At 39.2% G+C, this 72,089-nt stretch overlaps 1 protein-coding gene across 1 annotated transcript; it reads left to right on the plus strand.

Moving 5' to 3' along the window:
* The first annotated feature begins 27,410 nt into the window (after positions 1-27,410).
* Positions 27,411-29,205, plus strand: LOC133825061 (zinc finger BED domain-containing protein RICESLEEPER 2-like). The gene is made up of 3 exons (XM_062258057.1): positions 27,411-28,043; positions 28,169-28,735; positions 28,843-29,205. Exons 1-3 carry the CDS (start codon positions 27,411-27,413, stop codon positions 29,203-29,205), a joined length of 1,563 nt encoding a protein of 520 aa, XP_062114041.1.
* The last annotated feature ends 42,884 nt before the right edge of the window (positions 29,206-72,089 follow it).

The raw sequence follows: 72,089 nt of genomic DNA on the forward strand, positions 1-72,089 counted from the left end.
GTCACAACCAAGATAAAGGATACCATCAACAATCTTAAATGAGCTTCTAGACAAAGTTCTAGTCTCCGGAACATTGAACTTCACCAAACATGGTAAAAGATTCAATCCCAAGCACCCTAGGTTAAATTCCCAAGCCTAGAATCTCAAAATCCCAAAATTCCTTAAGGGCCGCGGCAATAGCCACCCATGCCACGGCATGGCCCCAACTAAAGGCCTCCCAATGCCCAAAAATAGGTAAGGACCGCGGCCCTACTCAGACCATGCCGCGGCCCGCCCTTCTTCCTCAGCACCCATCAGCTTCGAAGGGCCGCGACTCACCAAGAACTATGCCGCGACCCGACCCCTTCGAACCCAGAAAAACCTCCATTTTTTACTCTCAAACCTCATGCAAACTCACTCAAAACTACCCCAATTCCACAACTCAATTATCCAAAAACTTCCCACAAGATTCTAGCAACATAACCCAGCTGAAATCTATACTAGAAACCCATCAAAAACCTATTTCAATCACTGGAACTTTCTAACTCAAGAACACAAAACCCAGTCATGGAAACACCATAACTCAGCCATTAAACCTTAAATTCGAGTTTACCTCAACTGCAGAATCAATCCTCCAAGAGCTTTCTGGGCTAACTTCCAAGGTTCTAGCCTCAATTTAATCTTCAAATCCAAACACAAAAACCACTTAGAACACACTCAAAATCACAGAATTTTCAACAACAAAAAGTGGGAATCAGTCCTTACCTTAGTCCTGGTTGAATTCCTTTGCTAAAATTGAGCTAATCCCTCAAGACCCAAGCCTAAATCACAGAGCTTTCAGCTGAGTTCCTTTAGATTCCAAGAGTTTCCTTTGAGAGAGAAAGGGAGAAAGAAGAAAGAGTTGGTTTATTATGTTCTACTATTTTCTACAGCTCCTTAAGTCTATCCTTAGGCAACTAAGCTAATCCCAAAGGTCGGGGTACCGGAAACGTCCCCGAGGGAAAAATAGTAAAAATCCCCAATATTCTCACCTAGACTTCCTAACCTCAAATATATCTCCAATTATTTAATTTCATAACCCGGTAATCTAAATAACCACCCGATACCTGAAATACCCCTTGACTTATCCAAAGTCAAACATTAGGCCCCGTTGTGACTTTCCCGCTATCTAGCTCCCTAGGATCGCCTCAAGTCGCCCGCTGCAGATTTACCCACATAATAATGTGGTTCTCACAAATATAGCATTTAACCACATTTATATTCATATAATCATACAAGCATGCTTATCATGTAATCATGCATTAAATCAATAAATTCACACATAAACCAATTATGCCCTCCCGGCACACTAATCAAGGCCCTTATGCCATATTAGTGATTTTGGGACGTTACACTAGGCTTCCCACCCCATACTATCTCTAAAGATCTCTATCCTATCAAGCTGAATACATCAACTATCCAGCTGAAGACAGGACCCTTCTCTGCCCTCTCCGCCTCTTCCGCACGAAATGTTTCTCCAACATCAACATGGTGTTGATTATGGATAACATCGAGTTCATGATAATAAAAGATATTCCTATTTTTCCTATGCAACGATCACCAAATCCTTCAAAAAGGATTGTTGATGGTGGTTTGAGCAAAGGAAACAATGCTAATACTAATAAACACGCTTGAGGAGAAGCTGCTTTAAGCTTCTTCTTTGAAGAGCAAATGAGGAAGAAATAAAAAAAAAAAAAAGAAGTCCACTAGCAAGGCACCAAATGCTGCAATGCATCTTGGAGCAAGGCCTGATTTTAAGTACACAAGAAGGGGAGTGTTTCCAATTGCAAGGAGATTGGGTATTAGAACAAGATTTCCCAACACTCAAGGCATATGGAACCCAAGATAACAAAATTTTTCTTGGATGCATGAGATTTTAGAGGATGATACTTTGATTTTTGATCGCTGAATCAAAATCTACTAAACATGCATGTATTTTTTTACACCTTTTTAGCATTAGGAAAGCCATGAAGGATAAAAAGACAAAGCTTGGAATCCATAAGGGTTGTTCGTATTTCTTTAAATGAATGTGAATTGTTGGGTGCATGTATGAAAAATGGGCTATAACTATTGCAACTAAGTGAACCCTATGTTCTAAATAATGAGTTGTTTAAGATAGCTAAATCTAGGACCGTTAAACAACAAAAGGTCAATAACGTTAGAAATGACGTACCTTTGGCATCTTCACTTTGGTCATATTTACTATGAAAGGATTCAAAGACTAACAAAGGTTGGGCTTTTGAGGGAACTCACCTAGGCTGACCTACCTGTTTGTGAATCTAGTCTTGAGGGTAGAATGACAAAGCCTCCATTCTCTGTGATAGGAGAAAGGACCAAATAACCACTAGGGCTAGTGTGTTCAAATGTCTGGGGATAAATGAATGTTCAAGTGAGGGGTGGTTATGAGTATTTCATCCCCTTCATCGACGATTTCTCTAGAGACTCATGTAAGTACATAAAGCATAGGAATTCTGAGAATTTGTTAAGAAGTTCAAAGAATTCATCACTATGGATTTAAAATCAAATTAGGTAAAAACATTAAAGATCTTGCGATCTGATAGGGGTGGAGGATATTTGGATAATCAGAACCAAGGTCATTTAATTGAACTTGGAGAATTTTCTAAAGCAACAACCCCAAGGACTCCGCAATAGAACGAGATTGCTGAGCGGCTTGAATCGAGCATTTTTGAAAATATGTGTTCTATGATAAGCTATTCAACTCTATCGACTTCTTACCCAGATATTTTCTAGAGACATACTACCTAGACCGCATGTGAGATTTTTGAAATGTTGTGCCGTCTCAAAGTTGTCTCCAAGACACCACTAGAATTATGGAATTTGGGGGTGTCATTCTTATGTCTTGAGGAAAAAGGGTAGGAAAGCTAGAACAACGAACTAAGGCTTTCTTGTTTGTTCACTATTCTAAATTTACTCAAGGTGGTCTATTTTATAGTCTAGTAGACAAGAAAGTGTTTGTCTCTCCAAATGCTACTTTTCTTGATAACGACTACATAATGAATTTCAAGTCTCATAGAAATATAGTATTAGATGGAAAAACGATAAACTATTATTCCATCCTCACCAATGCAAGTCGATGAAAACAAGGTAGATTTAGAAACCACTAATCCAAGTCAGAAAGTTACGGTGCATCGTCATAGTGGGAGGGTTTCTCAGAACACAATACCTATGATATGGATATGATAGGATACATTGGCTATGATAGGATTCAAAGCCATATTAGAAAGTGTGGGAAATTCTCAACACATGAGATAGATATAGAGAGAAGAAGAGAAAATAACAAAGAGGCTTAGAAAATGACTTGTGTTTAGAGAGAATCTAAAACTATCAGAAAACCAATGATTAAACTTATCTGTCGTCTCAGAAATCTAAACTTGTGACTTCTCTCTAAGCACTCCTTTTATAGACTCAATTAGGCCATTTAACTTAATTAAAAAATCAATAAAATAATAGCCATTTTAAAGCCCTAGGTCGAAATTATCATGGGCTTTAGGCCCGTGAAATTTCCCATTTGATTATAAGCCCATTGGACTTAAAATCAAGGCCTGTATTATTTTCTATTGATTTAATTAATTAACTAATTATTTAAATCCTTTATCAAATTAATTATTTATAATGTGAAGCTTAATTTAAACTTATTTATTAATTTAGATACCAATTTATCTTAATTAATAAATCTGCCATAATTTCTCTTTTCTTCTCAAAATTACACAACTTTGTGAAACTATCCAAAATTGATCTGGTCAACTTTGATAATTATAATTGATAATTAAATCAATTAATTGAGACTATCTAGATGATTTTATCCAAGGTACAATGGGGACCATGGGCCTGTGAAATCAAGTTCTAATAAGTTATCATAAATCTAACAAATAAATTTACTAACTTATTAATTCCTCGTGACTCCACTATAGACTCGGAATTGCACTCTTGAAGTCATAGAACACTCTATAAAAAAATATAGATACGCTATTAATTATCCATTGTTACAACCATAATTGCCAATCAATCCTCTATAGATGTTCTACAATGAGATAGGACTAAAATACCATTTTACCCCTCATTGTATTTTATCCTTAAAACACTTAGTTCCTTGTAAATGATATTTCAGTAAACTAATTTAATTACTTAAATGAGATCTCTATCATTTAACACCTTGAACCAAACTAAAAGGAAACCATCATTTCACTTCTTCATCAGAAGCTATAGATGTTCATATCTATGATTAACACTCCTACTCAATTATACTACCGAGTTCCCAAGATGTAAGTATGGGCTAGTCCGTAGGGTAAGCTGGTAACGAACAAGTCAAAGAACTCAAATAATACAATCAGTTAGAATACTAACCACTCAGAATTGAGATTGAATTGACCTATGGTCAACTATATGATATGACTAGAATAGATAATAACGGTATGTTTACTTATCTTATCAACTGTCAATATCGTTCCTGTCCGATGTAACAAATACATCCGATCTTATCTACTTTGCTAATGTTCTAGAAAGAACATAACACTGTAATGTGTAAGTAGATCATATCGTAGATTGGCAAGTTAGTGTAAATCCTGTGCACTGACTAATCTTAGGACTAACTTATTTTGATCATATAATCATATTTATATTCTACTATGCTTACGTCACTATAAATAAGATTAGCTATATGCTTGGGATTTAATAGAAGTTGATATTAAACAAATAATCATGAAAATAAAACATGTGAGCAAAGTGATTGACCAAGTCAAAAAATGATTTCTATTCTTTTATTTATAATAAAATGAGATTACAAAAACTTTGGGTTTTAATTAGGGCATAAAACCCCAACAGGTCCCACCGATCTCTGTCCCATAGGAATAATCGTCCCCATGTGAGTACTTCTGTCAGAACAACAACCACGAGCGTTGTGGTTTCTGAATGGAATCCTAGAAACAACCCGCCTGCTAATAATCGTAGGGATGAACAAGCGGCTCACACATCTAGAAATCAACCTAGCCAGACAAGGTGAGCAGGGACTGGATCAAGAAGGGCGGATGTCCCTGGAAATATACCAGAACCTACGTCCGGGAGAAGATACTTACTTCCTACGATCTCACGGGAATAACCAAGCCCCATCACCTCAACTGCGAGCGGTAAGCTTCACGAATGGTAGCTATTGGATGGAGAGGCATCGTGGGGGCAGAACCAGGAATGTACACAACACACACTCCTAGAGACATGAGAGAGAACTGAGAAATCAATTGAGCTCGACCCAAAACTTGCGTTCCAATCCTCAGTCTGACCTACGTGACCATCTTAAAATGCAGCGGAACAATGTCTCCTTCCTTTAAATTCTCTATCATTTTTTCCTTTCTTAATGCTAGGAATTGTTAAGAATCTGAATCGCTTAGATTGTGTCAAATTCTTCCAAGACTCTCTCCAAATCAAGTCTAACAAGAAGTGGGCAAGTTCTCAACTCATGAGATAGAATTTGAGAGAGAGGAAAAAGAGAATGAGTGGCCAAATTGATTAGAGTGTCTAGGTTTTCACTTACCAAAATATGAGTCAACTGACTTGTGAAAACCCTAGACATCATATTCCTTATATAGGCAATTTAATGAGCTTTATTTAAATTTAAAATAATAAACAAAAAATTCAAAGCCTTGGGCTCCAATAAATGGACTTGGTCCCAATCTCTTTGTTTTGAACTTAAATCCCAATTGGGCCTAAATTCAAAGCCTTTTTATTTATTTATTTATATATCTTTGAATTAAATAAATAAATAAATAATTATATACTTATTCAAATTAACAAATTATAATTTGAAACTTGATTTAAAATTATTTATTTATATTGACACCAAGTTATCAATATTAATAAATTTTCCCAAAGATTCTCTTTTATTCCCAAATTCTTATTACATGTAAATATCACTAAATTGACCTAGTCAATTTGATATTTCTAATTGATAATTAAATTACTTGTTTGAGACTATTAAACATGATTTGATAAGAGACGACATGGAGACAATGGATCCATGAATACAAGCTTCAATAAATTTCCGTGAGATTATTTATTAAATAAATTATCTCATAATTTATTAATTCTTCATGACTCCACTATAGATTTGGAATTGAACTCTTAAATTCATAGATTGTATTTTCCAAAACCATAAGTATGATATCTATTTTTATTACCATTATAATCAATCAATCAATTATCGATGACTTACTAACGAGATTGGTGCAAATTACCATTTTACCCTTCATTAGTATTTTATCCTTAACTCCCACTAAGTTCCTTATAAATGTTATTTTCGTGAGCTTAATCACCTAAATGAGATCTCAATCATTTAACCTTTTCAACAAAGCAATTAAGGAAATCATCTTTTCACTTCCTATACAAAAGTTATAGATTTCATATCTATGAATAATACTCTCACTCAATTACACTACTAAATCTCCCAGAAGTAAATATGGGCTAGACCATAGGGTAAGCTAGTAACGAACAAGTCAAAAGATTTAAATAATATAATTAGCACATTATTATAACTCAAAATTAAGATCGACTTGACCTATGGTCAACATTGTGACATTGATTAGATTCAATAACAACAATACTTATTTATCTATCAACAATAAATATCAGTCTTAGTTTGATGTAACCAAATATATTCGATATTATCTACATGGTCAATGCCTTGGACATGACATCACACCTTGAATGTGTAAGTAGATTATATCGTAGATTACCTAATCAGTGAAAATCCAATACACTGATCTAATGTTAGGACTCATTCTTTGAACTTATAATTACAACTATAATACACTATGATCCAACCACTTTAATTGTAACTATCCATATGTTCGAGATTTTATGAATGTTTGTATTAATTTAATAGCCATGTAATCAAACAGGCGAACAATGAGATTGAATAAACAAAATAATTTCTACTTTTTATTAATAATAAAAATGTGTTACATGAGAAATATGGTTTTATTAAGGGCATTAAACCCAACAAACTACAAGTTGTCCTTTTAAAACAAATGTGACATGTTTCTCAAACCCATTCCCTCTACATGACCACGAAAATGCTCTCTCTCAAAGTCTTGGTAAAAGAATCCGCCAGATTATCTTTTGACGCTATATTCATTACCTTGAAGTCACCCCTGGCCACATATTCCCCAATGAAGTGTTATTTCCTCTCTACATGCATTGCTCTTTTATGACTTCGAGGTTCTTTTGAACTCGCTATAGCCCAATTATTGTCACAATACATTATGTGTGGTTTACCCATTCTTGGAATAACACCAAGATATGTGTAGAACTTCTTCAGCCAAACTATCTCCTTAGCCGCCTCAGACACAATTATGTACTCAGCCTCCATGGTGGAATTTGAAACGGGAGACTGCTTATCGCTTCTCCAAATCACAACTCCACCCCCAATAGTAAACACCATTCCAGAAGTAAACTTCCAGTCATTGACATCCGTCTGAAAATCAGAATTAGTGTAGCCTATTAGGTCCAGTGAACCACCCAAATAGACTAGCATATAATCATTTGTCCTTCGTAGATACTTCAGTATGTGCTTGACCGCTAACAAATGTTCTCTCCCAGGATTTGACTGGAACCTGCTTACAATTCCCACTGCATGGTAGATGTTTGATCTAATGCATAACATAGCATACACAATACTTCCAACTGCTTATGCATAGGGATTCTATTTAATCTCTTCTTCCTCTTCAGGAGTCTGTGAAGACTACTTCTTAGAAAGATGAATTCCATGTCGGCATGGAAACAGTCCCTTCTTCGAGTTCATCATAGATAACGTTCAAGTACCTATTTTATGTATGCAGCTTGAGATATTGACAACATCTTGTTCTTCCTGTCCCAAATGATCCAGATACCGAGAACGTAACTAGCTTCACCCAAATCTTTCATCTAAAATTTGGTCCCGAGCAAGTTCTTTATGTTTGATAATTTCTTGACATTGTTGCCAACGAGCAAGATATCATCTACATAAAACACCAATAACACTATCACATCATTTTCCCATAGTTGGTTAACACACGGTTCATCGACGTTCTGCTCAAAACCATAGGTCTTAATTATTTCATTAAACCTTAAGTTTCAGGAGCGCGAAACTTGTCTAAGTCCATAAATGGACCTATTGAGCTTGTAGACTTTGTTTTCCTATCCAACTACTACAAATCCTTATGGTTGATCCATATAAATGGTCTCATCAAGAAAGCCATTGAGAAATGTTATCTTGACGTCCATTTGCCAAATCTTATAATCAAGAGTTGCGGCTATGGATAAGAATAAGCGAATGGATTTCAACATGGCCACTTGAGAGAAAGTTTCCTCAAAGTAAACTCCCTCTCTTTGGGTACAACCCTTTGCCACGAGTCGAGCCTTATATGTCTCGACCTTTCCATCAGCTCCTCTCTTCTTCTTGTAGATCCACTTACATCAAATGGGACTAAAGTCCATCGGTGCTTCTACAAGATCCCAGACGAAGTTGGAGTACATGGACTCCATTTCCTTGTTCATGGATTCGAGCCACGAATCCTTTTTAGAACTAACCATTGCTGGTTTAAAGGACAATGGATCATCCTCATGCATGTCGTTTACTACCATATTGGTTTTACCATCCACCCCATAGCGTTTTGGGTTTCGAGAAACCCTTCCACTACGATCAGGCACAGTAATTGTTTGACTTGGACCATCTGTTTATTCTTCTTCCATGTTCTCATCTACTTGCATCGGTATGGGTTGAACATTTCCTCCTGATTGCATCAGTGGATCCAGCCAAGACTGAGGTTGTGAAAGATTGGCCTCAACCTAAGAACACAATTGAGGTTAGAAGTTTCTTGGGATTGGTGGGATAATAGAGAAGATTTTTTGAAGGATTTTCTACGATTGCAACACCCTGGACAAATCTGACACACAAGAAACAAAAGTTTGTTTCAACTGAATAATGCGAAGAAAGTTTTCATTGCTTGAAAAACAGATTGGTATCCGGTCCAATTTTATGTGTGTCAACAAAAGAAGGATTGTAGCGACCTGAATTTACTGAATTTACTGTTAAGGCTAACTGCCTAGACTACAGTGTCTAGAGGGCATAATTGGATATACATATTGAATTAATTGATTAAATGTGTGACTATGTAGCATGCATGATTTATATGAGAACATGAATATATTTATATGCATGTTTATAAGTATTAAATATGCATGTGGGCCCGTGCTTGTTTATAAGGGCATACTTGTAATTTTGGCACGTTGAGGGCATAAATGCGATTATATGTGTTAAATGATTAAGACCATATTATTATGTGGATATATTTGCAATATTCATCTCGAGGCGATCCTAGTGAGCGGGTTAGCAGAATACTCACAACGGGGTCCAATATCAGGCTCTGGGTGAGCCTAGGGGTATTTTGGGGACTTAGTGCATACTTAGGATTTGTTAGTTAATCTGCAAGCATTTGGTGATTAATTGAGCATGTCCGAATTAATTTGAAATTTATAGGACTATTGGAGGATTAGTGGGAAATGGGACACAAAGACTGTTTTGCCCTTAAGGGGCTTTCATGGGAGATTGTAAGGCAGGGGTGTGGTGGTCATTTGGCTAGAAGATAGACTTAATACCTTAGATGCTTTAAGAAATCAGAACACTCAGTCCTCCCTTCTCTCCCAACCCACCCTCTCTTTTTCTCTCTCAATTTGGTGGAAGTTTTTTGGAAGCTAAGGGGAATTGGTGGCTGAAGGCTTGGGGAATTGAAGACTTGATGCCTAGAAGTTGTTTAGCTGCAGCTAGGGGGAGTAATTCACAACTAAGGTGGGTTTTAATTGTTGTTTCAATGGTGCTCTATTTTGGTTTTGTGGTTGTTCTTAGCTTAAAGGTTTAAGATTATGAATTTGAGTTTGGATGGAAGTTTGAGTGTGTTGAGCTGGGGTTTTATTGCTGCTATCATATTGATGTTATTTTGTGGATTGAGTTATAGTTCTAGAATATATTTGGGAAGTTTTGATGGATTTTTGGCTGAGGAAAAGCAGGGAAATCCTGGGTTCGTAGGGTCAAGTCGCGACCCAGGTGAACACAGGTCAGGTAGGGGCTTCTATTTTGGAGGCGCACCGTGACTCTCTAAGGCAAGTCTCGGCCCACATTATTCTTCTGTTCAGGGGGCTCTATGATCTGGGAGGTGCGCCGTGGCCCTTAGGGGCAAGTCATGGCCCGCCTGGTCATTTTTAGGCCACTTCAATTTTTAATGACGGGAACTTTGACCTTAGCACTCAGGATGAATTCTACTACCCGATTTAGTAGAATTTGAGGTCTTAGAGACTCGTATATTATCCCAAAGCTTGTAATTGGTTAAGGATTTTAATGATTATCCATTATCGCATTGTGACTAGATTATACCACAATGGCTCAGCATTAGGGATCGTGCTTGGGACTATCATATGCTAGCTTCTTGGGAATTGAGGTAAGAAAAACCGTACCCGAGTTGTGAATGGGGCTTAAACCCCTTATATGAATATATAATGAATATGAACATATCTGTAGATGAGAATGTAATGCCCCAACTCCAGGGACCGCTACAGTGCACATTGCAAACAGTGCTAAACTTGCTAATCGAGTCGTTTGGCCATAAACGTGTAACTAAGTGTGATTAGCGGTTTAGGGATTAAAATTTTTGATTAAGATGTAACGTTTCACTAGAACGTTTAATATATACATTGGGATCCCAAAAATATAATTTCAGAGTCTATTACAAGAAAGTGTTTACAACAGGCCGTTCTAAGCGGAAAAATAGGGTTTAACCCTAGTTCCTCTTTCAAACCTCACCCAAGTATTGGTCGAGCAGCTGCATATGTACACGTCATCACCTAAGCTCTCCAACTCAAGGATGGTCCAACTTCCTTTTTCCTTTACCTGCACCACAAAGTACCCGTGAGCCGAAGCCCAGCAAGAAAACTCATATGCTCATAAATAGTCATATCATGACATCAAATCATATCTGGCATGCCTAGCAATCATAGCTCTATTCATCATGCAAATGAATTCCAACAAATGCTGGGAAATCCTGGCCTTCTAATTGGAGGACTATCAAGTCAATCCTAATCAAATGAGTGTCGCAACACTTGAGGTTCCGATAAACCATGCTGAGTGACCGACAAGCGAGTCACTAATTCAAATGGAAGGGTGGATGTTGGGTAAGCCTCTAGCCTTCAATAGGTTCTGGTAAACCATACTGAGTGACTGACAAGCAAGTCACTAATTCAAATGGAATGGTGGCTATTGGGCAAGCCTCTAGCCTTCAAGCGCTTATAATGTTCATCGACCTTGGGGTCGGTCCAGCATTAATGCTCTTTGAGTCATTCAATGCAGAAAGTCGATTAGATCTAATCTCTGTTGGCTTGCGTGATACACGCTAAGGCCGTTCTAACTAATGAGTCAGTGCAACGTGACTAGTGCTCAGTACCACTGCCGAACCTGACTAATGAGCCACAGCTTCACAGTTGATACTAGCACCTTTGCCAAATCTGACTAATTAGTCAGTACCATGCACAAGTAAGCAATGCTATCAATGTGTATCATATGCCAATTATCCAAGAATAAGGCATTCAGCATGCTTACTAAACAGTTTCTAGCATAATTATGATCATGCACAAACACAGAGACTCAAGCTCTGACCAATCTCATATTCATCGTTCATGGCATGCCCTAATCACATGTTTCTCGTGCATCACATGCATCACACTTAATCATCCAGCATGCCTCAATAATAACCATATGCAAATGGGCAAAATTTCCAAGCATACATTACGCTATCAATATTCACATTCAACATCCAACATGCATCAATCATAGCCATGCATGTCACATATGGGGTGCAGTTTTCTTACCTCAGATTCGAGCTAGAATAAATAAAGGAACGACCCTTGAGAACGATCAACTTTTAGTCCTTTAGCGGTTACCTGGTCATAACCAATTATGGGATTCCATCAATAAAATAAATAAAAAAAGGTTCCAAAACCAAAACCTAGCCTCCGAGACATCAAACACTACTCAACCGGGTAGTAGGTTCGACCCCGAGGCCTAAGGCTTGAATCCCCAAGCTGAAACACATTTCTGGCCAAAAAGCCACTAAGGGCCGCGACCCTCCCTAGCTGCGCCGTGGCGCGCCCCTCAAACAGAGGCGACCTTCCCTGTCAAGCACCATGGGCCGCGACGCACCATTGCCATGCCGCGGCTCATTATGCAAATCAGCCAAAAACCCAACACTCACCAGCTCGACTTCCCCTGCGTTTTCCCTTGAAACCAGCCCTTCAAACCAATCCAAAACAGCAACCTAACACCCAATTCAACCACTAAACATCATCAACAACTCACCCACATCAAAACACAAGTTAAACATCAACTAAACTTCCATTAATTCCAACTAACCACCAAGAAATCACAAGCTGAAACTTAAAAGAAAACAGAGCATACCATGAAACTAATGGCTGGAACTTACCTCAAACTTGATTTTGAATCCCCTTTAATGGCTGAATCAAGTTCCTAAGCTCCCACCTTTTATCTCCTAGCTTAACTCCTCAATTTGGGCTCTCAAAATTCAAAGAAAAGTGAAGGGAAGAACATGTACGGGAGAGAAGAAGAAGATGAGGATGAGACTCTGTTTTGGTTCTGTTTTTCTACAGCCTTAAAGTCCATATAAATCCAATCCAATGACCTAAATACCCCTAGGTCACTTAAGGTTCCTAAGGCCACCCCAAGGGCAAAATTGTCCTTTCCAACCTATACTGTTAATTATAATTAACGCTCTCCAATTCCTACTAATCTCAAAATTATCAAACACCAATAAATCACATCCTGTTACCCTTTAATTCCCAGAAACGTTCTAATCACCAAATTACCCCGAGACTCACTCCGATCCCCGAACTTAATCCCGTTATGACTAGACTGAAAACTTGCATTCCCATGATCGTCTCATGCCGAATGGCTCGAACCAATCCACATATAATGTGGTAAAATTTATAATTCACCCATATGCATGAAATACACAATCACGCTCCCAACGACCAAATTACCAAAATGCCCTTGCAATTACAATATGAGCCCATATGCATGCATTCACCATCATATAATAATATAATTCGGATATACATGCATATAATCATTAAATACCATAATAAATAAATTATGGCCCTCCCAGCCTCCTAATCAAGGTCCTAAACCTTATTAGGAAATTTGGGGCATTACAGAGAATATCTAGATGGGCATGCTTGTATACGCTGCCATTGATTACTTGCAATGCATTTTGCATTTCTCATTATATATGTTTGTAGGCCGGCCTAAGGGTGTCGGGGGCCGATAGCAAGCATTTAGAATGCAGCCTGGCCTAAGGGTGCTGGGGTTGGCTAAGAGACCAGGGGACTCAGCCTAAGAGTGTCAGGCCTGGATGTTATGCCATAACTGAAGTGTGGTTCACACTTAATCATTTTTATTGATTGATGAGTTTGGTTTACATATTTGACTGAGTTGAATATTACTGTTGGTTGGTTATTTATATTCCATTGTTAATTGAATCTGATGATTTATGGTTGCTGCTTTTATATTGTTGTTTAGTGTGCATGCTGGTTTATGTTTTCTTGCTGAGCCTTGGCTCACGAGTGCTACGTGGTGCATGTAAAGGAAAGGGATAGCGGGACCAGCCATGAGTTGGAGAGCTTCAAGGGCGGTGTGTACATATGCAACTTGCTCTATCGCCACAGTCGGGATAACTTGAAAGGAACTAGGGTTAAACCCTGTTTTGCCGCTTAGGACGACTAAGTTGTATTCTATTTGTCTTTTACATGTTTGTAACTTGATTTTGGGATCCTGTGTGTAAACTTAATATCTTAAAAAAAATAACCATTTCGTTGACCGAATCATTTAATACTCGACCTTGACTTAGTCTTTAGTTACACATTTAAGTTCAAATGACTTGCTTAGCAAGTTAAGCACCATTTTAAACACACAGTGTAACGGTCTTGGTTATCCAGGGCATTACAAGGACAATATGTGGTATACTGTCACGTCTCTAAGAATGGATTGGGATGTGTATTAATGTAGGAAGATAAAGTGGTGGCCTACGCCTCGAGAAAACTGAAGAAGTATGAGCAAAGGTACCTCACTCATGACTTGAAGTTGGCGGTCGTAGTTTTTTCTCTTAAGACATCGAGGCACCATCTTTATAGAGAGAAGTGCAAAACTTACACAGACCACAAGAGTTTATATATTCACTTAGAAGGAGTTGAACATGAGGCAACGAAGGTGTTTGAAGCTGGTGAAAGACTATAATTGCGAGATATTATACCACCTATGAAAGAAAATTCTTGGGTCCAGAAGTAGTTAGGAAGCTAGTTAGGCCGTGGAGAAGATTAGAAAAAGGATGTTGATTGTCAAATGTAGAAAAAAAGTTATGTAGACCCAAAGCGACGGGATATTGAGTTCGTAGTAGGCGACCATGTGTTTCTAAGAGTGTTGCCCATGAAGGGAATTATGCATTTTGGGAAAAAGGGTAAGCTAAGCCTGAGATTCATAGTTCCATTTGAGATTTTAGACAGAGTTGGGTCGATGACCTATCGTTTAGCTTTACCACCAGCCCTATCATAGACGCATAACGTCTTTCACATTTCCATGCAGCAGAAATACGTGTCAGATCCATCCCATGTGTTGAGATACGAGTTTCTAGAGTTGAGACAAAACCTGAGCAATGATGAGCAGCCAGTGCAAATTTTTGAAAAGGGAACCAAGGAACTAAGATTCAAATAGATTGCATTAGTCAAGATTCTGTGGAAAAATTGTTCGGCAAGGGAAGCAACCTTGGAGTTGGTGGAAGACATGAGAAAGAAATACCCTGAGCTGTTTGGTGAGTCAAATTTCGAGGAAGAAATTCCTTTTACAGAGGGTATATTGTAAAATCCGATCACACATTCTAATAATTATTTTATTTGTTTATTTAATTTTTTTCATTATTTTATTTGAATTACTTATTTATCATTTAATTGTGATTCTAATTTTATTTATTTTATTTTTACCAATATCAATTAATGATTGCTAGTTGCCTTTTATGTGTTTTGTGTGTGCTTGGTGTGTCTTGGGCGTGTGAGAGGAGAATAGGAGGTGAGTGTGAACAATTTTGGTAACAATGATTGGCAAGGAAATAATCAAGGGTGACATTTATGGTGGCAATGTGATTGTGATTTCCCTTGCTAATTTCAAAATTTTGGGAACTAATTGGAGCATATTTTATTCACTTTAATTGCTTAATGCCATGAAGATGATGAGCTGATTTTTGGGAACTTATTAGAGGCAATTTCAAAATAAAAGTAAATAGAAAATCAAGTCTGATTATTATGGATACTAGGGTAACATTGATATCATTGATTTGATATAGGTTTTGATGGTCATTAAGTGTGATTGGATGATTAGGCCATTAAGGGACATACAATGCATGACACTAGGACTAGGTTCAAGATTTAGGGGTAAGACTTTGACAAGGATCATGGTATTGATTGAGGATCATAGAAATTAATGGGAATCAATCACTATTAAGGGGATAGGTGCTACATGCCTATATAAAGATGTGGTTGCCTCTCATTTTTCTTCACACACCAAAAGGAGAAGAAAGCTAGAGAGTGGCGTGAAGCAAAGAGAAAGGGAAAGCAAGAGGTGGCGTGAGAAATAGAAAAGGAAGGCAAGAATGAGGCTCGGGATTTTGGGAGAAAGAATAGAGAAGTAATCAAGGTTTGGTAAGCTTTTGTGATTAGTCTGTTCATGAGTTATTCTTATTTATTTTATGGTTACCTAAGATATATTATTTTCATGGTTTAGTGGTGTTCAATTAGTACTACAAGAGGGGGTGCTTGAGGGTTCGACTACTGTCAGTCCTAGAGGTATCAATTGTTTGCTTTGAGGATATTATATGCTAGGGTTCTTATTTTTATGACTTTGGTGGAATAGTATTTTGGGATTTATTATTTTGTATGGCCCATGCAAACACATGTGGGACTTAGATATTTGGTGGTTATGTTTTATGGTTATTATTTTAAGCAAAGATTATTATGGTGATAGGCTTGTGACTTGAGGCGGTGCTGTTATACTTCTAAAATACTCTCTCTCTCTCTCCAGGTAAGGAAGTAGACATTTTTGTGCAATATGATATGTTATGATTTGGCATGTGGTATGCTAAGTTTCAGTTCTTGGAAAGATGAAATGTTTGGCATCAATTGACGTAGTATGACCGAGGTGGTCTCTGAGGACCTCAAGTCCTTCCTCCTAGTCATCTTCTCCATTTACATGTATTTACGCGCATAAGTATTTATATGTTTATGTGGTTCTGAGTTGAATTCTATGATCAGCTATCTTGTTGGTTCACTTTCCTTACTGGGTTGTTAGCTCACCCCTTATATTTTCCCTCTGTAGGTAATAAGTGAAAGCATGTTATGGGATGTATGGCGAGTTGAGATCTTTTCTAAAGGGACGTATGTACTCTGTGAGGGGCCTTATGGAAGAAATCAATCAAGAACATCATAGGATCTATTTTATTATTATTAGTCATTAGTTTATTAAGGAGCAAACTCTTAATGCATGAAATTATGTTTAATTTTATTTTAAAAGCAGCATATGTTATTGCATATTTTAAATAAATTTTAAGAATGAATGTTCCATTTTCAGTTTAAAGTTATGTTTTGTTTCAAAATACCTATTATAATGAGAGAGGTCAAGTTAGGGCGTTACAAAAACAAAAGGGAAGAACTCAAGAACACTACATTGCCTCTTATGGTCGAACCTTGGTGTTCCTTAATCTCCTCTTGGTTTCCAAACTCTACACACACGAACATAATCTCTAAGAAAACTCTCCACCTAAAATCATCAAGAGAAGAGATCCAAGCTTACCTTTGTTAATTGTTCTAGCCTTGGTCAAAACTACAAACTTCAATCCCATGTTTTGGTCTTCAAATTTCTACAACATCAAAGATAATTCTAAGTGGTCATATATAATCATAATTATTTGAGAAAATCCAAAGAAAAGTCACCCTTGATGTTCACTAGCCTTCTCTAAGCACTATAAAGAACAATGTTCTCTTTCCTTTCTTCCTTCTCTCTTCTTTCTCTCTTTTTCTCTCTTATTTTTGAAATTGGCTGTGAAAATAAAGTGGTAATCACCCACTTCACTCCCTCGTATCTCAGCCACCACTTCATTCAAACCTTTTCATTTCCCTCCAATTTCTTTATTAGCCAAAATATACATAATTATGGTACAAGTTATGTGCTTAGTTCCCACTCAAACCACTTAGTCACCACATAATTACCAATCAAGATCTTAGATCTAAAATAACTTCCATAACTACCCATTATCTTCAATAATGTGTCGTTAAGCCCATTAAAATAATTAAACTTAAAACTATTGTCTAAAGTCCAAAATATTTACATTATATTCAGCTACACTATATACTATAATCAAAGGTTATTTTATATGATTAAAGTGTATCGTCAGCACATAAAAATCATAGTCCAAAGTATTTATATGATTAATGTGTATCTCCAACACATAAAATCATAGTCCAAAGTCCTCAAAATATTCCATGATATCCCAATAACCTCCTTAAATTATTCAAGGGATCTAGTAATTAGATATAACACAAAACTACTTTATAAAAATAATCTTTACAACTTATATTTATTTTTATATGAAAGTCCTCAAAGGCTCAATCTAAGTGATCCATTCATCATCTTTATAATTAATATAATATCCTATTTATTATTTTAATTATCAAATATTACTTCACAACATAATTCATTAATTAAATAAAATAAAATAAATCCAACAGATATTACAATTCTACCCACCTCAAAGAATTGTATTTTTTTATGTGATGTTTTATATTATGCAGTTTAAAGAAATGGTTAATCTTAAGAGTGTCACCCATAATCCTGAAACAAATATTACTAGTCTGGTTTGTAGTAAAGATCCATCAAAATAAGTTGGAGGAAAAGAGTTCGGATCCTTTTTTTTTTCAAGTTCCAATCAAGACTAATGAGCAATTCATTAGATCATATAGACATTTTAAGACAATTGGTGAAGTTGTTGGAGGGCCTATTACATGGTTGATGACATTAAAGATAAGTTAAATACAATTTTAAAAGAATTATCTTGCATTAAATATCATTATATATGTGTACAATAATTATATGTTCGTTATTATTATTATTAGGTTAAATACCATTTTGGCACTCGTGTTGTTCAAAATGTATCGATTAGACCCTCTATTTTGTTAAATAACAATTCAAATAATTTTTTTTGCAAAAAGGAACAAAATAATACCTAGAGCCCAATTTTGGTCAAATATTTTTTAAATATGACCAAAATACCCCTACATTTTATTAATTAATAAAATGATTAAATAATTAAACAAATATATTAAATAAAGGCAATATACCATTTTGGCCTTTGTGTTTTGCCTAAATACTCGATTGGCTCCTATTTTTGTTAAATGACAAAATACACCCTTTGTTTTGCACAATGGAACAATATGATACCCTAAGCCTGATTTTAGTCAATCATTTTTTAAATAAGACTAAAATGCCCTCATTTTTTTTTTATTTTCTGCTTTTTTTAATTCCTTTAATGAATTTTCTTTTTTTCTAATATATAAAAACAATTTATAAAATAAACATAAAACAAACTTAACTTTAAACCATAAAATTACAGCATTTATCAAAATGAAACTTAAATAAAAATAAAATTTTCATTTACAAACCCTAAATCTTTTTTCAAAAAAAAAGAATTCATAAATCTAACTAAAACCATTGAGCCTCTTGTTCTTTGTTTTAGATCCAACTTAGCCTTCACCTCATTTTTCTTCCTTGTAGGAGGTTGGGTCCGTGCAATAGGTGGAGGCCTGGGCCGATGCATATGGAACCATGTTCGAAGGTAGAGCTATATTGCGAGAATTGTTTTGGCGACAGGGCCGGTTGACGAAACCATGTGCGAAGGTAGAGCTCTGTTACAGGGTTGGGTTTGGCGACAGGGTGATCGAGCTTCAGATCTAAGTGACGGGGCTAGGCCACAGACGGAGTCGACGAGCAGGCAAAGGTGACAGAGTGATGGGATTCGAATCTAAGTCGTGGGGTTGGGTGACAAACGGAGGCAATGAGCAGCTTTGGGTGTCACGGGCAGAGGCAACTGGTGGTGTGAGGTCTCAGATCCGACAACCACATGTATAAGGACACTGGTGTTGGGGTCGGATCTAGGTTGGACAGAGCATGGTTAGGTGGCAACTGGTATTAGGGCAGGACTAGGTTGTGTGATTGTTAGAACTGGGTTTGTGGGTTTTGTTCAAAGATGATTTTCTTGTGTAATCTGTTTGTGTGGGATATGATTATTATTGTTCATATTTTTACTGGATTTTTGTTTATATTTTTATTGGGTATTGTTCATACTTTTACAAGATTTGTGTTCCTCATATGTGTATGATATTGGCTATGGAAGAAATGAAATGGATTGATTTTGTTATGGATTTTTATTGGTATTCTCCGATTGCTTGAAGAAGACGAAAGGACGAGAAGACAGTGGGATAGATTTTTTACCTTTTACTTTTTACATTTCAATTATAATTTATATTTCCTTTTTATTTAATATCTTTTATAAATTGTTGTTATATATATATTAGAAAAAAGAAAATTCATTAAAGGAATTAAAAAATAGAAAATAAAAAATTGAGGGCATTTTAGTCATATTGAAAAATTGTTTGACCAAAATCAGGCTCAGGGTATCATATTGTTCCATTTTTCAAAACAGAGGGTTTGTTTTGTCATTTAACAAAACATAGGGGCCAATCGAGTATTCGAGCAAAACACATGGGACAAAATGGTATTTTCCCTTAAATAAAAAAACTTATAAATTGATTTCAAAATAAAAAATATTTAAAATAGAATTAAGATATAAAATAGAATAAAAAATAAATCTAAATCTAAATCTTTCTAAAATAAAAAATCAAACCTAAAAACTGATAATATTCTCAAAGTAAATGGATCGTCCTTATTCAGGATTGTTACATTGTGTATTTTAAATTGTGTAAGACTTGCTAATCAAGTCATTTGTTTATAAACATGTAACTAAGGTTAATGTCAATTGTTAGGGTTAAAAACTTTGGTAAAAAAAACTATTGACTTTTATTTAAAAAGTTTATACATACTTGGGATCCCAAAATATTAGAACCAAACTTTTAAAAAGGTGTATATACATCAAAATTACAACCGGCCAACCTAAGTAGAAAAATCAGGGCTACAACCCTAGTTCCTCTGAGATATCCTCGGTCATGGTGGACGAGTAGCCGCATATTTACACACCGCCACCAAAGCTCTCCAACTCATGGTTGGTCAATCCTTCCTTTTCCCTTACCTGCACCACAAAGCACCCGTGAGCCAAGGGTCAGCAAGAAAACTTAAACATGTGCATAAACAAAAATTACAGATTCCCAGATACTTATCTAGCTTGTCCAGCAGTAATAACCTACTCCTACAATCATTCAATTACAAATAAATGGTCATTGGACCAATTTGGGGCCTCTGCCCTGAACAGTTGACCATAGAGTCAACCTCGGGGCCCTATGCCCAAGCTATGTGACCATAGAGCCACTTGGGGTCCTCGCCTTCAGCTCTGAGTAACTAGCCATAGAGCTAGCCAAACACCTCTGGTTTTGACATGACCATAGGGTCAGCCAATGTAATAGTATGTTCCTGATTTAGGCCTAAACCTTTCGACTAGTGCGCAATGCGCTATTGCCGTCCTTGACTAATAAGTCAAGCCCTGAACCAGGTATTCAAATATCAATACAGAAGCAGATATGGATAGGCATACCCAAATAAGATATACACGCATACATGTTAATCACATAACATCATCAGGTAACTGTAATCATAGTAATAATCATGCTTATTAAACGGGACCACACCCTAGGCACGCAAACCATGCGAACAGTCATGCAACACTTAAGCAAGTATGAATATTCAAGTAATTTTAACCAATAATTAAAATGATAAGTTAAAAATAAATGATCTTAGGGGCCTAAGCCCTAATCATATTTATTATTAACAGTTGGGCCAAGCCCTGATCACATACAACACGTATTGGGTGCAGTTTCCATACCTCAGGTCCGAGTATAGCGTAAAATGAGAATGACTCTCGAGCACGATCCCAGTTATGAGCCCCCCGCGATAACCTAGTCACAAACTTAATATAGGATTCCATCAATAACGAGCAAATAAAGGCTTTCAGACTAAGTCCTAGCCTCCGAGACCTCAAACTCTACTAAATTGGGTAGTAGATTCGATCCTGAGCCCTAAGGAAAAGATTCCTGTCACTAAAAACTCACCATAGACAAAACAACCCAAGCGGGCCGCGACCTGCCCTTGAGGGTGGCAGCGCACCCCTCAGGTCAGAAGCCCTCCTCCCCTTGTAATGGACACAGTCCGTGACCTACCCCTTAAGGGTCGCAGCGCGCCTCCTAGGGTCTTGGGTTCGGTTGGGTCGCGACCCCTCAAGAACAAGGCCACGACTTGGCCATGCGAACCAAGATTTCCACCATTTTTTCATCAGCCAAATCCAACCAAAACTATCCCAATTTCACCCTAAAACAATAATTCAATTCATATAACAGTTTTAATATCCTCTAAGCAACAAAACCCAACTAGAACCTAGATGCAAAACTCATCAAAACTCCCAATTCGACTCTTGAGCTTTAAGGCTCAAGAACTCCTCAAGAATAGCCAAACTAAATAGAAAAGTCAGTGGAAATCAAGGTCCAAAGCTTACCTCAACTGTGATTAAAGTCTCCCTAGCTGTAGTTAATCCAATCCCAAGCTTAAGCCTTCAATCTCTCAAGCTTTAACCAACAATTTCCCCTTAATTCTCAAAGAATTCCCCTTAAAAGAGTTGAGAGAAAAATCAGAGAGAGGGAGAGAGAAAGAGAGAGTTAGTTTGAGTGTTTTGTTTCCTTGGGGCTTAAACGACTTAAGCTAATTCCGAGGTTCAGGGTACAAAAAATGTCCCCGAGGGAAAAATGGTCAAAATCCCCAGTATTCCCTCCTAAACTCACTAACTCCAAATATATCCTCAATTATTCAATCCCATTACTTGATAACACAATTTAATGCTAAATTCCTAAAATACCCTTTGAGTTGCCCCGAATCGAGTATTGGGTCCCATTGTGACTTTCTCGCTAACTTGTTCCCTAGGATCGTCTCGTGTCAAGTAACCCAAATAAACCCACATAATAATGTGGTCTCTCACATATTACATATATGCGCACATATAAAATTATGCCCATAACGAGCCAAATTACGAAAGTTTCCCTCTAATAAGAAACGGGCCCACATGCATATTTAATACTCCTAATCATACATAACTAGTAATATTATCATACAACTCACATAAACACAATCAAATAAACATATAATTCCATACATTGCCATCCTGGCCCCCCTAATCAAGGCCGTAAGCTTTATTAGGTAATTTTGGGACGTTACAACTATCTCCTCATTACAGAAATTTCGTCCTCAAAATTTTACCTGAGCAACTCGGGATAATGAGTCTGCATATCTGCCTCCAGCTCCCAGGTTGCTTCCTCGACTTGTTGTTCCTGCATAATAACTTAACCAAAGGTATAGTCTTTTTCCTCATGACTTTGTCCTTCCTGTCTAAAATATGAACCGGTTGCTCCTCATAGGACACGTTTGCCACTAGTTCCAGTTCCTCATAACTCAATAAATGAGTTCCATATGACACATACTTCCTCAGCATGGAAATAGGGAATACATTATGCACACTAGACAATGCAGGGGGTAAGGCCAACCTATAGACCACTTGACTAATCCTCTCTAGGATCTCAAATGGTCCCACAAACCTAGGGCTCAGCTTGCCCTACTTCCCGAACCTCTTCACCCTTTTCAGAGGTGAAACCCTAAGGAAGACATAGTCTCCTACCTGGAACTCCACGTTCCTCCAGCTTGGGTCTAAATAAATCTTCTGTCTACTCTGAGAGGTGAGCTCTAATCTTCTTAATAGCCTCAGTGGTCCTCTGAACTACTTCAGGACCTAAATATTTCCTTTCACCCATCTCATCCCAGTGAATGAGTGATCTGCACTTCCTACCATTCAACATCTCATAAGGTGTCACTCCAATGGTAGACTGGTAGCTGTTGTTATAGGAAAATTATATTAGAGGCAAATATTTACGCCAAGACCCTTCAATGTCCAACACACATGCTCTCAGCCTGTCCTCCAATATCTGGATAGTCCTCTCAAACTGACCATCGGTCTGAGGATGATAAGTTGTACTGAACTTCAGCTGTGTACCCATCGTTCTCTGTAAACTTCCCCAAAAATTGGAAGTAAAGATAGGGTCCCTATCATACATGATAAACCTCGGGGTCCCATGAAGGAAAACTATCTCTCTCATAATGGTCAACCGTGTAATTCGTCCTCATTGGTAGAAAATGAGATGATTTTGTATATCGATCCAAGATGACCCAAATAGAATCATGTTGGCCCACCATCCTGAGCAACCCTACCATGAAATCATCGTGATGTCCTCCCACTTCCACTCTGGGATATCCAGAGGCTATAACAGCCTTGCTGGCCTCTGATGCTCAGCCTTGACCCGCTGACAGGTCAGGCACTTTGCCACATAATCAATCACATCCCTCTTCATCCCAGTCCACCAATATAAAACTTTCAGATCCTGGTACATCTTCGTGGTGCCTGGATGTAGAGAACAAGGGGTAGTATGAGATTCATCTAGAATCTTTCGTCTGATCCTGGTGTCAATCAAAACGCGATCCGATCCTTGTATCTCAACAAGCCCATGCTTGATACCGTATAGTCCTTAGCTACTCCAGCTAGGACGTTCCCTCTAATATGTCCAAACTGTGGATCATCTAACTGTTTCTCCTTAATCCTCTCCAAAAGAGTAGACCGTAGGGTGATGTTGGCTAGCTGGCCCACCACTAACTCAATTCTTGCTCTAGCCTTATCATCAGCCAATTCCCGTGATATCTGCCTGGCACTATATAACTATCCCGGAACCTTCTGACATAAGGCATCTGCTACCACATTGGTCTTCCCAGGGTGATAGAGGCCCTATCAGATTATCTTATGCTTCCTAAACGGGACCACGCCCTAGCCACACAAACCATGCGAACAGTCATGCAACCCTTAAGCAAGTAAGAATATTCAAGTACATTTAACAAATAAGTGAAACGATAACTTAAACATAAATGTTCTCAGGGGCCCAAGCCCTAATCATATTCGTTATTAATAGTCGGGCCAAGCCTTGATCACATATAACACGTATTGGGTGCAGTTTTCTTACCTCAAGTTCGAGTATAGCATAAAAAAAGAACGACCCGGTTCTGAGCCCCTAGCAATAACCTAGTCACAACCATAATATATGATTCCATCAATAACGAGCAAATAAAGGCTTTTGTACTAAGTCCTAGTCTCCAGGACCTCAAACTCTACTAACTTGGGTAGTAGATTCGATCCCGAGCCCTAAAGAAAAGATTGCCGTCACTAAAAGCTCACCATGGAAAAACAACCTAGGCGGGCCGCGACCTTCCCTTGAGGGTCGTGGTACGCCCCTTAAGTCAGAAGCCCCCCTCTCTTGGTAATGGACACGGGCCGCGACTTGCCCCTTGAGGGTCACGGCGTGCCTCCCAAACAGAAGCCTCCCAGGGCCCTGGGTTCGGTTTGGTCGCGGCCCCTCAAGAACAGAGCCGCGGCTTGGCCCTGCGAACCTAGATTTCCTCCATTTTTCATCAGCCAAATCTAACCAAAACTATCCCAATTTTACCCTAAAATAATAATTCAATCCATATAATAGTTTTAATATCATCGCAGCAACTGAACCCAACTAGAACCTAGATGCAAGACTAATCAAAACTCCCAATTAAACTCTTGAGCTTTAAGGCTCAAGAACACCTCAAGAACGGCCAAACTAAATAGAAAAATCAATGGAAATCAAGGTCCAAAGCTTACCTCAATTGTGATTAAAGTCTCCCTAGTTGAAGCTAATCCAATCCCAAGCTTAAGCCTTCAATCTCTCAAGCTTTAGCCAACTATTTCCCTTAATTCTCAATGAATTCCTCTTAAAAGAGTTGAGAGAAAAATCAGAGAGATGGAGAGAGAAAGAGAGAGTCGGTTTGAGTTTGTGAAGTGTTTGAGTGTTTTGTTTCCTTGGGGCTTAAACGACTTAAGTTAATCCCGAGGCTCGGGGTACCAAAAACATCCTCGAGGGCAAAATGGTCAAAATCCCTAGTATTCCCTCCTAAACTCACTAACTCCAAATATATCCTCAATTATTCAATCTCATTACCCGATAACCCGATTTAATGTTAAATACCTAAAATACCCCTTGACTCGCCCCGAGTCAGGTTGGGTCCCGTTGTGACTTTCCTAGGGGTGAACATTTCACCTGCCAAACCCGAAAACCCGCAAAACCTGCCCGACCCGAACCCCGAGAACTCGAATTTTTGGAAAACCCATTCATTTCGAGGTTAATCCGACCCGAACCCAAAGTATGTCGGGTCTAGTTCGGGTTCAAAATGAAGTAATTTCGGGTTCAAGTGTAACCTGACCTTGACCGAAATTTAAAAAAAAGAATTAAAAAGAAATATGATAACCTTAAAAAAATTTCTTTTTCTCTTTCACCCTCACTCACACATGGCTAGGCTCACTCAGCAGAGCCACCCAGCTCCCTCACTCACACCAGCTCGCCTCCCTCACTCACACCAACTCCAGTCCCCTTTCTTCTCTCTAACGCACGGTCAAGAGAGGAAAGACCCACCCAACCGCATAGGGAGCACGCTAGCCACCAACAGGGACCTCCTCCCTTCACCACCACCACCAGCCAGCCTCGTCTCCTCCCTTCGCCGCCACAGTGCCACCAACGCGATCGATTATTTCTGCTTTGGGTTCCAACCTCAGAAATACTCTCTTACGCATTTTCAATATTTTTTTTATTTTGGTGTTGCTGTGGGAGAATTTGATGTTATTTTGGTGGACTAAAAATGGCTGCTCTTTGCTGTAGTTGCATGTTTAATTTTAAACAATTATCTGTTCCCCGTTTTTGGCTCAACCCTTTGTTTAAAATTATACATACCACTTGAGGTTGAATCTGAGTTTTGCTTGAATTGGACAAGTTTTTGGTAGTGTTGAAGCATAATAGTTGTGAAAATGATGGAAGATTAAAAAAAAGGAGATAGGAATATTTGAGTCAAAGTTTCGAGTCCAGCTTTGATTAGTTTAAGCTAATGAAACATATCTCCTCAAGTTCAAGAGTGCTGGGACGTTTGCGTTTTGAAAATATTCATAGACCATATCAATTTAATTTGTGAAGTGCTAAATGTATTGCAAAATACCTCATTACCTTCGGCTATTTTTGTTTTGAGAACATCCCCAAAATATATAGTGTTAATTGATTGCATTTTTGGGTTTTTATTTTTTATTTTTTTTTCTGTGATATTGCTGAATTATAGATTTTTTGTTGAATTTTTGAATGGGTTGCATTGCTCTTTGCGATTTTTCGGTCTAATATATGTTTATATTGCTGAATATGTTTGGTCTAATATATATTGCTGAATATGTTTATGTTTATGTCTAATATATGTTTATCTTTATGTATATGATTATTGATCTTATATTATAAAATTGACAATAGTAATATGAAACTTTGGCTAACGAATAAATCTATTTTTGGTTTTTGATCATCAATACTTGAAAATCCTTGTTGGTGGAATGTGCTTTTACCAATTAGACAATATAAATTATGGTACAATTTTATAACTAAAGTACACTAACATTTATAAGAGACTAAAAAAAACAAGGGCATTCAAAGTACACTAAAATTCATAAAAGACTAAAATTGAACAAGAGACTAGCTAAATCCCTCAAACAACACTAATGTAAGAGAAAAATAGCATCAATTTATACTAGAGTTATCAATTCAACAAGGGCATTCAATGTACACTAAAATTTAAAACATTATCATAACCAAAAAAAACAAAGGCAGTCAAATTCACAAACCAATTATGAATTATGGAGCATCACTCTAAGGCTTAAACCGGTTGTTGCTGAGACTCCAAGGGAATTCCAAGCTCTTGGGGTGATTGAGCTTCTTTATCCAATTTATTCCATAATGTTTTTAAACCTAATTTACACAATTTATCCAAGGGAATAAATAACTAATGATACAATTTGTTCATGCATGCCTTTACTTAGTGGATTATATAGGATTGTGTGCTGCGCTGTTGATTAGTTTTTTTTTTAAATATGTTGTATTAGGTAATGGATATTGATGAGGTAGATGAAACTCTTCCTCCGATAGATGATCAAGATCAACCACCTCTCACTCAGACTGAAAACCCTACTCCTCCTACTGAAAAGGATAGAAAAACTAGGGCTAGAAATAGGGTTAGACCTACCATCATTAATGCTAGTAGTACTGGGAAAACAAAGGGAAAAGGGTCATCTATTTGGGATCATTTTACTAAGGAAGATCCTCCTCCACCCTTGATAGATCCTAACGAAGAGTCTCCTCCCCCCAAGTGTATATGTAATTATTGTGGGTCTCACTTCTTGTGTGACACTAGAAAACATGGGACTAGTCATTTGTGGAACCATTTTAAGAAAGTATACGAGCTAAGTCCATTTAAGATTGATGAGGAGAAACAAAAGACTTTAAGCTTTCAGCATGTAAAGGGAGGGAAAGAGGGGGAAACAAGCTTAGTAGCGGTAGCTTATAACAAAGAAGCTTGTAGGGTATCCCTCACCCAATATATTGTGTTGGATGAGTTTCCATTTAGACATGTCGAGGGTGAAGGGTTCAAAAGATTTGTCAAAACACTCCAACCTAGGTTTGAGATCCCTTCTCGAATGACTGTTTCTAGAGATGTATTGAAGTTATATAAGGAGGAGAAGGTGACATTGAAAATATCTTAACCCATGAGAGGATATCGATTACTACCAATACTTGGACTTCCATTCAAAATTTGAATTACATGGTCATCACTACTCATTGGATTGATAATTCTTGAGAGTATCAGAAAATAATTATCAATTTTTGTCAAGTGGTAGATCATAAAGGGGAAACCATTGGCCATGAGATCGAGTTATGTCTTTTAGATTGGGGCATCTCTAAGTTGTTTACCATTACGGTAGACAATGCTTCTTCTAATGATGTTGCCATTAGATACTTGAGGAAACAATTCAAGGAGAAAGAGAAGTGCCTAATTTTTTATGGAAAGTTTTTATATATGAGGTCTTGCGCTCATATAGTGAACTTAATGGTCACTGAAGGGTTGAAGGAAAAACATGGGTCAATTGCTGCAATTAGAAATGTTGTGAGGTTCGTTAGGTCTTCTCCTGCTAGGCTAAATTTTTTTAAGGAGCGTGTCATGCAGGAAAGGATTGAATGTAAATGGCTTCTGTGTTTAGATGTCCCAACAAGGTGGAACTCCACATATCTAACGCTCATTTGTGCAATAAAATTTCGGAAGGCATTTGACAGGATGCAAATAGATGCTAATTATATGAAATATTTTGATGAGGTTGACAAAGATGGAAAACCAAAGGAGGGGCCCCCCACTGTTGATGATTGGGATATTGCTTTAGTGTTTTTGACATTTTTGGAGTCTTTTACGAAATAACATTAAAGTTTAGTGGGTCTACTTATGTTACTGCTAATAAGTACTTCATTGAGATCTGCAATATGCAACAGGAGCTGTATGACTTAGCAGTTGACGATGATGAGCATGAGTTATTGAGGACAATGGCAATGAACATGAAACTAAAGTATGACAAGTATTGGGGAAAGCTTGATAATTGCAATGAGGCACTTCTAATTGCCTTTGTCCTTGACCCAAGATACAAGCTTGACTATCTCAGTCATTGCTTTAGTGCTACTTATGATGTGATGACGTGCAAAGAGATGGTGAAAAGGGTAGAGAAGACAATACAGGCAATGTTTGATCAATATAATAAGACAACATCAAGTCTTCATCCATCGGCATCTATGACTCACCAACAGTCAACCTCTATTGTTAGTGCTTCATCCACATTCGTCATGCTTGTTAGTGGTTGACCTAGTACCAACAAGAAGTCACAAAATTTGCATGATGAGTTTGTGGCACGGAGATTGAAGAAGGATGATGGAATGACAAAAAATGAGGTCGATAAATATTTGGAAGAGGAGCCTGAGCGACCAAGTGAGAATTTTAATGTTTTGGGATGGTGGGCTAGTAGTGGATGCAAGTACAAGATCTTATCACTCATGGCTCGTGATGTGTTAGCTATACCGGTTACCACCGTTGCTTCTGAGGCGGCATTTTCTATAGGAGGTCGAATTTTAGATCCTTTCAGAAGCTCACTAAGCCCAAGGATGGTCGAAGCATTAATTTGTCTCAATAACTGATGGAGCAGATCACATCAACCCATCATTGTTTGAGACTATATGGGTGAAGAAGAAGTGCTTCAAACATTAGAGTATCTTGAGTCAAGTAGTTTATTACATTTTATTTGGATTTTCATGGTCTAACTTGCAACTAATAACTTATAAATATTTACTTAAGTGTGTGAATGTTTTATAATCTAATATTTATCCTTTATATTAATAATATTTGTAGAGATGATCAATGATCCTACAAGTGCTTCTAGGCCAGCTTCATCCTCTGTCAATTTTCAGTCTTCAGCCTTATCTGCACAACAATCTAAGAATTGAAAGAATTTCTTGTAAGAATTTATTCGTGCATGCCTTTACTTAGTATGCTGTTATTTATTATCCTTGATTTCTTTTCTGTAATAATTTATTTTTATTTGAATTTTAAAAGGAATGAAGGAAAGGAAGCAAGGAAAGGGCATGGACTTTCTTTGTATTTTGAATTTTCATGGACTTTCTTTGTATTTTGAATTTTCATGGACTTTATGTTTGTTTATGGTTGTAGACATATGGGCTTTATTATGGTTTTGTAGTTAACTAGTTATGTACTTTAGTTTATTATGGACTTTATCTTTGTTTATGGTTGTATTTTGGGACTTTGACATTTTTTATGTTGGTAATTTGTAATTCAGACTTTGTTTGTATTTTAAGTGTTTTTGGACTTTTGATTGACATTATATTTTTTCAAAATTTTTAACACCGACCCAATTTGTAAAAAAAAAATTCAATTAAATATCAATTTGTAAAAGCAAACTATACAAATTAAAAAGGTGTAAAAATATGGTATTTTTGAAAAAAAAAATAGTATTTTTACAAAATTGGGCTTTTCGGCTTAAAACCCAGCAGTCCCAGCTCAACCCGAACCCAACCCGAAAAAACTCGAAACCCGAAAAAACTCAAAAAATCCGGATCGGTTTCGGTACCATTTTTCTCCACCCGAAACCCGCAAAACCCGAACCCGATGAACCCGATACCCAAAACTCTGACCCGTGTGCACCCCTAGACTTTCCCGCTAACTTGCTTCCTAAGATCGTCTCATGCCGAGTAACCCAAATAAACCCACATAATATTGAGGTTTGTCACATATATGCTCACATATACAATTATGCCCATAATGAGCCAAATTACGAAAGTTGCCCTTCTAATAAGAAACGATCCCACATGCATATTTAATACTCCTAAACATGCATGACTAGTAATATTATCATACAACTCACATAATCACAATCAAATAAACATATAATTTCATATATTGCCATCCTGACCCCCTAATCAAGGCCCTAAGCCTTATTAGGTCATTTTGAGACGTTACAGTAAAAACCTAAAAGTTAATCAATTTTAAAACCCTAAACTTTTCACCCTCTGCTTCTTCTTCATGACTCCTCGATGTTTCTTTTTTTTAGGTACCTGGACCAGTTTGGTTACAGAGAAACGATGGAAGAGATCTGAACTCGCAAAAAAATGTGAAGTCAAGAAGGTGGGACTAAGCCGAGGTTTGAGGAACAACGAGGAGGTTCTTGGGTTCTTCTAGCCGCGATGACACCAGATCTACACTAGGCGACGAGATTCTTCCAAGCTTGATGGCACTTGATTGTAGGACTGACGAATAAGCATATCTACACCAAATCATCGAACTTGTAAACAACAAGACCTACCAAACTCATGCTGGAGCCCTAGAACGCCTCAAAGTTGTACACAGTGAAGATTAAGACAACGATGGTTTTGATATATGTCGATAATTGCAAGAGAGAACCCTGTATCTTATAATATCTATTTGTGCATTTGGTGTTCTTTTATTGGAAATGTGTTGTTCTTATATGCACTTGGTGTTCTATGTTTAAGGAAGAAGAAGATGAAAAAAATTGAACTGTGATTTTGATTATGAAATTTTGGTTTAAAATTTTATGACGAATTTTAAATTTGAAATGTCATGATGAAATTTTTTATGTTAAATTTAGATTTTTACTAGTTTAATTTTTGAGAGTTTGAGTTTGAATAAGAGAAAGAACAAAGAAAAAAGGAAGAAAAAAGTTTTATTTTAATTGTTTTATTTGAGATTTTAGTTTAATTAATTTAGTTTAGGTTGTGGATTAAAGTTTTAATTTTTTATATTAAAAATTAATTAATATAATTTAAAATTCAATACTTAATAAAACCTCAGGGCATTTTAGTCATATTCGAAAGAAGTTTGACCAAAACCAGAGCTTAGGGTATTATTTTTTTATATTTTGTAAAACATAGGGTCTGAATTATTATTCAACAAAAGAGAGGGTCTGATCAGTAACTTTTGCAAAACACAAGTGCCAAATTATTATTATTAGTACTTTTGCTAAAAATTATGCAGATTTCACGGCATTTAGACACATAATTTCATGACTTAATTATATGACATTATTCTTTAAAAAAAAATAGACTCCTGTAAATATTTCCTTATTGTTATCATTTTTGTAAAAAGAAAATCCTATGTTTATACAATTTTATATTATTGAAACATTTATATATCAAACTTATTTTTATTATTGTAATATCTTTATGAGTAATAAATTAAATTTGCATTTAATATTTGAAATTAATTATATATTTAATATATAAAAAACTGAATAACATGCGTAATATTCTTTAAATAAGACAATTTATATATTATCAAATATATTTTTTAGTGGAATATTTTTTAAAAATGTCCCTATAAAAAAATTTCTCGCATTCTCATGACAGGTCACATAAAGTGGCCCCGACCCCAAGGTCACTATTTTTTAAAGACACGTGACCCAACTACCTTGCTTGTAATTTTGTATGTATCTTTTTTGGGCCAAGCCCAATAGCTCTGCCCCATAACCCAATTATAGCCCTACTCTTAACTATAAATAAGAATATGAGGGATCCGGAAAAGGGGTATTTTGGACGGTAAGAGAGGAAAAGGCACCCCTTAGTGCCAAGGGCTCTCCACATTCAAGAGAACAAGTGTGTAACCAAAAAATGTAATCCATGTCTTGCAATATCAATGATAGTGACTAAGTGGATGTAGGTCATCTTTTTTGGGTCGAACCACTATAAAATCATATCTCTATTTATCATTTCATGGCATTAGATATATCTCATATACTTGATTTAGCTCTTACAAATCTTTTCTTAATTATTCTTTAGGTGTTTGGCGAGTTGATGAAAAAAGAGTCAACAACACTAAACTTAAAATCTTAATTTAATTCCTAACTTATATCATTAACCAAAGTAATCAAGATCTAATTAAACAAAAATAATAACTTGAACCAAATAATTGAAACAAAAAATGTTCAAACTTCATAACCCAGATTCAAAACCTAGAAATTCATTAAAACATGCTATTGAGTTCTTCCTTCAAACCTAGATTCAACATCAATTGAAAAATCTTTGTCAAGAATACCATATCTGAAGTTTAAACTTAGAAGACTTACAAAATATTTAAAAAAAAAAAAAACATGTACTCGTCTAATCTGAGATCTCTCACCCACCCATAGCACCTATTCTTCATTGTTAGCCCACTGTCGCACCCATAATGTGTTGGAAATTTATGGCTTTACACTTTCTAAATCAACAATAAATAATAAGAATAAATTTAATAATACAAATCCTAGAGACTAATCAAGAATCATATACATAGTCTGAAGGCAAATCTTGAAAATTCAAATATTAAAGAAAATCTAGAAAATGATATAAAATGGATAGTGAAATTACACCTCCTAGATAAATAGAATTCTCACATGAAATGTTATAGAACTATCAATGTTTGAACACAATATATAATGAGAAACCCTAAAATGAAATCAAAATAGTCTGTCTTAGATAGTTATAGTTTAGACAAATACAACCTTTGGTATTGAACAATTTAATCTTCAAACTTGGGGAATATCTAAAGTCTTATACATGATGAGTATTACTATCAAAAATCTATATGTCAAGTCTTTCCATTGTTGCATGAAGTTTCACCAAGATAGATTGAGATTTGGGATTGAAAAACCCTTTGAAACTCACCAAGCTAAGAAATTCTTGATGTGTTTCTTGGAGAAAACTTATGATGTTAGAGAGCTAGAGAGAGAAAGAGAGAGAGAGAGAGAGAGTTGTAAATTGTGATCAATATTTCGCAACTATAATAACCCTTATTAATAGTAAAGGCACCATCATTAAGTCTAACCAATAGGATTAAAATTTTTTGAACACATCATTTTGGAGCATCTTTGCTACCTTTAAAAATGCTTGTTGCACACAACTGAGCTTCATTAATGTCCCTAGGCTTAACCCTCACTTGGTAGCAACCAACACTAACCATCATTTGATGGAACTCACGATTATGTTAGTGTTGAATCTATTCACTTATCAATGACTTGTTCTTACCCATTAAACTCTTGCCCTTGATGTTCAAAATTTTGGAGTTGGGATGCCATCATTAGTGAATCTCTTATTAAAGGAGTTTCAGTCTCATCCATTTTGAAGTGGAGCTAACTAACCTCTTTACAAGAGCTTTTGTAAATGGATCTGTCAAGTTCTCACATGTATTAACATATGAGATCTATATGATTCCATCTTGAAACTATTGTCTCACATACTCATCTCTTAGACTTATATGTCTAGACTTCCAATTATATATGCCATTGTAGGCTCTAGCTAATGCAGCTTGACTATCACAATGCATCAAGATCATTGATACCTCATCCGCAAAAATTGAGATATCCCTAAGCCACTCAGCCTCTTTGTCGGTTGTTGCTAAAGCTATAAATTTGGCTTCCGTGGTTGAGGTTGAAATATATGTTTGTTTCTTCGAACCTCAAGAAACTGCTCCTCCTCTGAGCATAAACACCCAACTAGTTATGGAGAGATTATCTCCTACACTTGATATCCATCGTGCATCGAAATATCCCTCAAGTATCTTAAGAACCTTTGAATATTGGAGGTTCCTTCTTGGTCCCCTCAAGGTGTTGGGAATATATGGCTTTACTCTTTGCAAATCAACAATGAATTATGATAATAATGCAATATTCCAAATCATAGATGTTGATCAAGATTAAAATTCAAAGTATAAGGCAATTCTTGATAATAGAGACATGTCATGATATGAATGTTAATCTTGAGTATAATGAACTAAATGATTAAAATGATGATAAGATGAACATAGATACATTTAATCATCAATACTAACAATGAATAACATAATAGAATTACAAAATACAAGATTAGGGTTAGAGAGATACAACCTTTGTATTGAGCAACTTGAATCTTCAGCTTGGGGAACTAATAAGGCTTATACACAATATGAATATTGTTGTCCAAAATCTCTATTCCAAGCCTTCCCAATTACTTGAAGCTTCAACTAAGTAGAATGATATTTGAGATTGAACAAGCCTTGAAACTCATGCAAGTCAAGCAAGCTTGATGAGTTTCTTGGAGAAAACTTTGGTCTTAGAGAGCTAGAGAGAGAATGAGTTTTAGAGAGAGAGTTGGAAAGTGTGATCAAGACTTTTCAACTCTAATAACCCATAAATATAGTGTAGGCATCATCATTAGTATAACAAATAGGATTAGAGCATTTAAAATACATCATTTGGAGCATTTTACGTAAACTGTACGACCCTAAAAGACCGCCTAGGCGATGCATCGCCTGCTAAGTCTTTTGAAGTCCTTCGCATTTAAGCGATGCTATGCCACTTAGGGGGTGACGTATCGCCACCCTCTTTGACTTTGGATGACTCCAATGGTTCTAAAATTGCTCCAAATGCTACCAAACGTTTTGGTAATGTTTGGATACCTCATTGTATCACTTTAGACCCATAAAGTCACTTTTAGATGTCTTCTACACAATCTCATGTTTTCACTTCTCTTTAAGTGTTTTGCACCTCAGCGTGTAAACAACTTAACCATTATATTTAACCAATCTCAACAATCCCCTACTTGGTTAAATATAACCCTTTCTTCTTAGGTTAACAATTTTGGTGAATAAAATAAAGTATCTTTCGATTTGAACTTTATCTTAGTGAAAGTATTACAAAGCCTTATCAAAGTCATTGGTGTCTAAAAGATTGAACCAAGTACTCCTTAATGATAAAATCGGTAACACCACACACACCTCCACTTGACCATTCATTTTCCCACTTTTCTCACTTAGCACTCATACGACCATGCGCTCATCCATTTTATGAACTTTCAGGGGAGAAACTCCAACTCCCATGAGAGGCAGCACCACCTTTAAGTTCACATAGGTGAAGTTATTACAACATCTTTGCTACCTTTAGAGATTCTTGTTGCACATAACTGAACTTCATTAAAAGCCTTAGGCTTAACCCTCACTCGATAGCAACCAACACTAACCATCCTTGGATGGAACTCATGATTTTGTTAGTGTTGAAACAATTCACCCAATAAATTGTTCTTAACCATTGATCTCTTGCCCTTGATGTTCACAAGTTTGGAGTTAGGTTACCATCATTGGTGAATATATTATTCTAGGAGTTTTAGTCCCATCCCTTTTGAAGTAGAACTTACTAACCTCTTTACAAGAGGTTTTGTAAATGGATCTGCTAAGTTCCCATTTGTCTCAACATATGAGATCGATATGATTCCTCCACGAATCAATTGTCTCACATACTCATGTCTTAGACATATATGTCTAGACTTTCCATTATATATGCCATTATAAGATCTAGCCAATGTTGCTTGGCCATCACATAGTATTGAGATCATCGATACTTCATCCGTGGAAATTTGGATCTCCAACATGAGATCCCTAAGCCACTCAGCCTCTTTGCTGGTTGCCACTAGAGCTATAAATTTGGCCTCCATTGTTGAGTGTGAAATACATGTTTGTTTCTTAGAACCCCAAGAAACTGCTCCTCCTAAGATCATAAACACCCAACCACTTGTGGAGAGATTATCGCCTACACTTGATATCCAACTCGCATTGGAATATCCTTCAAGTATCTTTTGAAACTTTGAATATTGGAGGCCTAGCTGCTTGGTCCTTTTAAGGTACCATAGAGCTCTCTCAATCTCTTTCCAATGTTCCACACTCGGATTGCTAGTAAACCTACATAGTTTACTAATCTCATATGCAATATCCGCCCTCGTATAATGAGCAGCGTACATTACACTCCCTAATGCACTTGCATACTCGAGTTGAGCCACTGCTCTACCATTATTCTTTTCAAACTTTGTGCTTGAATCAAATGGTGTATTTGCCTCTTTGATTTTGAGATGACTAAACTTGTCAAGAACTTTCTTAACATAGTGTTCTCGACTTAAGGCATAACCCCCACTATTTCTTCTCCCTTTTATACCCAAGATGATATCAACCTCTCCAAGGTCTTTCATCTTGAAAGTGGAAGATAGAAACCTCTTTGTTTCCATTATGCCTTTCATATCATTACTCAAAATCAACATATCATCAACATATAGACAAACCAAGATGACATAGTCATCACAAGTCTTAGAGTATAAGAACTTGTTCGCATTATTGTGTCTAAACCCATCCGAAATTATGACTTTATCAAATTTCTCATGCCATTTTTTCGGTGCTTGCCTTAAATCGTATAATTATTTAACAAGCCTACATACTTTATGTTCATTTCTCTTCAAACAAAACCCTCCGGTTGTTCCATATAAATCTCCTCATCAAGATCTCCATTTAGGAATGTCGTTTTGACATCCATTTGATGAACATAAAGGTTATATATTTATGATAATGAAAATAGTATTATTCTAGTGGTTTTCCTAGTAACCAGTGCATACGTGTCAAAATAATCAACTCCTTCCTTTTTTTAAACCCTTTGCCTACTAGTCTTGCCTTGAAGGTTTGTATTGTGCTATCGGTGTGATATTTTCTTTGAAATACCCACTTGCACCCAATTGTTTTTTAATCTTGTGGATGGTCTACCAATTCCCATGTGTGGTTTGAAATAATTGAAACTATCTCAACATTTATTGTGTCCTTCCGAAAAACATAGTCTCACGAAGACATTGCTTCTTGGTAGGTTTTGGGATCATCCTCAACTTGAAGAATCATAGGAAATTTCCTTGTGACTTCTTCAAGTCTACCATAGAAAATCTCTACTTGAGAACATTTCTCAATTGATCCCAACTCTTTAAGCCTTTGGCTTCTCCGAAGCAATATAGGTCGCTCATCAACCTTTGGATCTTTCTCTTTAAGGGATTGTCCAACACCTGTGGGTTCTTGAGAGTTGCTATCACAATATAAAATATTCTCAAAGAACTCCACTTTACTTGATTCAATTATCACATTAGACACCAAGTATAATAGCCAATAGGCCTTGCTATTTGAATCATAGCCCACAAATGCATAATTTACGACCCTTGGACCCAAGTTGGTCAATTTAGGCTCCATACTCTTGCAATAAGCAAGGCACCCCCACACTTTAAGAGAGCCTAGGTTAGGCTTCTTTCCTCTCCATAACTCTTATGGAGACACATTGCTCTTTTTCATAGGAATTTGATTCAATATATGACACGTAGCAAGCAATGCTTCGCCCCACAAATTATAACACAATTTAGCATGTAAAGGCATAGAGTAAATCATCTCAAGATAAGTCCTATTCTTTCTTTCAGCTATTCCATTTTGTTGTAGAGTGTATGGTGCAGTGCATTCATGTATAATGCCATGTTGTTAACAAAACACATTGAAATCATTTGACAAGTATTCACCACCTCTATCACTTCTAAGAGTCTTTATTTTCCTTTCCAATTGATTTTCTACTTCAGCTTTACAGATTTTAAATGCATTAAATGCCTCATCCTTACTCTTAAGTAAATACACATAAGTATTGTTAGAACAATCATCTATAAAAGTCATGAAGTATCTATTCCCTCATGTAGTCAACATGCCATTCAATTCACAGAAATCACTATGTATTAAATCTAGCAAGTTTGAGCATCTATCAACACTTGGAAAATGTTTCTTTACCATTTTAGATTTAACACATAATTAACATTTATCATGCTCGTTCACATTACAATTAATTAATCCACATTTAAAAACTCTTTTAATTGTGCTATAATCTATATGAGCAAGTCTATTATACCATGAAGTAATAGAATTAGAATTAATCGCATTGCAAGATTTAGATGCCATATCATTATTGTCACTATCAAGTGCAGAAAGTTTGATCATTTCATCACATATATAAACCTTTCCTAAAAAAGTGCCCAATTTAGTCAAAGTGAGTTTATCGAATTCAAACTTCATTTTGATGCCAAATTTACTCAATAGACTTCCACTCATAATGTTTCTAGTCATATCAGAAACATAGAAAACATTAATTAGGGTTACTTTCTTCGCATTAGTGAATAGCACATCAATGCAGCCCCTTCCAAGTACCTTGGATCTCTTTTCATTTCCCATTTGGACTTCAAGTCCTACCTTTGCACTTTCAAAGGTTTTGAAAAGAGTTATATCACATGTTGCATGAATGGTGGCACAAGTATCATACCACCATTGTTGTACATTTGCTTGGGTTGCATTAACTTCACTCAAGGTTGCAATGATCTCAAAATCAATTGCATTGCCATGTTCACATTCTCTTAAGGTTGCATTAGTTCAATCACTATGTGCACGAACCATGTCAATTCTCTTTAGGGTTATCATACATTCCTCATCGAATGCATTGAATTCAATTAAGGTCACAAAGATCTCATCATCAATTATATTGACCTCAATCTCATTATGGTTAATTTTACAATTTCCATATCTCACATGATGATCAACAACTTCACAAACAAAACAAGTACAAAAATAACCCTTGAATTTTTTATTAACATTCACCATTGTACTCTTAATATAAACAATAATCTCAAACTCACAAAAATATTGCAGCAAACACATTTCATTCAAATTCTTGAAATTTACACATTTAGAAATAAGGAACATGATAATACTAATCTCTTTAAGCATGTAATCCCATTGAGTTGTCTCATCCTTTGTTGACGAAGACTTTGAATCCATATCCACATTCATGTAGAGCATTTCCAAATAGAACTTCTTTGATCTTTCATGGTTATGTGTCCAACACAAAATGAAAGTAATTGGAATAGATATTTTGATTGTTGGGAATATATAGCTTTACTCTTTGCAAATCAACAATGAATTATAATAATAATGCAATATTCCAAACCCTAGATGTTGATCAATATTTAAATTCAAAGCATGAAGGAAATTCTTGATAATCAAAGAAACATGTTCATGATATGAATGTTAATCTTTAATATAATGAAATAACTGATTATAATGAATATAAGATGAACTTAGATACATTTAATCATCAATACTAACAATGAATAACATAATAGAATCACAAAATACAAGATTAGGGTTAGAGAGATACAACCTTTATATTGATCAACTTGAATCTTCAGCTTGGGAAACTTCTAAGGCTTATACACAATATGAATATTTTTGTCAAAAATATCTATTCCAAGCCTTCCCAATTTCTTGAAGCTTAAACTAAGTAGAATGATATTTGGGATTGAACAAGCCTAGAAACTCATGCAAGTCAATCAAGCTTGATGAGTTTCTTGAAGAAAACTTTGTTCTTAGAGAGCTAGAGAGAGAATGAGTTTTAGAAAGAGAGTTGGAAAGTGTGATCAAGACATTTCAACTCTAATGACCCATTAATATAGTGTAGGCATCATCATCAGTCTAACCAATCGGATTAGAGCATTTAAAACACATCATTTGGTGCATCTAACGTAAACTGTACGACCCTAAAAGACAGCCCAGGTGATTCATCGACTGCATGTAGGCGATATGTCACCTATTAGCAGGCGATGCATCGCCTACTAGGGCTTTTGAAGCCCTTCGCATTTATGCGATGCTACGCCACCCTTTCTGACTTTAGACCACTCTAGTGGTCCTAAAATTGCACCAAATACTGCCAAAATTTTTGGGAATGTTTGGATACCTCATTATATCACTTTAGACCCATAAAAATCACTTTTAGATACCTTTTACATAATCTCATGTTTTCACTTCTCTTTAAGTGAAAAATTGTTAAGTGTTTTGCACCTCAACGTGGAAACAACTTAACAATTATATTTAACAAACCTCAACACAAGGTACCATAGAACTCTCTGAATTTACTTCCAATGCTCGATAATTGAATTGCTAGTAAACCTACTTAGTTTACTGACTGTATATGCAATATCTGCTCTTGTACAATGAGCAACGTACATTAGTCTCCATAATGCACTTGCATACTCAAGTTGAGTCACCGCTCTACCTTTGTTTTTTTTTTCAAGTTTTATGCTTGAATCAAATGGTGTATTTGCTCGTTGTATTTGTAGATGGCTAAACTTTTCAAGAACTTTCTCAACATAGTGATCTTCACTTAAGGCATAACCTCAACTATTTCTTCTCACTTTTACACCTAAAATGGTATTGACCTCTCCAAAGTCCTTCATCTTGAAAGTGGAAGATAGAAACCTCTTAGTTTTTATTTTCTCTCTCATCTCATTACTCAAAATTAACATATCATCAACATATAGATTCATCAAGATGACATAATTGTAGCATCAAAAACTTCTAATGAGGTTTAGTACCTTAAATAGCGTGCTTGGAGGGCATGATTTGATTTATTGTGAATTATATTGTAATATAATTGAATGTGCTGATTATGTGCATTAAATGTGTTTAAAAGACCTACTTTTAATAAAAAAAGAGGGCATTTTCGTAATTTTAACCCGTTGAGGGTATATTTGTAAATTTTATGTGTTATGTACATTGTGACCACATTATTATGTGGATATTTATTATTTTCGGCCAGAGTGGATCATTTCAAACGGTAATAGTGGAAATGTCAAATCGGGGGAAAATACCCAGCTCGGGTCGAGCCTAGTGGTATTATGGGAATTTTTACACTCTATTGATATTAGTGAAATAAAATTTGGCTGATAGAATATTTATGTTTTATGGGCAGTAGTGAATTATTGGAGATTAGTAGTATAATTAGAATTTTAAGCAAGATGACCATTTTTCCCTTGGGGTTAATTAAGAAGGGAATTTATAGGGAGGGGCATTTTGGTCTTTCGGTGATGGGATTAGTAAGAGATGGCTGAATTCTGATTTCTTTCTCATTTTCATGTTACTTGTTCTCTCTCTTCTACTATCTTCATGAAACACTCCCTCACAGAAGAACTCTCAAGCTAGGATCAAGGCTTCTTCAAATTTTTTAGTCTATTTAAGAATTTCAAGCCTTGAAGTGGAATTGGCAGTTGTTACAATTCATTACCCCTGTAGGAAATCTAAAAGCTTGAAGAAAGAGAAGAGTTCTCTACTTGTTCTTCATTTGTGTTCTTGGTAGAATTAGAGGCAATTTTGGTTAATTTTCAAAATTTGGTGATTTTAGGTTGTTTAGGTGGGTAAATGGATGATAGAAATATGTTTGCAAATTTTTTTGGAGCTTGAACTTGAATATAAGAGCATGAATTTTGTTAAACTCAGATTAGGGGGAAAATGGGGAAATTTTGACCTAAATCTTTAAATATGGATTTAGAACCTGAAATTGAACATTTGATTGTTGTTGTCTGATGTATTATTGTGTATGTATCTGTTTTAGTGCTGGGGTTGAGCAATTTGGATCAAATTTTTTGGTCATTTGTCGAGTTTGGGGTGTTGAGAAAAATTTGGTGGAGTTCTGAATTATGGGTTCACTATTGACGCAGTTTTTCGCCAACAGTGTATTAAGAAATTAAACAGGTAGATTAGTGCTAAATTATAAACCCTAATTAAATAACTAATACTCTCTTGAACATGGACAACTTTTACGTGGTTTAGTGGTTAAAATCCACCTAGTCCATGAGTCAATATTATTACTTTTCTCTCTCAATTTTTTGCAGAGTTTTGGTAATACAAAAAATGGCTGTCCCCTTCCCTATCCATTATTCCTAGTATTTATAGGGGAATTTCATGGACAAGTTTGGGTAAACGCGTAAATAAACCGCGTAAATAAATAAGGTATCTATTTAATACCAATTATTCTCATTTACATTGGGATATGATTTGATAACAGAATAGAATATACATTTATTATCTCGGATAATAAATGATAGATATGTTATACAACATAGGCATTAATGAGCGTATAAGGAGTCTCCGAATCTCTTGGGATCCTTCAGTATGCATTCTGTCCAAGTTTCCACGAGCTGAGTATCTCACCCGAGCTCGTGTTCAATGAATATTTGAACCCTAGCTCGTAATAAGCTCAGAGCGCACAAAGTTGGATCTGGTTATTGTAAGTCTCGAACTCAATTTTTATCCTGAGAGGCGGTCTGATAATAACCTATGTATCGTGTTGTCCAGCCCCCAAACTCGAGCTGTTCACACCACTGTTAGCCAGATATTTTACTTGGCTATTTTTCCACATATTCATCTGCCAGCTATACTCGTGCTAATTTCAGGATACAACATTTGACCCCCAAGCTCCTGCTCGTGCTGTTACTTTTTGACATGCACAATAGAGGCTTTTTAGGCTTCTGGCATGTAAAATCATCCACTACTCAAGCACCAGACACACGGCTTCTTGCAATTGGCATCCGTTCGGGTTTCAAGGACTGTGACAACTGTCCTGTCAACTTTTTGCTGTCGTATGGTTCAATTTATCTAGGCCTTTGGATCTTGAGCTGACCAAATTGGATGGCCTGAATTAATTATCGTAGTTTACATATAAATAGGGTGATCAGGCCTGAACCTTACCACCTTTGCATTCAAAAGCTTTCCTTTCAATAACAAAGTTTCCCTTTTACTCTCAAACTCTTCCCAAAAACCTTCATTTCCTTTCACACTTTCAGAAGTTTTCAAGGAGCTTCCCGTGGACATATCAACATCCTCTTTGAATGAACATAAAATCTGTAAGCATTTCCTCACCTGGTTTGAATTTGTTCAATTCTTTATTTTCCAGTGAGTTTTTTACTTCGAAAAATGTTCTTTTCTCAATATCTTTTAGGCTATGTCTGAGTGTAGATAGGAAATAGGGTTCGGTTTAGGCAAGATGAATGAAATCAGACTTGTTTATAAATAAGGTACTCATAAAACTAGGCACATTTTCAGGGTTTTTTTTGAGAAAATTCTAATGGTAAATCGGTTTGTATACTTGTTTGGGGTGTAGAAGCCAAAGGGGTTTTAGGTTTAGTTCTAGGTAGCGTAAAGGTTACGATTCCTTAGGCAGTTTTGCATTAAACCCCATTCAAAAGGAAAGTAATGGGTCTGACGGATCTGACACACGAATCCCGAAGTATCTGGGAATTTTAAGAAATCGAGGCGCGTGGCCTAGGACCACTCGTGAGACCATGTGTTAAGGCTAGGACACAACTTAGCTCGTATAATCTTTCAAATCTTAAAAGTAAACTACTTAAACCTTTGGACATTCATACCTCCACAACTGTAGCTAGAAACCATCTTAGGTTGCCTACTAATAGGCCGCTTTGTCATCAGGATATCTGAAAAATTGCACCCACAAAGAAGAATGTCGCGAGCTCCTCTACTCAGAACAAAAATAAAGGCAAGCAGGTCACCCCTGAGTCTCCCATCCCTTACCTTGGTCCTGTGGTGGAGAGAGATTGTGGTCGACCTCAAGCATTCTTTGAGGTCGAGCATATATTCTAACTACTCATGGGAAAGTGAACAAGATCTTGTTGAGTCAAAGGATTGAGATGGGAGGTGACGGTCTTGCTGCTCGACTTACGAGAGCTGAGTTGTGCCCCTCTCCAAGATGACTATGGGGATTTGAGTGATGAGCACCTGACGGCCGGTGTGTTCCTCCCATTGGACCATTATTTTGTAGACTTTTTGAACTACGTCAAACTTGCTCCATTCCAGCTCCCCCCAAACTCATATAGGCATTTGGCAGGGTTAAAGTATTTGTTTCCGAGGCACGAGTGGGAGGTTCCCACTCCAGCAGACATCCTGTACTTCTTCTGCCTCAAGGCCAATCTAGACCAGAAGGGGCGAGGTGATGGTCCAACAAACTCACTCGTTTGACCTCCCCAGCCACCCAAATAACTATAAATATTTATTCTTTATGTCAAATGGGTTGAAGAATTGCGACCATCGATACTTCAACCTTCCTCATAAGTCTTCTATCTTTGTGAATTCAGCACATGAACTTTTGATCACTTGTGCACTATATATATTTTTCTTGTTTGAACATTCTGACTGAGTTCTCCCTTTGTGCAGCTATATTCGCGAGGACAGGGCCGTCGGTGACCCTTGGGGCTCAATATGAGACCCTGTCGAGTCTTCCTCCCGGGGAGAAAGACTATCGTCAAATTATGAACGATGCCACCATGGTGGCTTGCAATCTGATCAGCAAGGGCTAGACATTAGCTCTGAGGATCCGTGCTTCTCTTCCTATCATCCCTGAGCTCACCCTTCTCAAGAGGCCTTGCACGCCAATGAGGATGCCAAGGAGGAAGAAAATGTGCCACCATTGGTGCCTAAAAGGCGAGCTCCTAAAGATAATCAGGGGTCCAATCCTAAGCAAGCTGCATCCAGTGTAGCAGTCGGCCCCTCCGACCAAGGTAACCCATACCCTTATAGAGAGTTAGACTGGGCTACTGCTAGTTATAGGCTAATTCGATTCAAATCTAACCAGCTTGTTAGTCATCACCCTACTGACCCTGACCTAAACACAACCCTCCTCTAGTGCGTGGACCATTTGGAGGTACGCTATGTTCATAGCTAACCCAAAGGTACCATCATAGTTGACAACTCTTTTCCTTTTAGATCCACCATTTTTTAGGAGTGTGGGACAAATCTTAGGTCCTGGACTTCCCTACTTTAGGGAGCATATGCCCTTGGGTTTAGGCAGTACGTAGATGAGTCCAACCCTGTGGAAGGACATGAACTCCCTAGGATCCAGGAGGTAATAGCTTTAGATTCTCCCCTACCTCCGTTAATTCCAGAGTTAGAGGTTGTGCCTAGCTCGGTCAATACCCCCGAGCTTATTATAATAGATCCCTCCCCTAGACTGGAGGGTAGGGTTTTTTCTTTTCTTATTGTGTTTACAATACATTAGAATAATTACTTCTGGGAACTGAATCCTTTGCTCGCTCTTTTTCAGGTGAAGAGATGGAACTGCCTGGAGCTCCTGACTTGAGGGTTGCTTTTAAGGCCGGTGGAACCGGAGTTGGTCCCGTGGTTGGTCCTGTGGTGAAAAGGCCTAGGGTGACCAAGAAAACAGGTCTGAAGACGGGAGATACCACCAAATCTCCATGGAAGGACAAGGATTCCAACACTGCCCAGGAGTAGCCACCAAGAGAACTCCCCCCAACTCCTATGACAATGATTATTTTCCAACAAGCTCCTTCTCCTCTTCTTCGACACATACCTCCCTTAAATCCTCAAGTGATCCAAGGTGAATCTCACACTATCCAGATCCTGGTCAAGCCACATGACCTAGACAAGATCCCCAAGGAATTTTGAGGTATTGTGTACGACACAGCAAGCCACATGGTTGGCCATGCGTACAGAGCCAGTGCCAGATATTTACGGGCTATTACAGAACGCATCCCTGAGGATGTCCTCGAATCGGCCATGGGGATGAACCTGACTATGAGTCCCTTTCACTCTCCTAATGTTTTCTTTTTCTTTAGATTTTTTTTAAACTATTCTTTACTTGCTTCATTCTTCTGCAGTTTGTCCTGGTCCAATATTGAGGCATAGCTTACGTTAAAGCTAGGGAGGAGGAATTCTGAGCTGCACTAGGCACCGCTCAAGAGAGAGAACAAGCTGCCAAAGCTGCCCTGATTTTTTCTCAAGAGGGCGAGTGGTTTTCAAAGGCTTCCCTGTCCGCCACCCAAGCTCAAGTCATTGAGGCAAGTCGTCACGTGGATCAGCTTCAGGCCGAAACTAAAGAACTCAAGAAGAAGTTGATTGAGGCCAAGGCTAAGGCCAAGGAGGAAGCTGCACTGTCCTCATCTCAAATGGAGGAGATGATTTACTATTGTTGGGCCTCTAACCAGGATGGGAACTTCTCTTTCATGCAGCCCGGGCTGTGGGATCCGTATCTTGCTCGATTCAAGATTTGGTTCTCAAAAGAACCCTCGGAAACTAGCGAAGCATCTGGAGCTGTAGAGGGAGATAGTGAGGTGGTGACTTTGCTAGAGCGAGCTGATGGAGCTCCGTGATCACCCTTTATTATTATTATTATTATTATTATTTTAAACTTTTGTAACAGTCCCTTGGGACAAAAACAATTGCCTTTGGGCTTAGGTCGAGGTTTTTTCTACTCGAGATAACAATATACTTTTGAATATAAACCTAACTTGTGATCTATTTGTGTTTCCCTTAGTTTATTATTTTCTCATGTTTATGCATCCTTAGACTCTTGTACATTCGAAATCTTAGGGATTGACTTTTAGATCGAGATAGATTTTATCGATATCTTATTTTTATCCAAGATTTTGCTTGTTTATTTACGTCATACCTGTTAAGAATCAAGCCTCGGACCTGGTTATGTCCAGGGTTTTTAATAAACTTAATAGCATTATCCCTGTTATAAATCAAGCCTTAGACTTGGTTATATCCTGAGTTTTTAATAAACTTAATAGCATTATACATGTTAGAGATCAGACATCAAACCTAGTTATATCCAGGGTTTTAATGATTTCTCAAACTTAGTTCGCGTTAGATTTATTGAAAACTCGAGCTTTAAAAAGCCGTTGAATAATCAATTTCTCCAAACTTCTAAGTTTTTAATCCTTATCTGAGTAAGCTGAACTTTCTCAAAAACTCTCCTCGGTTATATGGTCCCCAAGGAACTAGAACGTATAAACATTCTTGGTTGCTTTTACAACGTGGGCTCATAATAATAAAACAAAGATGTAGTTATTGAATTGAAATGGCTTTTATAAATAAGCCTTACATAAACGGTAATACTATTGATAATAATTTTTTAAATGAAGGGCATTCCAGGTTTATGGGACTATTTCCCCTTTTAGTTGGGCTAGCTTGAAAGTTCCTTTGCCTAGGACCTCTATGATCTGATACAAACCTTTCATCCTTGGGATCTTTATTCACAAAAAAGACCCTTCGGAGAACCAGATCGCCTAATCTGAGTCTGTGTCCCCTGACCTTTGAATTAAAATAACGAGTGATCTTTTGTTGATAATGGGCAAGCTATAACTACGATGCCTCTATTTTTTCTCCTATCAAATTGGGGGATGCACTATCAAATGTCCTTTGTCTGTGAGTAGTCACCATTGCCTCAATTGGAAGCATAGCCCCACTTTTCAAAAGTTAAGAAAAAAGGGCTATGTCTCGTGGAGTTTCTATACGAGGTCCGATAGGCCCAGAGTACTTGTGGGAGCTGCTCGGGCCATAATCCCTTGGCTTCATCTAATCTTTTCTTCAGGCTTTCCTTCAAGGTCTTATTTACAGCCTCGACCCTTGTGGGTATGCTACCGATGAGAAACTCTTGGTTATGCCATATTGTTCACAAAAGTTTGTGAATAGATAACTATCAAACTGTGTTCCGTTGTCTGACATGATCTTTTTAGGGATTCCAAATCGACATATGATATTCTTCACAATGAAATCCAGGACTCTCTTCGAGGTGATGGTTGCCAGAGGTTCAGCTTCTACCCACTTCGTGAAATGATCGTTCACCACTACTACATACCGAACCCCTCCTTTTCCCATTGGCAAGGAACCTATTAAGTCAATTCCCCATGCTGCAAATGGCCAAGGGGGTGAAATCATGGTTAGCTCGATTGGAGCAGCTCGGGAAACTATGGCAAAACACTGGCATTTGTCGCACTTTTGCACATATGAGATCGAGTCCTTTTTTAAAGTGGGCCAAAAATAGCCCTGTCTTAGTACCTTCAGAACTAGGTTTTCCCCCCCAACATGATCTCCACAGAAGCTTGCATGTATTTCTTGAAAAATAGTTTTCTTCTTCAAGCAGAACACATCGCAGGAGGGACAACGAATGACCTCGTCAATATAGGATTCCCTCAACAATTACATATCGTGGAGCTTGATAAAGCAGCTTTCTTGCATCTTTCCTGTCATCAGGTAGCTTTCCAGTCGTGAGGTACTCCATTATAGGAGTCATCTTGGTCGGTCTTATGTCAATCATTCCAACCTCCACCGTTTCTCCCATTACACTCGGGCTTTCCAAGAACTCCACCGAAACTACATTCAATGTTTCAGCCTCTTTGATGGTAACGAATCAAGCTAGAGCATCATCATTGGAATTATGCTCGTGGGATATTTGCTCAACGGAGCTAAACTCAAACTCAGACAACTCACCCTTTACCTTGGCTAGGTAGGCCACCATCTAGATGCCTCGAGCTTTGTATTCCCCCAATATCTGATTTGCCACGAGCTGGGAATCACTATAGCATTGATGGCTTTGGCTTTCAGCTCTTTCGCCACCCTCAGCCCAGCCAATAAGGCCTCATACTCCACTTCATTATTGGATGCTTCAAATCCAAACCTGAGAGTTGTATGCAACTGATGTCCTTCAGGTGAGATCAATATTATCCCAGCTCCCAATCCGTTCTCATTTGACAATCCATCAATGAAGATTTTCCATAATTCCTACACTGGCTCCCTTATTAGTTCATCCTGAAAACCAGTGCACTCAGCCACAAAGTTAGTGAGGGCTTAAATCTTGATTATTGTTCATGGCATGTATAATATCTTGAACTGGCTAAGTTCGATGGCCCACTTTAATAGACATCCCGACATTTCAGGCTTTTGCAACACCTGCCTTAAAGGTTGGTCGGTTAAGACGTTAATTGAATGGGACTAGAAGTATGGTCTGAGCTTCCTTGAAGCCAAAATGACACAGAATGTAAGCTTCTGTGTCAGTGGGTACCGTGATTCTGCTCCGAGAAGCCTTTTGCTTACATAATATACGGGTTTTTGTGTCTGCCTTACTTCTCAAACCAACATAGCACTAATTTCATTCTCTGTCACAACCATGTAAAGAAACAGACACTCTCCGGGCATCAACTTTGATAGCGCGGGGGGCACAACTAGATGCATTTTCAGATCGTGAAATGCCTGTTCGCATTCTTCAGTCCACTCAAATTTCTTGTTTCCCCTGAGTAAATTGTAGAATGGTAGACACTTGTCAGTGGATTTTGAAATGAAGAGGTTTATAGTTGCAACCTTTCCAGTCAGACTTTGTACTTCTTTACGCGACCTAGGCGAAGGCATTTCTAGTAGCGACCTGATTTTTTCTGGATTTGCTTCTATCTCCCTTGTTTTGAGTATAAACCCAAGAAACTTTCCTGATGCAACTCTGAAAGTGCACTTCTAGGGATCCAGCTTCATGTCATACTTTCTCAGTATGTTAAAACATTCTTCCAGGTCAGATACATGGTTATTGGCAGTCTTTGATTTGACGAGCATATCCTCGACATACACCTCCATGTTTCTCTTGATCTGGTTAGTGAACATCTTGTTGACCAACCCTTGGTATGTAGCCCCGACATTTTTCAGCCTGAATGGCATAACTTTGTAGCAATATACGTTATGCCTGGTCATGAAAATAGTGTGCTATTGGTCTGTAGGGTTCATCGTGATCATGTTATATCCAAAATATGCATCCATGAAAGACATGAGCTCCTGACCGGCTGTGGCGTCTACCAACTGATCAATTCTTGGTAGTGGGAAACAGTCCTTGGGACAAGCCTTGTTGAGGTCGGAGAAATCAATACAGGTTCCCCACTTCCCGTTTGGATTTGGGACCAGCATGGGGTTAGCAACCCAGATCTGGTATTTTGCTTCCCTGATAAACCCGCACTTTAGTAGACGAGCTACTTCTTCTTCTAACCCTTCAGCTCGAACTGGCTCCAAAAGCCTCCACTTTTGGGACTTTACAGGCACGCTCTTGCCCAAGTTTAAGGTATGCATTATTATACTCAGACTAATTCCCACCATATCCTCGTGCGACCACGGGAAAGCATTTAGGTTCTTTCGTAGAAAATCAACCAGCTCCTTCTTCCTTTCGACTTCAAGATTTTTCCTAATTTATATAACTCTTGAAGGTTCTTTTGGGTCGATGTTTATTTCCTCAAGCTCTTCTATTGCTTTAAGCTCAGACTTGTATTCGCCTACCCGCGGATCAATATCATCCCATTGGGAGACCTCACCATCTTCTTCTCGAGGTTCTTCTATCCCACAGGTGACTTCCACCCCCTAGGACTTCTCACCTCCAATACTTATTACCATTGCTTGCTGCCCAGGTCGTGATTTTATAGAAATGCGAGTTGGACTCCTCTTACGGTGCATATCCCCGAGGTTGAAGGGAATTTCATTGCCAGGTGTCGAATTGAAGTGATGGATTCAAATGCCATCAGTGCAGATCGACCCAAAATTGCATTATATGCGGTCGGAAAATGTATTACCATGAACTCGAGTATTTTAGAGACAAATCATGGCTCTTCTCCCAATGTCACTACTAGTCCGATTGTCCCTATGGTCGTTGCTCCTTCAAATGAAAACCCATATAGAGTCATTGAGATCGCCATCAAATCGGATATTTTTTCCATGGTGGACGTAAAAAGTAAATTTACAGAACTTCCGTTATCCACCAATATTCTTCGTACCCTTCGGTTAGCGAGTTACACGGTTACCACCTGTAATGCCCCGACTATTTCTAAGACCTCGAACCATTAAACTACTATGATATAGCTACTAATTTGAAATACATATGTATGAAATAACATAACTTTATTTAAAACCCAAAATATTGTACCAAATACAAAATATGGTATGGGATCCCATTGTAATAAAACATAAACATTAAATCAATTGTTTAAAATACTAAGTGCGGAAATGCATACACAACATAAATAAAAATACTTAAAAACAACGTCATCCTCGATCTTCCAGCAGTCCATTCAATCCATTCATCCTCAACACACATGCCATGCTGCCATGAATCCTTCCCAACTTCCATGCTCATTTTCCTGCACCATCTAAAAAGAAAGGAATAAGCCTAATGCCCAGCAAGGAAAATCTACTAAAAACATATATGTCATATGTCATAAATCATAAAATATATACTATAAAACACATGACTATAAAAACGCATATCATATAGGACTACAATATTAATGGCCATTAACTCATTAACGTGGTATGTGATAAAACCATCTAGGTCCTCTGTCTACTAATCGAGGTAGGTTAGATCACAACTATAGTATATGATAACACATCTAGGTCCTCTGTCTACTAATCGAGGTAGGTTAAATTATAACTCTAAACCACGAAAATGATAAAAATTCTTGGGGCTTGCTGTCTAAGCAAGTCATATGCCCAAGCGACTACAACTTAAATTCTTGGGGCTTGTTATCTAAGCAAGTCATATGCCCAAGGACTACAACATATATCATATCACATGTCATATCATAACATAAAACATAAAACGAGATATGAAGACAAGAACGGGATTTGGAATACTCCTAAAATCAATAGTAAACCATGAGTTTCTAAAGAAAAGGAGATGAAAAAGAGAACTAAACCATCAAAGTTGAAACTTACCGAAAAAACTTATGTTTCAAAGACCTTAAACACCTAACCAAGAATCATAATAAAGAGTTAGGATCTGAATGAAAACAAAAGAAAACTAAAGAGCTTTGAAGAATTGAACTTAAGGATAAGAATACCTTGAATGAACTATGACTTTGATCTACACCTCGATATCGAAATAACACTCTATCTTACTTCCCAAGTGTTTAGAAAAGCTTAGTTTGGAAAAGATTTTAATCCAAAACCCAAGTGTTTCTCTCTATAGTAACCTTAGCAGCTTGGAGGCTCTGAAGAATGCTTGAATGATGAGTGAAATGGCTGAGTACTAGGTCCTTTTTATAGAGTTCAAGGAGTGAAACGAACCCCTTTTAAGATGAATAAATAAATGAATATAAAATGAAAAAGATATGAATTTTCGTTCAATATATGCCCATAACTTGGTCAAAATCGTTCAAGAGCAATTAAAGTGGTTAAGGGTTGTTTCTAGCTTGGTTCTACAAATATTTCAAAAATGGCTATAGGAGCTAATATATGGCCATCCTTAGGCGATATATCACCCCTACCTATGTCCCGAGCCTTCCTACTTTTGTTCGTGCAAAGTCAGCGTGTTTTCCGTATCTCCCGTAGGCGATATATAGACCCCTATAGCTGCGATATATCGACATATGTTGATATTTCAAACACGTATTTGCACTTTTTCAACAAATTTTGAATTGATTAAACAACTTTGATCGAGTAAAAATGTGATCCTGACTGCTGTTGGAAGGTCCTAGAGCTTCTAGATCTTTCTTTTAATTAAACTATTCATAAAAAATAATTAAGCTCTTAATAAACATGCTTTTGACAAGTGTCACGCTCTTATTAATTCTATCTAAACCTTAGGTTACAATAAAAAATATTTCTAGGACCAACAATATTAATCAAACCTTATTATAATTAATATTTCTAAACTATAAATTAAACTTATAAAATCCATAATTGTTGCTATGAGTTTCCAGCTAAGTCCAGGCTTGAACCAAAATTCACGGAAACTAACATACTACAAGCTACTACTAGCTACTACTACTACTATCTAGCTAAGTAAAATTTTGAGACGCTACAATTCCCCCTACTTAAAAGAATCCCGTCCCTAAAATTTACTTACCAAACAATTCCGGATACCGTGCTAGGATGTCTTCCTCCAACTCCCACGTTGCCTCCCTTTCTGAACTATTACTCCATAGGACTTTGACTATCGGAATACTCTTAGACTGTAATTCCTTTATCCCTTTATCTAGGAAGCTAACCGGTCATTCCTCGTAACTCAAGTCTTTCTGGAGTGCTATCGTATCATACTTGAGGATGTGAGATGGGTCTGACACATATCTATGCAGCATCACGATGTGAAACACATTGTGGCTATCTGCTAGAGCTGGCGGTAGGGCTAATCTATATGAAATTGTTCCCACCTTGCCCAACATCTCAAAAGGACCTATAAACTGGGGACTAAGTTTTCCTTTCTTAGCAAACTGCTTCATACCTTTCATAGGAGATATCTTTAAGAAGATTGATCTCTGACATTGAATTCCACATCTCATCGTTTGTCATCCTCATAACCTTTTTTGTCGATTTTGAGCAGCGAGCATACGCTTTCTAATCAGCGCCACTGCATCCTGATCCTCTCTAATAGCTTTGGGTCCAAGAAGTTGTCTCTCTCCTACCTCGTCTCAATGTATCGGTGATCGGCACTTCCTTCCATAAAGTAACTCATAGGGTGCCATACCGATCGTTGACTGGTAGCTATTGTTGTAGGAGAACTCTGTTATTGGCAAATACTTACTCCATAATCCTCCGAAGTCTTGTACACAAGCGCGCAACATATCTTCTAAAATCTGTATGGTATGCTCGGACTGACCATCGGTCTGAGGATGAATGTTGATCCCAAAAGAGGGTGTTTTAAAATTTAAACTCGCAAGTGCACGAATCGTTTCAGAATATAATGTTCATGTAAGTACGAGGTCGAACCCATGGGAGTTGACTAACATCAAAAGAAACTATTTCAAACAAAGCAAGAATATTCTAACCTAGTTCCAAATATTTGATGAGATTTTGTTTTAGAAAAATAAAATACAAGTATTAAAAAGATTTAAGATTAAATAGAAAAATGGTTTTCAAATGAGATATGTAAAATAAGATTATTAATATATTAGAATCCACAAAATGCAAGTTCAATAGTATTTATAAGTATATTGATTCCCAAGTTTAGATATAGTTGAAATAACTCACACTATATTTTTTTCAAGATACATTTTCTATTCAAGCACAAGTTACTTTCAAAAAGGTAGGATTTTTCTTCACTTATAAAAGATATAATTTCTAAGCATTAGTTGTGTTACAACCTAATGAAACTACAAAAAATCAAAAAGATTATGTTTAGGCAAAATATGATACTTATGCTCTAAGAATTAGATGTGAACAATTTAATGAAAAACATTTAATCAAAGAATATCATATTTTTGCATAATAAAGAACTAAGTGTAATATGCTTTAACAATCAACACTAGATGAAAAATGCATATCTTTGATAGAAAAATCCATAAACAATGTTGTACATATGGGAAATCAACATACAACAAAAAATACTATCTAGTTACATTTTGCTTCATCATCATCTTAATAACCTTTGAAAAAGATTAGAAGCTCATAACTAGATTGAAATAAAAATTACAAAATAACATACTTGACATGCTCTTCAAAAGATGAAAATGGTAGAGAAAATAGTGAAAAGAAGAGAGAAAAATATGTGTAGAAGATGTTGAAAAGATGAAGAAGAAGAGCACCCCAAATGGTCTTACAAAACTCTATTTATAGGCAAAATATGGAGATTAAATTAATCAAATTAAAATAAATAAATTGATTAATTTAATTGTGTTGGGAAGTGGTAGGATAAATAGAGTAAGTATAAGAGTATTGGAGAGATGAAATGTTTGGTTGGGTAAAAAATTAGTGAAAAGCTAGGGTAAAAAAAATGAATTAGGAATGTTTATTTAGGTAAGAAAAATAGGGAAGAGTGAATTGATATTTGAGTGAAAAATATTGGGAATAAAAATGTGAGTTTTGGCCACTTTTGGTGGCTGAATGTTGTGTTGATGGCATGAGCTTGGGTGACTTTGGGCCCAAATGAGGTGAAGGGGCTGGCTTTGGAAAGCAGCAGGCGTGGGCAAGTTGATGGCTGAAGCAAGGCTAGGTGGCGGCAGGAGATAGCTTGAGGCAGCTGGCTTTCTTTGCTGAAGGAATGAAGTGCATTGCTGAAGGGCTGGTGGAGTGACAGCTGGCGAATTGGAGACTCATTGATGCTGGAGGCTGGTGGAGACAAACGGCTGGGAGCAAGGCATTGGGCCTGGGCCGAATTGGTGGGCTGGCTATGAGCCTTTGCATAATGCAAAAATGCCACATTTTTTCTTGTCTTGTTTTTTTGAAAATGCCATATTGTCCTTCATTTTTCTTTCTTTTCAAGAGCATAAATTCCCTACAAAATAAATATAAAATAAATTATAATACAATATTTTCAATTATAAAATAAATCAATTTAATTCTTTGAAAATATTAATTATAACTTAATTTATATTTTACATTTAAGTTCAATAATACAACATTTTTTTACCACTATCTTAACAATAATAATTCAAATAATTAACTACAACATTTTACAACAAAATACTTATAAAAACACACAAAAGTATACAAAATCATGATAAGACTACTAAATTCAAAATTACTTAAAAACTTAATAAATCAATTAAAAACTCAAGAATTAAGCAACAATTAGCACATAAAAAGTGGTAAAATAACTCTATTTTGTAGAGTTATCAATGAAATGTCGTGGTAAGACTTAACTTGGTACCCATAGCTTGCTGCAAACTTCCCCAAAATCTCGATGTAAACACCGATCCTCTATCGAATACTATGGTCCTAGGGATTCCATGCACTCGTACTATTTCTCTAACATAAATATCTGCGTACTGGTCCGTTGTGTACGTAGTCTTGACAGGCAGGGAGTGAGCTAACTTGGTTAGTCTATCTACTACTACCTAAGTCGAGTCGTGCTGCTTATTTGTTTATGGTAATCCTGTAATGAAGTCCATGGCTATATCTTCCCACTTCCATTCTAGAATACTAAGCGGTTGCAATAAGCCTGTGGGTCGCTGATGTTCCACTTTTACTTGCTGGTATGCTAAGCATTTGGACACATATTATGCTACATCTTTCTTCATTCCCGCCCACCAATATAGTGCCTTAAGGTCGTGAGTCATCTTGGTCGACCCTGGGTGAACTGAGTATAGGGTATTGTGTGCCTCTTCTAAAATCTTCATCTTAATCTCATGGTCATTCAGCACGCATACCCAGTCCTTATATCTCAAGAACCCTTGTCCTGATATAGAGAAATATGTGGCCTTGCCTTCTTTGACTGCAACCATATGTGCTACTAATGTGTCATCATGCCCTTGCCTAATCCGTATATCTTCTAATAGATTTGATTGGATGGGCAAGTTAGCCAGTTGACCAATGACTACTTCTATTCTGGCATTGATCAACTCTTGCTATAGCAGCTTTTCTATTTCGGATAATGCTGCTAGATTTTCGTAACTCTTTCGGCTTAGCGCATCTACAACTACGTTTGCTTTTCCTGGGTGGTATAGGATTTCACAGTCATAATCCTTTACTAGTTCTAACTACCTGCGCTACCTCATGTTGAGCCCTTTCTGCTTGAAGAAATATTTTAAGCTCTTGTGGTTCGTATAAATCCACACCGTTCTCCATAAAGATAGTGACGCCCAATTTTCAAGGCGAATACCACCCCTGCCAACTCCATATCAAGCGTTGGATAGTGTTGCTCGTATTCCTTTAGCTTCCTTGAGGCGTAGTCTATCACTTTGTCATTTTGCATCAGCACACAAACTACAAACTTGTGGTTAGGTGTAAGTACACAAAGTACTGGTGCTGAGCATAACTCATCCTTAAGCAACTGGAAGATCTCTTCACATCTATTCATCTAGTTGAACCTTTGTTGTTTCCGGGTCAGGTTGGTAAGCGGAGTGGCTATCATAGAAAAGACTTCTACAAATCTCTGATAATAGCCTGCTAGCCCGAGAAAGCTTCTAACCTCTGACGCATTATTAGGTCTTGGCCAATCCTTCACAGCCTCTACCTTAGCTGGGTCTACAGCAACTTCGTCTTTGGATACTATATGGACGAGGAACGCCACTTGCGAAAGCCAAAATTTGCACTTCTTGAACTTGGCTTAAAGTTGATGCTCCTTCAATCGCAGCATGGTCATTCTTAAATGTTCCTTGTGCTTGACTTCGTCCTTGGAGTGTACCAAAATATCGTCAATGAGCACTACGACAAATTTTTCCAAGTAATCCATGAAGACCCGATTCATTAAATCCATAAATGCAGCTAGAGCGTTGGTAAGACCAAAAGACATAACAAGAAACTCATAAATGCAACTGAAGCGATATATCACCCCTACCTATGTCCTGAGCCTTCGTGCGAAGTCGACGTGTTTTTCGTTTCTCCCATAGGCGATATATCAGCCCCTATCGCTGTGATATATCGACATACGTTGATATATCAAACACGTATTTGCACTTTTCAGCATATTTTGAATTGATTAAACAACTTTTCAAAGGAAGAATTCCCACTTCAAAGAGGCTCTTCGAGACCTTCCTCACCCGGGTGGTGAGCTAGGAGGGCTTAAAACTAGTTGCCTACCCCTCTGAATTCATTTCTTAATTAAGCATTAAGGATTGAATGGTATAGAGTCTGTGTAGTCGTTGGCCTTCCCACCAGAAGGCCTATGATATAGTGGTCCTTATTTATATTATGAAAAGGGGCCACGGAGAACCCAATAACAAAAGTTTCGTAAGGGAACCGGAGCAGGCTACCATGAGACAATGTCCTAAAGTTCCTCCACCAAGTTGTAGACCGAGTAAAAATGTGATCCTAACTGTTGCTAGAAGGTTCTGGAGCTTCTAGATCTTTCTTTTAATTAAACTATTCATAAAAAATACTTAAGTTCTTAATAAACATGCTTCTGACAAGTGTCACGCTCTCATTAATTCTTTCTAAACCTTAGGTTATAATAAACAATATTTCTAGGACCAACAATATTAATCAAACCTTATGTTATAATTAATATTTCTAAGCTATAAGTTAAACTTATAAAATCCATAACTATTGATATGAGTTTCCAACTAAGTCCCGGCTTGAACCAAAATCCACAGAAACTAACATAATACAAGCTACTACTACTACTATTTAGCTAAGTAAATTTTTAGACGCTACACCACCAACTAATCATTGTGTGGGAATTGGATGTGGTTAGCATCCTCTTCCGTGAAAATGATTGGTTGTTTTTCCACGAGCTTATCGAATGTTTCTTGTATTGTTTAAACCACTGTCTGGTAAGTCTGACCAGAGTTGTAGGGAACAAGATACATCCTAGATCTAGCCTGACATTGTGGGCCATCATCATTGTGTTAAACATCCTGAGGTGATCAGATGAATCTGCATTTTCATCGAATGTTGGCATGTGCGGCATCCTAAAGCCAATAGGATATGTAGCTGCTATGATGTTTTGAGCAAAAGGTTCAAGCTCCTCATCTGAATCGCAATCATCCTTTCCCTTTCCAGACGAGAGTCTTTTCATTTGCTCTTCCATCAAAGCCAGCCTTTCAAGGGTTTGGTCCTTGGTCCCTAGGTTAGCTGGGAGCTGTTCAACAGTTCCCATCCTATTAGACACGTTTGATGGGTTATTGTCCCTCCAAGTTCGAGCATGATTAGACGGGACATTCCCATTGTCGCGCACAATGGATGAACCTCCCTCATGCTGAGTATAGCTAACATCCTCATTAAGAGTTGGATACCTTCTTTGTGAGTTCAAATGATCATACATGTCGGGTTGTGGATCATATCAAGGACTTTGGGCTGAACTCAAGTGATTTCTCAGGTCGCTCTCGGACCTGCCTTCACGTCGGCTCTCTGTCCAGTAACTTTCATTTGCAAAACTTACGGCTCGCGGTTGAGATCGAGGACCTGGGTTCTCAACATACGTTAGTGGAGCGTAAGTATTTACAGACGGCGGAGGATTTCTCCTACTATTCCCACGAGCTGGAGTATCTCGTTGTGGGCAAGGTGGTGTTGGATGTCTTACCGGTGATGGGGGATGCCTTATTGGCGAGGCTATCCTCATTCCATTAGAACAAACTTAATTAGCCCGTCTTGCCTCCATTCCAACGTCCCTAATTGTTTGTGCCTGTGCTCTAACCATGGCACAGGATGATTCACTGGAGAACTTTTCCTTCGTGAGCTTGTCCCAGCCTCTCCCCGCAGGTTTTTGTGGGCATTTCTGGGAATCGCAGTCCTGACCGACTGACTGGCATGCTGAAGACGTACCTTGTGATGACCAATGGGCTGAGCACTCCGGTGGTTTGACTCTGTAGGCACAAAACTTGGAGTGGCAGTTCTGATGGAATGACTCAGTTTAGAGCGATTATTTCTGTGGGACTTATGAGTCCCACTTTGCCTCTTTACGACCTTAACGTTGGTTGCAAGATGGGGTAACCAAGCCAAGACCTCTTCAATCTACCTATCTGCCCTAGCGAGATAGCTCCTAAACTAGGCATTTTCCATCTCGACGGCAATCAAGTATCCTGGATTAGGATTTAGTGGGAGTGACGCTGAACTCCCAGCGTCGTCCTAACCCACCGGTTGTTTATCAGGACGTTGTTGAACATCTAGGCCTCTCTCATTGGGAATAGCAGTATGATGGGCCTCCTGCCCACCAAGCTGCTCCATTTCATTATCATGCATCGATTGAGTGGGCACCATGATGAATGTTGACTAAAACTTGTGAAGCACTAATTTTCTATCAATGAAAGCACCAAACTTTTGACGCAGTTTTTGCCAACAGTGTATTAAGAAATTAAACAAGTAGATTAGTGCTAAATTATAAACCATAATTCAAAAACTAATACTCTCCCAAACACGCACACCTTTTACGTGGTTCAGTGGTTAAAATCCACCTAGTCCATGAGTCAATATTATTACTTTTCTCTCTCAATTTCTGCATAGTTTTGGTAATACAAAAAATGGTCATCCCCTTCCATATCCATTATACCTAGTATTTATAGGAAAATTTCATGGACAGGTTTGAGTAACTGCGTGAATAATAGAATAATCATTTAATATCTCGAATAATAAATGATAGATATGAGATACATTCTGGGCATTAATGACCATAAAAGGAGTCTCCAAATCTCTTGGGTTCCTTCAGTATGCATTATGTCCAAGTTTCCACGAGTTGAGCATCTCACCAAAGCTCGTGTTCAACGACTATCTAAACCCTAGCTCGTAATAAGCTCAAAGTGCCCAAAGTTGGATCTGGTTATTATAAGTGTCGAACTCAATTGTTATCCCGAGAGGCGGTCTGATAATAAACTGTGTATCATGCTGTCCAGGCTCCAAACTCAAGCTGTTCACTTCACTGTCAGCCAGATATTCTACTTGGCTATTTTTCCACATATTCATCTGCTAGTTGTACTCGTGCTAATTTCAGGGTACCACATTTAATATAGGGTTTCCAGGCCACTAGCACGACCATGCCTAAGGTCTGGCATGACCACTCTAGTGCTCTAGAACCTCTAAACTTTCTGTGGGTGATATCGCACCCAAGGGGAGGCGCGTCCGTGCAAGGTGCCTCGAAATACCATTTTTCTTATTTGAATTACTTTCAAATGGGATTTTTAAGTATTGTCTTGGGGGCTCGTTTAGGGTTTTAGGGGACGATCCAACTAGCGTGTTCATGGAGTTTAATGGTCTCAAAATTTAGGGTTTATCACTTGAGTCCGTAGTTGGATTTAATCACTGATGAGTATATGATCATTCTTGTGACTAGAGTTTTGAAAGATTTGAAAAGGGATTGCACTCGAGGTTGACTCTTTTCTTGCACTGGACTCAAGGCAAGAAAAGATGGTATATTCACATAGAGCGGGCATGCTAGGTCTGTAAACAGTTATGAGCATATAATTGAGCATTGAATTAGGGTTATGTACCCTTATTGCATATTTGTGTATGTTATGCACTGAATTTGTCTGTAATTGATTGACATGGATCGTATTCGGCTACGATCATGTGGGATGTAGGTCATGATGGCAGGGCCTTTATCGGAGTATGGTATGCACTCACTCGGCCTAGGCCGAAATCATGGTGCTTAGAGATGCACCTTATCCGACGTAGGCCATGTTAAATGATTGTATCTTTGAACTTAATGAACTTTTAAATAGTGAATTGTTATATATGTTTATTTTGTTTATTATTTATGTCGTGTTAGGCTTTTTTTGTTGGGCCTTGGCTCATGGGTGCTCTATGGTGCAAGTAAGGACAAAGATAATGTAGAACATCCATGAGTTCAAGGGCTTGGTGGGAATGCATACATATTCGACCCTCTCAACTTGCTGGGTTGAGTTATCAGAGGGAGTTGAGTTAAAAAGTCTGGTTTTTTTATGCTTAGGTCGACTTCTGTTTAGACCAATAATTGTAAATATATTTTCTTTTAAGCTAAATGGGATCCTCTATAACTAGTATAGCCTTAATGAAAAAGTTATTATCTTCTAATCAAATTTTTGGCATGTTAGTTTCTGTTTAGTTTTAAATCACACATTTGAGTCTAAATACTCTCACTTAATGAGTTAAGAACTTTTCAAAACACACAAGGTGACTGTAACGCCCTTGTACGCCCTGATTTTCCCACGGGATGATTAGCAAGCTGAGTTGCGGCCTAACCTTGATTATCTCGCGGACATCCCTCGCAACCGGAGCTGCGACGTAAGGTCATACCTCCTCAGCTCGAGGATGGTTGGGGGTTCGCCTCTGATAACTTAAAGACAGAGGCCGGGCTACGACGACCGAAGGTCGGGTCAAGCATCCAGCCCGCAGTACGAGCTGGGGTTGAAGGCTGTGACCCTTTATAAAGTCAGCCACGCAAGGTAAACGTGCATATATCAGACATCACGTGTCTGATATATCCCTGACTTCTCGGACACGCAGCAGGAACGTGCGTATTCAGACATCCTCAACTAGGATGGGCCGTGCGGCCCAATATCCCCTTACCTATTGATTTGACCACACTTATGTGTCAGGTTTAGGAATTAATCATGAATGTCATAGAGTCGACATGATGGGTAAGAAGGTCATGGGATGGCCTTCTTACCAACTCCCAGGTGCCTTCTCCTATAAATATGGAGACCTTGGGAGTTGAGAGAGGTTGGGTTCTCTCTTGTAAAAAATTCCCTATAATTGTATCCCCTGAATATAGCAATAATATCGACTAGTGGAGTAGAAGGATTTTAACCTTCGAACCACTTAAAAAACGTGTCTCGGGTAGCCATTTCTTTTTCCTAAGATCATATATCTGTTTCGGTTCACCTTTAGCACTAATCCTTTTCTCTTCTTTTCTAAATTTCCTGTTGGCGAAGAACCGCGTCAACAGTTTGGTGCTTTCATTGAGAGCTTAAGTCCGATTAGTGCTGTTGCAAACATCCAACTATGGTGACTACTCGGTCCAGGCATGGTAACAAGACAGAGCAACATGATGGGCAGGAGGCTCATCATACTACCATCCGTGGCGAACAAGTTCCTGAAACCCAGCAGCGGCCAGGGAAGCAGCCAGCGGGCCAAGATGATACTGGTAGTTTGGCGCCCCGGCCGCCTAATCCGAACCCATGTTACTATACTGCGGTGGAGATGGAGAACGCTCAGCTGAGGAGCCAGTTAGCGACAGCTAGTCAGCAAATCCAGGATATGCTGGCCCGACTACCCCCTCTCACAACCGGCGTTAACGTCGGAGAGAGGCAAGGCGAGGCTCCTAAGTCTCGCCGGGGTAACCGGTCCAGCCATAGCCGTTCGGATGGACTTCCAGCAGCCAACTCCACCCCTTCCTCAAATCATCGGGAGGCAGACTCCAGAGGAAGGCCTAGAGCCAAACAACAACAATACAGCCGTTCGGTCAGAACGTCGACTCCTAGCTCCCAACCCTCCTCGAGCGCGCCCAGGAGGGCTCGAGGAAATTCCCGAAGGAGATCCGGGGAGGGCTCACAGCATCAGCCCGTTCCCAACGACCGTCCTGCGCCCCATCCAGATCGCCAGGCGCGGGACCAGCGGGCTGGCAGGGCCGAAAGGCCCCCGCCGAATTTAATCCGACCTGACGGAACCAGGATCGCCTCTCCAATCAGACATTCTCCATCTCCGATCAGATATCCGGCTCCTCCTCGGCCCGTCCTAGATATCCCAGCCTATGGGAATAATAGGAGAAACCCGCCATCAGCCGAACCTTCCCGGCATAGCAGGGCGCCAAGGGAAGGCCCAGATCATCACCACCGAGGGCGAACTCCAGGCCTGTCTAGCAGGAGCCACGGGACCGATAGTCGCCGGAGTGATCTTTCAGGAGGAGACCTACGTTAGCGTTTGAGTTCGGCACAAAGTCACCAAACCATCCAGGGAGGCGACCTTCGAGATCGCCTTAACTCTCATAGGGGAGCATCGGCAGGAGGAGAGAGCCACGCTCGCTCAATGGGGGCCCTGTCCGAAGTACGTCACGGTGGGAATGTTCCAGCTAACCTATCTCAAGATAGGAGGGGCAATAACCCACCAAATATGTACAATGGAACTGGAACTGTTGATCAGCCCCGGAATAACCACGGACATCGGGACCAAACCCTTGAGCGCCTGACTCAGATGGAGGAGTTGATGAGGAAGCTCCTGTCAGAAAAAGAGAAAGATGAATATGATTCAGGGGACGAAATGGAACTCTTCGCCCCCAGCATAGCAGCAACGGCGTACCCATCTGGGTTCCGTATGCCGCACTTGTCAAAATTCAACGGGGACGGAGACCCCTCGGACCACCTGGGGATGTTCAACACTTTGATGATGGCCCACAACATTGGCCCCGAGCTGAGATGTCTCATCTTCCCTTCCACCCTGATTGGACCTGCCAGGCAGTGGTTCAAACAAAGTAAAATACAGTCAATCAGCTCCTGGAAGACATTCTCAGCAGATTTCAAGAGGGCATTTCGAGCGTCTCAGGCCGCCCGTGTTCAGGCCGACTCCCTGGCTAACGTGAGGCAGCAGCCCGGTGAGACTCTAAAGGCCTACTTGAGCAGATTTGTGAACATCGCTGCTCGTTCCCGAGACGCGGATGATAGCTCCAAGCTTATGGCCATGAGAACTGGAATCCTCGTCGGAGGAGATCTCTGGAAGGATATACAAAGGAAGGGAGCCAGCTCGGTTAACGAATTCCTTAACAGGGCCCAAGAGTGGATAAACTTGGAGGAAGCCGAAGCCTCGGCTGTGGGAACCAGCCAGGCCCCCGAACAGCCCACTGGAGTGGGGACGGAGGTCCTGGTAGCGACCCAAAACGTCGCACAGAACAAGCAGACCGGTGGAGGCAAGAGAAAGGGTAATGGTGAGGGCAGCCAGCACGGCCAAAAGAAGAATAAGTCTATGGACAAAGTCAAGCCCGTCTTTGCGACTTATACAGAGCTCACCCAGTCTAGGGAGAATATCTTCCTAGCCAACTCTACTCGCCTCCCCTGGAAGAGGCCCGAGCCATTGAAGCACCAAAAGGGGAAGAGAGACACCTCCAAGTTTTGCCGCTTTCACAACGATGTTGGCCATAACACCGACGATTGTAGGCACTTAAAGGATGAGATCGAGACTCTCATCCGAGCCGGTCCTTTGGCTTAGTATGCGCGAAACAGGGTTCCAGCCGCTCGACCTGCTCCAGAAGTACCGGCTAGTCAGCCCGAGTCTCGGATCGATCAAGACGTCCCCCCTCCCTTGGATGGAGTGGAGATATCCACCATATCTGGAGGGCCGCATGTGGCTGGTACGAACAGGGGTTCCCAGAAGAGGTACGTGAACGAACTTAAGGCACACAATGGAAAAGAGTTCGTTCCGGAGCAGCGCCTGCCGAAGCAGCAGCGATTGGAGAGGCAGCCGATCATTTTTACAGAAGATGATGCAGACCGTGTCCAGTTCCCGCACAATGACCCCCTGGTCGTGACGGTTCAGCTCGCCAATCGGAGGGTTAGGAGGGTATTGATCGACAATGGAAGTTCAGTGAACCTCCTATTCCGGTCCACTTTAGAAAAAAAGGGTTTGACCGTCGCTGAACTGAAGGCGACCTCCATGATGCTGTATGGTTTTTCGGGAGAAGGATCCGCAGCAATAGGGATGATCGGGCTGGTGATCACCCTGGGGGAAGGATCTCGGACAGTCTCCAAGCTCCTCGAGTTCGTGGTCATTGACTGCTCCGCTGCCTACAACACAATTTTAGGACGACCTACACTCATAGCTTTCGAGGCCGTCACGTCCATTCGCCACCTCGCGATGAAGTTCCCTACTTCGACAGGAATATGCACTATCCATGGCGATCAGCTCGCTGCAAGGGAATGCTACAGCATTTCCATGAAGGGAAAATCTAAACCCTGGCAGCTGGCAATGGCCATTCAGGGTGAAGAGGAATCTCAGGGACCCTCAGTGGATCCTGAGATTGAAAAACCTCAAAGCGCCAAGGAAGATATTGACCCTCGAATAGGCGAGGACAGGTCCGAGCTCCAAGCAATTGAGGAGCTTGAGGAGGTGAACATTGATCCGCAGAATCCGTCACGTACGGTCAGGCTCGGGAAAAACCTCTGTAGCCAGAGGAAGACGGAGCTGACCAAGTTTCTGCGGGATAGCCTGGACGTGTTTGCTTGGTCCCATGAAGACATGGTGGGGATCAGCCCTAGCGTCATCATGCATACGCTTCATCTAGATAAAAGCGTTCCCGCCATGTCCCAGAAGCAAAGGCGTTTAGGAACGTCTCGAGCTGAAGCCCTCGAGGATGAGGTGGCCCGGCTCAAGAAATGCGGCTTTATCCGTGAAGCCAAGTTTCCAATATGGGTTGCCAACCCCGTGCTGGTCTCGAAGCCTAACGGGAAATGGCGGACTTGCATCGACTTCTCCGACTTGAATAAAGCTTGCCCTAAGGATTGCTTTCCATTTCCCAGGATTGATCAGTTGGTAGATGCCACGGGAGGGCACGAGCTCATGTCCTTTATGGACGCGTACTCGGGCTATAATCAGATCTCGATGAATCCGGCGGACTAGGAACACACTAGCTTCATGACACCGAAAAACGTCTACTGTTACAAGGTCATGCCTTTTGGTCTGAAGAACGCCGGAGCTACCTACCAAAGGCTAGTAAATAGAATGTTCGCAGATCAGATCGGAAAAAACATGGAAGTGTATGTTGATGACATGCTAGTCAAGTCAAAGACTGCAGATAACCATGTTTCCGACCTGAAAGAATGTTTTAAGATATTGCGAGAATATGGTATGAGGCTCAATCCCCAGAAATGCACTTTCGGAGTCGCGTCGGGGAAATTCCTAGGGTTCATAGTCAATACCCGAGGAATCGAGGCAAACCCCGACAAGATCAGATCACTGCTCAAACTTCCTTCGCCCAGGTCGCGAAAAGATGTCCAAGGTCTGACCGGAAGGGTATCAGCCCTCAACCGGTTTATTTCCAAGTCTACCGATAAGTGTTTGCCCTTCTACAACCTGCTCCGGGGAAACAAGAAGTTTGAATGGACAGTAGAATGCGAAAGCGCATTCCTCGACCTGAAGGCACATCTGGCCGAGCTACCCGTACTGTCCAAGCCCAAAGCAGGAGAGCCTCTTTTCCTCTACATGGCAGTCACCGAGGACGCAGCAAGCACCATTCTGGTATGAGAAGAGGACCAAGTTCAGAAGCCAGTCTATTACAATAGCAAAAGACTTCTCGGAGCTGAGTCCCGATACCCGTTGATGGAGAAATTGGCGTTCTGTCTCATCACGGCCTCTCGAAAGCTCAGACCGTACTTCCAGTCCCACTCGATACACGTCATGACCGATCAGCCTTTAAAGTAGGTATTGCAAAAACCTGAAGCATCGGGACAATTGCTAAAGTGGGCCATCAAACTCAGTCAGTTCGAGATTATGTATACTTTGCGAACTGCCATAAAAAGTCAGGCCCTGGCCGATTTTGTAGCCGAATGCACGAGATTCCAGAAGGATCCCGCAGAATCACCCCAGGTCACGTCGTCCCGGACGTCTTGGAGGATCTTTGTGGATGGTTCATCCAACGAGAACGGGTCCGGACCTGGAATCATCTTGATATCCCCCGAGGGACATGAATTCCACTCGGCACTGAGATTCGGGTTCAAGGCCTCCAACAATGAGGCCGAATACGAAGCGTTACTGGCTGGACTGAGGGTAGCCCATGAGTTGAAGGCGGGCTCCGTCCAGTGCTTCAGTGACTCCCAGCTCATGGTAAACCAGGTTCTGGGTGAATATCAAGCCCGGGGACCCAAGATGGCCACTTACCTGGCAAAGGTAAAGGCTGGGTTGTCCGCGTTTGAGCAAGGCTCGATCGAACAGATACCTCGGGAACAAAATGCTAATGCAGATGCTCTTGCCAAGCTCGCCACCTCCGAAGAGACGGAGACCTTGGGGTTGGTACCAATAGAATTCCTAGAAAAACCAAGTATAGAAGGAGACGGGACAGAGGTCGAGATGATCGACGCCAGGCCTTCCTGGATAACCCCCATCCTTGAATATCTCGTCAAGGGCAAACTGCCCGAAGGACGTAACGACGCACGGCGAGTCCTGTATCAAGCTCCGAGATATACGATAGTCGATGGTGTGTTGTACCGACGCGGGCACTCCCTACCTCTCCTCCAATGTGTTCTTCCAGATGAGGCAAAGGCCATCCTGCAGGAGGTGCACGAGGGTTTCTGTGGAGACCACACTGAGGGGAAAAGTTTGGCCTTAAAGGTCCTTAGGCAGGGATATTATTGGCCAACTTTGTCCAAGGACTCGATCTCATACGTGAAGAAATGCGACAAGTGCCAGCGATTCTCTGCGGTTGCCTGAGCTCCTCTAGTCGAGCTGAAGATGATCTCATCCCCATGGTCGTTCGCTGTTTGGGGAATCGATTTGGTGGGCGCCCTCCCTACTGGAAAAGGCAGGGTCCGCTACGCCGTGGTAGCCATCGACTATTTCACGAAGTGGGCTGAGGCAGAACCTCTGGCAACGATAACGTCCAATAAGGTGCTTGACTTCATGGTTAAAAGCATTATCTGTCGTTTCGATCTGCCCAAGAAGATTGTCTCCGATAACGGTACTCAGTTCGACAGCAACCTGTTCACCGAGTTCTGTGAAAAATACGGAATCGTCAAAAGTTTCTCCTCTGTGGCATATCCTCAGGCGAATGGCCAGGTCGAAGCTGTCAACAAGACTCTAAAGGCGAGCCTCAAGAAGAGATTAGATGAGGCAAAGGGAGTCTGGCCAGAACAACTCCCCCAGGTCCTATGGGCATACCGGACCTCGCATCGGACTCCTACGGGTCATACTCCTTTTTCCTTAACCTTTGGGAGTGAGGCAGTCCTCCCCGTGGAGGTTAAAGTGCTTTCGCATAGGGTCCAGTCTTACGACCAGGACCGCAACTACGAGCTACTGTGTAATTCCCTTGACCTAGTTGATGAAAGGCGAGAAGATTCGCAACTCCAGCTCGCCCATTATCAGCAGAAAATCACTGGCTACTTCAACTCCAAAGTTAGAAAGCGCGCCTTCAGCATTGGCGACCTGGTCCTAAGGAGAGTCTTCCTAGCCAGTAAAGATCCCAAAGATGGAGTATTGGGACCAAACTGGGAAGGACCATATCAAGTCATCGAGGTCATTAAGGAGGGGACTTATAAATTAGCTCGGCTTGATGGAGGGGCAGTCCCGCGGACTTGGAACGCCATCCATTTAAAGAAATATTATCAATGATTCACTTGTAAGGCCTGGAAGGCCACTTTTTATGTATTAAGCAATGAGAATCATCTTTTTGTTTATATTTGTACATGTTTTCAAGTGTAATCTAAAGTAACCACGAAAGACCCTTTCCCAGTTACTTGGGGGGCATATGGTACCTGGATATAACCAGGTCTCCCTAATGACTTAGAAGTTGACACATATTGATTGACCGTTGTTTTTCTTTAAAAAAAACGCGAGATATTGATAGGAGTTAACGCCAACTAAGTCCTATCCTGGATATAACCGGGTCATAAAACTTAGAAGTTAATTTAAATCTGTGGATCGTTGTTCTTCCTAAAGAGCTCGAGATATGGATAAAAGTTAACACGAACTAAGTTTTCAAATTAAGTTCCTGGATATAACCGGGTCATAAAACTTAGAAGTTAATTTAAATCTGTGGATCGTTGTTCTTCCTAAAGAGCTCGAGATATGGATAAAAGTTAACACGAACTAAGTTTTCAAATTAAGTTCCTGGATATAACCGGGTCATAAAACTTAGAAGTTAATTTAAATCTGTGGATCGTTGTTCTTCCTAAAGAGCTCGAGATATGGATAAAAGTTAACACGAACTAAGTTTTCAAATTAAGTTCCTGGATATAACCAGGTCATAAAACTTAGAAGTTGATTTAAATCTATTGATCGTTGTTCTTCCTAAAGAGCTCGAGATATGGATAAAAGTTAACGCGAACTAAGTTTTCAAATTAAGTTCCTGGATATAACCGGGTCACAAAACTTAGAAGTTGATTTAAATCTATTGATCATCGTTCTTCCTAAAGAGCTCGAGATATGGATAAAAGTTAACGCAAACTAAGTTTTCAAATTAAGTTCCTGGATATAACTGGGTCATAAACCTTAGAAGTTAATTTAAATATGTGGATCGTTGTTCTTCCTAAAGAGCTCGAGATATGGATAAAAGTTAACATGAACTAAGTTTTCAAATTAAGTTCCTGGATATAACCGGGTCATAAAACTTAGAAGTTAATTTAAATCTGTTGATCATTGTTGTTCCTAAAGAGCTCGAGATATGGATAAAAGTTAACACGAACTAAGTTTTCAAATTAAGTTCCTGGATATAACCGGGTCATAAAACTGAGAAGTTAATTTAAATCTGTGGATCGTTGTTCTTCCTAAAGAGCTCGAGATATGGATAAAAGTTAACACGAACTAAGTTTTCAAATTAAGCTCATGGATATAACCGGGTCATAAAACTTAGAAGTTAATTTAAATCTATTTGATCGTTGTTCTTCCTAAAGAGCTCAAGATATGGATTAAAGTTAACGCGAACTAAGTTTCTCAAAAAAAAATTCATTGTAACCAAAGTACGAAAAGACAAGAAGATCAATTAAAAACATAAAACCAAATTGTCTCGAGGTAGAAGCACCTCATGCAAAGGTTACACAAAAAGTCATAAAAAATAGTGAAGGGCACAAGAGAGGAAAAGCCCTAAGCTCCGCCAGGTGGCCCCTTGGAGGTCGCCGTCTCGCCTTGCTCAGCTGCACCAGAGCCCTCCCCGGCCTCGGAAGGCGCCTCTTTGTCGAGGCGAGCCTAGAACTTCACCAGCAGGCGCTCCCAAAGACTCGCTGACAAAAAGGAGTAGTCAGCATCTGGGTTGTAGGCCCAGCAATGATAGAACAGGTCTTCCAAGGCCTTCTCCGAAGTTGCCTGCTCGGCCTCCAGGGCGGCCTTGGCCTCAACCTTCGCGGTATCTAGGTCTGTTCGCGAGGTGGCAAGGGAGGTATCGAGCTCTTGGACCTTCGAGCGGGTCTTCTCCAACTCGGCCTTCGAGGTCGCCAAGGCATCCTTAGCCGCCTTAGCCGCCTGAAGACAGGTCTGGTGCTCGGTCCTCATATCCTCGAGCTGAGTTTTGGCCCTGACAATGCTCCGGTGAAGAGCGACGACGCCCTGCGAAAAATGAAAGATAAATTTCCTTAAGAGGAAAAATAGGGCAAAGTGTAATGGTAAAATCTTTAAAAGAATAGGGTAGCTTACCGTTAGGGTCATGCCCATTGAAGACTCCATTACGCCAACCGGGCTCATTGTTTCAATGGCCCGGAGCTCCTTCTCTGTGAACTTGTATATATGACTGACGGCGTAGTTCACCGACTCATACACCGTTCCCCGGAAGGCCTCTGGGATCTTCTCCAGGTCCTGGGGATTGACTGGGATGTGAACCTCGGGGGAGACAATCGCCGAAGCCCCGACCTCCGTTTCTGAGTCCCGGATGGTGATAGGAACTCGTGGAGGAGGTGGGGGCATGTTGCTCCCACCAGCGGCAGGAGGATTACTTCCCACGATCTCAGCGGGGGGGAGCTGCTCCTTCTCCTTTGCAGGAGATTTAGTGGGAGTTCCAACAGGTTTCTTCGAGGTCTGGAGCTTCTTCATCTGTGGCCCAGAGGCCCCGGCGAACGCACCTCGCAGGCTCTCTTCGGGCTGAGACATCTCTTCTGCCAAAACAAAAACATGGTTAGTACGAAATTTAGCAATCATATAGAAACCAAAAACAAAGGGGGAAAAAGAATAATCAAAGTACGCGCATGCTAGAGTAAGCCCTACCCCCCGAGCTAGAAGAAGAACCTATGGTTACGGCCATCGGTTCCGGAGTTTCTGCGGGAGAGTCTAAGTCAATTATTTCCCGAGCTGGGGCAACTTTTGGATCCGACTCTGGTTCCGGGCTGGATTCTTCTACATATTGCCTAAGTCTCGGAGCCACGGAACCTCTCTTGAGGGATGGCCAGGACCTGAGGTTGGTCCCGTACTCCTCGAATAGGATCGACCTAAAGGACGAGGTGCTATCTACAACTACGGTACCCCTAGGTCGGCTATCTTGGTAGTCCAACACGAGCCGATCGACGCAGTGGAGCAGGGTTGTGTCCAGGTCCAGATCACTTCGGTGATGATGGACGAGCTGTCGGGGGTTGAATCTAGCTAGCCGGGGATCGGCAATGGCCCTATCTAAGTTCCTAAACATGTAAAGGTTACCTTGGCCCGAGGGACCCACGGCTGCTCCGAACTGGATCCTCTCTTCGTCTGTTATCTGGGCGATCTCCAGCGCCCGCTTCCTATTCCTCACAAGTGGAGTCTCGTCCTCCTCGTCCTC

This window comes from Humulus lupulus, chromosome 3 (genome assembly GCF_963169125.1).
Source record: "Humulus lupulus chromosome 3, drHumLupu1.1, whole genome shotgun sequence".
NCBI lineage: Eukaryota > Viridiplantae > Streptophyta > Magnoliopsida > Rosales > Cannabaceae > Humulus > Humulus lupulus.

What these genes read in the sequence shown, in the direction of transcription:
- LOC133825061 (XM_062258057.1), top strand. Translation starts at nt 27,411, where the DNA reads ATGGATATTGATGAGGTAGATGAAACTCTTCCTCCGATAGATGATCAA. An exon ending in AGTTATATAAGGAGGAGAAG is followed by an intron (nt 28,044 to 28,168) that starts GTGACATTGAAA and finishes TGAGAGTATCAG; the next exon opens with AAAATAATTATCAATTTTTG. An exon ending in ATGATTGGGATATTGCTTTA is followed by an intron (nt 28,736 to 28,842) that starts GTGTTTTTGACA and finishes AATATGCAACAG; the next exon opens with GAGCTGTATGACTTAGCAGT.